The following is a 62281-nucleotide window of genomic DNA, read 5'->3' on the forward strand; positions in this document are numbered from 1 at the left end:
TGCGCATGCAAAATTTCAGCTAGATCAGACAACTGGAAGTGGATCAGGGGCATTACTTATTGCACGCTCCTCGTAACATACAAAATCTGGACAAATTAAAATATATTTAAGCGTATTTTATGACTGGGTAAAGCTGGCCCCACCCCCACTAGTATATATATATATATATATATATATATATACATACACACACAGAGGAACAGTACTAAGTTAATACAGTGACACATGTTGCTGTCGCTATAGGCCTCGCATGTCCAGAGGCAACTTGTGTTCAAAAATATTATTATAGTTCATCATATGCTGACAATTTAGAAGAGTATCTTGGTCAAAAGTTGTCTCACCTTTAAATATTATTACTCAAAACCAATGATGTGCCGTCTCTAATACTTTGTCCCCCCCCCACCCATTTCCAATTCAATCATCAATTGTTCTAAATCACAAATTTTAATTTTAAAATTGCCTAATCACCTAAAAAGTAGAATTTAATTTATTTTTGGGGAAATGGGTGGGGGATGGGAATTTAGTCTTCATTTTGTCCTTATCTACGCTTAAATCTAGATATAATTTCTATTTTTCTTCCAATTTCGAAAACTTTTTAATATTTTCTCTTTTTGTATTCTATCAAAGATTTTGAGAAACTCATTGTGAGATTTTTATCCATATTTTTCATTTGTGACAGTTTTTTCTTACTTGTAACATTTTTATCAAACTTTAAAAAAAAAAAAAATCAGTGTCATATTTACATAAATTTTAGTTTGACTTAATTTTAAAATCAATAAATATCAATTTATCATTACTATCAGCAATAGAAAATTAAGTTAAAAAATTTTTTTTTTTTATTGTTTTTGGAATTGAAAATTAGAGTTAAAACGAGTTAAAAGTTCTGATTTTTTTTCGATTCTGGATCCTGATTGCAATTAATCGTCCCAACACTATTCAAAACTCACATTGTACCTTTCATAGATCCTACAAAAAAATGCCCTGGAATTTGTAATTCTATCGTCTGTTCACAGAAAAAAAGATAATGAATAAATAAATATCATTATGATTTGGAGTCCATTTTGTTTGCAAGATAAAAATGGCTATACACAACCTTCACTCATTTACGGTGATCAATCATGGTGAGAATCAAGAATGAACACAAAGTATAATGGGACAAGACAGACTATACAGCCTTCACCACTTTCGAAGGCGGAGACGTATTCCATGCCATTTGAAACGTAAAAAAAACAAAACAAAAAAAAAAAACGCTGACAACATCAACCAGGTAATTTTTTTTTTTTTTCTGAGGATCTGAATTTCCACTGTAAACTGTCCTTGTGCCTAACTTTAATAAGTTTTGCAACATTCTGAAACAAATGAATCTTATTTCAAATATTTTCAGTTTTGAGGAAATTCTGGAAGCAGAACATCTCTATCACAAAGAATGGAATTTGACAGAAAGTCACTCTAGTCTAATCTGGTATTATACAGAAGTCTGATGATCACTTTGCACATTAAGTTGACAGTACAAAATGGAAACTTAATTCTGTGTTCATTCTGATATACAGGATTAACCCCCACCCCCTGATGTAATTGTTAATGAGATCCATAATCCTTTCTGCACTCCAATCATATTTGGTACAAATAATGTCCACTTTATGTATGGCTTACTTGTTTCATCATTTACCCTCGAGCAGTTGGGCCAGTTTCATTTAACAGCAACACTCATCTTAGGTGGGTTTGAATTGACTTCCCCCAAAGGAGCAAGTGCCATGGAAATATGAAATTCACAAACGGTTCTCAATCGATCTAGAGAATTTCCTATGTCTTGAACGAATGCTGACCAGACGGTAACAGATACAAGTGTTAACCAATTACAGTTCCAGCAGTGAGGGTTCAAGATCAGCTCTGTATTATGTTTCACTGTTCCAAGCTGATTTCAAGGTATTCAGCTGATTTCCACATCATTTTTTTTTTTTTTTTTTTTTTTTTTCCAAACTCTGAAGGGGATGATTCAATGACTTTATGGATGAAATCATCTCAGTGATGATGAAGAATGTGACTAAACCAGTGAAGACGTCTCAAGAGGAGAACTTGCTGCAGAGATGATACGTTGCTGCGAGAATCAACACCATTTGAGATGAACTGCTGTCAACAAACACAAAGGATGCCACGCAAACAGTAGTGATCGAACACCTGAAGCTTTGGTGGGTAGTTTACTCTCATCGACCAGGTTTCACAGCCATACAACAGTGTAATTGAGAGCGCATCATTCAGGCATGACTAACAGATGTCAAGCAGTCTTTGTTTTATTGCCGTTCAAATAATTTAGTGATCGGCTCATCGATGGGTGTCATCCTGAATGAGCTCCACACTCACCGGACCTTAACCACCCAAATTATTATCTGTAGGATTATCACAAAGATAATGTCTATCAAAACAATCTCTAGAGGATCATCACAATCCAAATCAGAGCCGGGCAAAGCATGTTGGAGTTATTGACAATTTTATACTTATTAGAATAAATACTGTGTTATCAACAGAATTTTCCAGGGCAGATTATGTAAAATGCTGGAAGGTGTTGAACAAAAGTCTTGTGATATTTTTTTTCCATGCAAACGCTTGCCAATTTTTTCGATAAAAAATATTATTTCTGTTATTACTAAGATCAGCAGGCTCCTTCAGTCTTTGACAGACTATGGACACCCACGAAAGGTTGCTTGCGTGTGAAATTTTTGTGGCAGAAGGTGCGCAATCTCCAACCACACCTCTTCTGAGACGACATTGTTAATTCCCAAATGGTCACCCATCTTATACTAACCAAGCTCACCGTTGCTTAACTTCGGTGATCTGACGAGAACTGGTGTGTCAACGTGATTATGCCATATATTACTAAGATGAATATTACAATGAAAAATTAAAACAATATTCTTTTTTTGTTATGCAAAACATACAATAATTATTGGACAGTTTTTTTTTTTTTTTTTTTTTTTTTTTTTTTTTTTACAAAACTTATAAAAAATTCAAATTCAAATAAAAAACTCATTGTAAGGTAAGTTTCATGAATAATGTTTGTTTTTTTTGAATAACAATCAACTGATAATAAAATTATTTGTTTTATTTTTTTTTAAATAATTTTTTTTCCTCAAATCAAGAAAAATATTTTTTTTTTTTTTTTAGAATAAATCAATGATAGCAAATAAATGTTTTCTTAAATGATGTTGGCTGTTGCAATTTTAATTGACTCAACATTTTTGCACCTTTCAGCATTTTGCATAAACTGTCTGAAAAATTGATGATAGCACAATCTTTATTCTGCAGAAGTACTAACAATTTTTTTTATCTTTGAATGGCAATAAAACAAAAACTGTTGGAAATTCAGAAGTGAAACTTGGTGGACAAGTCAAGCATAGACTTAAATTTATTCGTACCAAATATGGTTTGATCACAGAAAGGATTGTGATATTTATTAATGATTAGCACATTTTTTTGTGGGTGGTGGGGTGGGGTGTCAATCTGTACTTTCATTTCTCTGTTAGTAATTTTATATTAATTATTTGAGTTTAATCAAGTCAAAAAAATAAATAAATAAATATTAATTTTAAAAAAAAATTGTAAAACTTGTTAGTCCATAAAAAAAAATTAAATCTAAACAAATTTCGATTATAAAAAGCGTCCAAAGACTGGTTGTAGAATTCTGACACAGGTTCCTTCAGAAAGCCAAACAAGTACAAGGCAGTAGTATTCGATAGTTCCAATAACGCAACCCATGATGACATCGGAGAGATGGTGTCGACCTAATAATAGCCGAGAGATGCATACCAATACTGACCAAATAGCAATGATCAACATGGGTTTCGAGTTGGAAACAAACACACGGTCAGCAAAGAAGAGGGTCAAGAGAGTGGCACGAGTCGCATGGCCTGAGGGAAACGAATACTGATCCATTGGAACTGTAGCAATCATGTCCATGTCATTTAATGAAGGTCTCGGCCGACGTATGACACATTTGAGAAAGCCCACAATGATCAAATCGGCTACCAGTCCTGAAAGGAAAGATAAATAGTTGTAAGAAAGTTGTTATTGAATACAAAGTTAAAAAAAATTAAATATTGGAAACCTGAAACAAATGTGACAATTACAAATTTTTCTTTTTTTTTTTGGAAATTGCTCTAGACAAGGTATGAAGCCACTTGATGTAAGGAGCTAAAAAAACAAAACAAAAAAAAACTTCAAGGTAAAAAAAAAAAAAAAAAAAAAAGACAGCGAACAATAAGTGTAAGATAGAAAAATTCTAACCCAGAAAACAGCAATTCTCACTCCTCTGTCAGAAACGTTGCTCAGGGAGTGTGAGGATTAAAGGACAAAATAAGGGAAGTGAAATGTAATTAAATGAAAGTCAAATTAAATTTTTAGAGCGGCTCTAAAGATTTTGTTTACAACAATAATTATAATTGAGATTAGTGTACACCCTCTGCTAAAAAATGACAAAAAAAAAACAAAAAAAATTTACTGTCAATGTTCACACTAATATTCATATGAAACTAGCAGGACCTGTGGAAATTCCACAGTGGCCTCTTTCACATGTAATATATTGATGTTGACATTCTGTGGATGTTCAGCGTAAATGGAGATGCCCTGATATTATTGTAGCTCTTTTGTTAAAACTGAAAAAGTATTTATCCAAGCTAACAGTGACACTCGACATAGCCCGGTTGTAAAATATGCTTAAATATATCTTAATTCTTGCAGATTTCGCGTATATACTTTACATATAGTCAATTTTCTATCGATTCTTATATATTATAAAGTTGTGATTTCAAAAATAAAAAATATATATCCATATGATTTGGGTGCATCAGCTTGAATCGAAACCAAAACTTATAAAGAATATATATATATATATATATATATATATATATATATATATATATAACTTGAGCTCCTTCAGCTATAATCGAAATCAAAACTTGTGAAGAATTCTTGGTAAAATAATTTATTACAAAAAATGGAAGTACATAACAATTTAACGACCTGGATGTAAGCGTGACAAAGAAAATAACACAGACCCTATCGTATTAATATATAGATCATAGAATTATGTCAGTAATTTTTCATATAAAAAGGTACAATAGTAATAACTCCCACATTTTAAACTTTCAACTATATGTTGCTAACGAACTTATGCAAGTGCCAATGATGTTTTCATTTAGCTAATAACTTGCCTTTTTTTCAGGTACCCTCATCAAGCAATATGGTTTGGACTGATGTACATCATGCTTTTACTGGAGAAATGTTTTTGAAGAATGGTGAATCTGTAACTGCAGCGCAGAGAGCTTTCCGAGTTTATTACAAATTAGGATAGCATGATGTTCCAGAGAGAAAATCAATACAGCTATGGGTTGCAAATTTCAGAACTACAGGTTCGGCATATAAAAGAAGGCCACTTGGAAGGCCTTGAAGCGCTCAATTAGTATTTGAGCTGTGAGATTTTCTCTTACTCAGTCTCCTATACGTTCAGCTCGCAAACAAGCTTTGGCCTTGGGATTGTCTGATCAAACAGTCAGAAAAATTTAACACACAAATATGCAGTTCCATGCATACAGATTAATAGTTGCTCAGAAACACATTCCTGATGAACCGCCCCCTTAAGTAAACACTTCATTAAAATCTCCACACTAACATACTGTACTTGCAATAACCCTTATCCCTGAGTGGCTTCTGGGCCTTGATAAGTGGTGACCACCGTGTAACAAAAAAAAAAAAAAAAAAAAAAAACTGCACGAGCGTGATGGGGAAGATCACATGTTAAAATGTGGTAGATATTTCTGCCGTACCCCCCCCCCCCCCGTATTATAAATTGTGACTTATTGAATCACAACCATTAGCTATTAGATTGGTGTAAAATCTTTCGCAGATTTAAAATTTTATCTTGAAAATGAAAAACTGTATTCATAACAACAACCTTTGCTCTTTATAATCTGATTTCATCTGTCAACGAACTTATAAATCCCCTTGCTTGTAAAATTCTTTAAGTTTGGATGTGAAATATCAATCTAACTACGAGGGCCGTGCAATAAGTAATGCCTCTGACCCACTTCCAGTTGTCTGATCAAGCTGAAATTTTGATTTATATCTCTACGGGTTATGTGGCAAATTACAGCTCTGAACTAATTGTGATTTCTGTTTTACAGGTGTTTGAACCGAGTCAGGTGTGAAATGGAGCTTGTTGAATGTCAAACAGTGATCCGGTTTTTGTATTTGAAAGGACGCACAACACAGGAGACTTTTGATGAAATGAAAGAAACTTATGATGATAATGCCCCATCATATGACCTTGTAAAACACTGGCTTTGTAAATTCAAACATGACCAGAAGTCTGTGGAAACAGCTCCCAGACTTGGTCCCCCCCCCCTCTCCTTCTGCCATTGATGAGGCATCTGTCCATCAAGTTGAGGCTGCCATTTTGGAAGATCGGTGAATTACTATTCGCCAAATAGCCCAAGATGTCAAGATTAGTACAGGGCCTGTGAAAACAATCATTCATGACCATTTGCACATGCATAAGGTGTTTGCCAGATGGATTGCCAGGTTGCTCACACCATTCCAGAAGTGAGGACATATCGAGTGCTCGAGGATGAATTTGGAGATGTACCAAGAAGATGAGTCAAAGTTTTTCAAAAGACTGATTACACAGGATGAAACCTGGGTCCATCACTATGATCCAGAGATCAAAGCCCAGTCAATGCAGTGGAAACACTTGAACTCACCACCTCCAAAAAAGGCAAGGGTTCAGCCCTCCGCTGTTAAGGTCATGCTCACAGTCTTCTGGGACCAGGACGGAGTAGTGATGACAGATTTCCTGGCAAAGGGTACCACAATAACAGGAGCCTATTATGCTTCACTTTTGAGGAAATTAAGGGAAGCTATCAAAATCAAGAAGCGTGGCAAGATCAGCAAAGGTACCCTCCTCCTGCAGGACAACGCTCCGGTTCACAACTCGCATGTCGCCAGATCAGAAGCACGGGCGTGTGGTTATGAAAACCTGCCTCATCCTCCCTACTCTCCTGATCTTGCACCCTCTGACTTTCACCTCTTCCCAGATATGAAGTTGTTTTTGAAAGGAAAACGTTTCCCAGATGATGCAGCCTTGATTTCTGAAGTCATGTTGTGGTTGGAGGAGCAACCTGAGAATTTCTACAAAAACGGTCTCCAGAGCTGCATCAAACGATGGGAGAAATGCATAACTTTAGGTGGTTGCTATGTAGAGAAAGACTAATAACTGTGCCAAGTTTTGTTGCTCTACTCCTATGAGAAGTGGGTCAGAGGAATTACTTATTGCACGCCCCTCGTAGCATCTCTCATGTTAATCTAAGACCATCTAAATGGTTTTGTAATCCTCAAAATAAATGATATTCTGAGGGAGCTAGTGTTGAATAGTATTCTGAGCAAAGCTGGAATTATTGCTGGTCGTACACACACGCACATGGAACTGGGTGCACGCACGCAAATATTGTTGACAAGTCTTCAAAACAAGAAATGTCATCAAAAATCATAACATCGGAAGAATGTACAAAAGATTTGGAATTCAATAGTCTTCAAATGACCAAGTTTTCGAAAATGTAAACGACGACTTGGAATGGACTTTGATTTGACAATCATGAAGATGTGTCAATATAAACAAATGAATGTGGGTAAAACAGACAGAGAAGAAAAAGACAGCGGAGGAAACCGACGTGTGTCATCAGTTGTCAACAAGTCACTTGCCACTAAACATCTCTCTCTCCCTCCATAGCATACTGTGAAAGTATTCTGGAGAGAATAAATTGTCAATTTTTTATATACTCAAAATTGACAGCGTTTGTTATACACATTTGCCAAGCATTTTGGCACACGATTGAAGTAAACAATAGAACTACAGCGTAACGTAACACTAGGTAGGAGAATATGCAGGATAGAGTAAGATTTCCCAAATAAATGTTCCTAAGAAATGTTTGGTTAGTAATGTTGTGTGATAACTAGCATGGAAGAGGACTTCCCTCTCTGTTGACTAAAGATTGCTTTCAAGTCAACATGGTTGAGAATATTGCAGAAGAATGTGAATGATGCTTTAATAATCTGAAAGGAAAAAGTTTTGAATTAATCATGGTGATATGTTTAAGTAATAACAATATGCATAAAATAAATTACAATCGTTGAGTTGTAAGAAAAGAAAGATATGACTCCTTTTTTTTTAACAAGGAATGAAAACATTACTAAAGCAAAGGAACGCTATTAAAACAAAGGAATGCTATTAAAGCAAAGGAATGCTATTAAAACAAAGGAATGCTATTAAAACAAAGGAATGCTATTAAAACAAAGGAACGCTATTAAAACAAAGGAACGCTATTAAAACAAAGGAACTCTATTAAAACAAAGGAATGCTATTAAAACAAAGGAATGCTATTAAAACAAAGGAATGCTATTAAAAAAAAAGGAATGCTATTAAAACAAAGGAATGCTATTAAAACAAAGGAATTCTATTAAAACAAAGGAATTCTATTAAAACAAAGGAATTCTATTAAAACAAAGGAATGCTATTAAAACAAAGGAATGCTATTAAAACAAAGGAATTCTATTAAAACAAAGGAATGCTATTAAAGCAAAGGAATGCTATTAAAGCAAAGGAATGCTATTAAAACAAAGGAATGCTTAAAGAAAACTGCGATGCAACTACTTTTTTCCTACTAATTTATTTAATTAAAAAATAAATGCTATGGTTAAAAAAAAGAAAAAAAGATAGCTGTGATAACATTAATAACAAAGAATGAAATAAATAAAAGCAAATAAAAGCAAATAAAAAAGAAAAACAAAAAAGCAAACAAAACAGAGCATTAAAAAAGAGGTTAAACTACTTCCTATAAAAAATGTAAAGTCTTTTTTAAATATAATCTTTATCATTACAAAGAAGAAGGAAAATGTCACGATAATTGCAGAGGAATTGTAATTTTTATTAAACAAAACATTTTTTTTACAAAAGGGATGAAAACACAATTAGAAAAGAAAACTGGGACATTTTTTAATGTAACACTTTATAACATTAATAACAGAAAATGTAGTCATTGATGTTACAAAATAAAAGAAGGAAATTGAAAGAAAATGACATTTTTTCCTTCATTTAATTGAGAAGGGCTAAAGGGAGGCTTGTAAGATATATATTACAGCTTTTTTTTTTTTGTATAAAAAAGTAGTCGCAGTTTTGTTTTCAATTTTTTTTTTAAACCATATTTTTTAATAAAAAAAATGTAGCCTATAAAAGAAGTCATATCGCAATTTATTTAATAAAAGTTCCTTTTTTTTGTAATGTTTCCATTGTTTTTTTTTATAATTGCATTTTCTTTTTCCTCAAAGTCATGTTGGTTTTAGCGTCCGTAATTCTCATAGGGAAAAATGAATGAATTTTGAATAAAATGGAGTTAACTCCCTCAGTACAATAACGAATTCCAGAAGAGCACCTTTCATTGTGTAGTCGCTTGTGGATTGTATATTGCTTAGGCGATTTTCAGGACGGCACTTGTGAGGACGAGATCTTTTTCTTTTTACTTAAAATCGTTCCATTGATTATTAAACATCATAAATTATCTTGCAGATTATGCTTATTCTTGCTTAATCAATGCTAGATTAAGATTAATGACTCCATAAGCGCTGTGTAATAGTGTTTAAAATTAAAACTCGAAGAAAATGAAAATCATTTAAGAAAGGCTAAAGGGAGGTAATTTATACTTGCGTAAAATAGAGTTATTTCCCTTTGATTGAAACCTAAAATGGTTTGTCAGGAGTACAGGTTGAAAGCAATTACGGGAGAGGTAAACAGAATAGAGTGGAAAAATGAAGGAAAACTATTGGGGAACAATCGGTTGACATATTTACAAAAATGGTTAAACTGAAGAGAAGTCTTTCCAGTTTAGATCGGGGCCTTTCGAATCAGTTTGGATGGAGAGAAGTGTTAGGAAGTCCTGGTCGGATGTAGAGTGTTATTTGAACTTTTACAAACATTGTAAAGAATATATTTTTTAAGCTTTAAATAATTTTTCACGGTTTCCACTAAAGGAAACCGCTCAACAAAGAAGGATCCCAATTCAAAACGTAAAAACCACAGCCGACGACTCTTCAAGAAGTGTCGTGACGTAAATAATTATCCAGTGGAACTCTGAATAGTACAATTCCTGCTAGAATAAAGATTCACAACTTTCTCAGCTTCAATTTGATATGACACATGAATATAATCCTCAAACAGATGACTCCCTACAGTATGTTAAAGACACAAAAACAAACCCAGAATGAAAACGACGGGCGTTGTAAGCAGTTTTGTCTATAACTACATCTGCTGGACGAGTATAAATACAGCGTTTTTTTTTCAACAAGCAGTCAGTCGCGGCGAGGTTGGACCCGTCAGTGGCCCAACCCAACTCAGTAGCAGCAGTCATATCCACACAGAACGGTTTAGACTACCTCCTCGACAACGGCCGAACCCAGCAGCAACAGCGACCACTCACCGTCGACTTGCTCGATTTCCAGCAGCCCAGCATCTCAAGTCAGCATGTATGTCCTGTAGCCACTAGAGACGACCTCGTAGCTGTATCAGTTCAAACACCAGCTGGGCATCAATCCTCAGCCTAGGACTTCCTACCACCATTCAGTTTCTTTTTGGAAAATGAACAGATTTATATTTATTCGCAACAGTACATACTGCATTTGTCGTTTTTCATCTTTTTCTTGCTTGCAGCATCTTTTAGCTGTTGGGTCGATTGCCACCGATATTCGGCCCTGCAACAAATTTATTTTATTATCAATGTTTTAAAAAGTTTGTTTTTTTTTTACTATAATAAAAACATAAAACAATTTATTAGAAAAAAATACAAAATTTATTTTTTGAAATGAGATTAAAAAAAAAAACATTTTTAACAAGATTCTTTTTTTATGCGAGTTCTTTTTCTAATAAGATTATTTTTGAGTTAAAACAAGTCTTATATATTTTTTTATATAAAGTTTGATCATTGATGTTGAAAAATGATTGTACTTATGTCACCGTGCTATTTTTTTAAATAGTATTTTCAAGTTAAATTCAAGTTTCACAATATTTTTTAAAATCAAATTGGAAGGTGTAAGTACAGATTAGTTACAAAACATCCTCCCTTCTCCATGTTAAGAATGGTTTTCAAAATAATGCTATTTTTTCAGCACGGTAACATAAGTGCACAAGTACCAAAATGATTAATGATTTATGCTGATAAAAAAAGATTTTTATGATGCATATTTTTTATAAAATAAGTATATTTTCCAAATAAAGAGGTTTTATCTAAACTTTAAACTTTTTCCTTGACACTGTTCAAATAACACCCTACATCTAAACAGGGCTTTATAACACTTCTGGCCATCCATACTGATTCGAGAGGCCCAGATAAAAATTTGAAAGGCTTCTTTTCAGTTTAGCATCAATATTTTTTATTTTGGTCGAAATTGAACTAAGAACGAAATTTAAATATAATTTTCACTTAAAAATTATAAAATAAATAAATCTATCTATCTATATATATATATATATATATCTATATATATATATATATATATATAAGTGAAGTGTCTGTATACATTTCCCTATGCAATAACTGTCATTTTCAGTCTACAGACTCGAAATTTGATATACAGGGTACTGAGATTTGGGGAAATCTTTGTAATCCGTTTTCGGCCAGAAATTTGGCTGTTAAGGGGTCAAAGTGCAACGATTTGACTTTTGAGAACTCTACCAAACTCCTCCGCCAATTTTGGGTCTAAACACTTGAAATTTTAGATATAGGTTACTTGAACATGGATCTAACTTAATAACTTGATTTGCGCCCAAAAGAATAAATGTTAAGGGGTCATAATAGGGTCCAAATTTAAAAAAATTGACCGCTTTTTTTTTTTTTTTTTTCAACATACATCTCCAAACACCCGGACACGCCGGTCTGAAATGCTAGTAAATAATAAACATGCTTTTCCCTTATCCAAAGTCCAGGCTGCATACGAAATAAAATAAAAAGTTAAAAAAATTAACATTGTAAAAAATGTGTGTGCAAGACAACCATAAAGTTAATTTATATTAGGTACGTCAGTTTTTCTGATAAGTTTATGATCAGTTTTTTTCTTTTTGTATTTGAAAGATTAGTACTTGTACATTTTAGTCAAGACATTAAAAATGAAAATATCGAAAAAAAAGTTTAAATTGTATGTATCCGTTATAGAACGAAGTTCTCCGAAAAAAAAAAAAATCACTTAATTTCATCGAGTAGTTTTTTTTTTTTTTTTTTTTTTTACAGTGATAAAAACACTTTGTTATGATACCGAGCAAAATGTTCGATTTTTAGGAAGAAAAGCTAGTATTAAAGATGGGGAGAGGTGTCAGCGATTTAACTGGAGTTATCTCCCTTTGGCATTTCTAAATCCAACATGGCTGCCTTCAACGCGCTCTCATAAAAACGTGTTTTTCCGCTGTAAAAAAAACAAAACAAAAAAACTATTGATGAAATTAAGTGAAATTTTTTTTCAGAAAACTTCGTTCCATAACCGATACATACAATTTAAACTTTTTTCGATATTTTGATTTTTTAATGTCTTGACTAAACTGTACAAGTACCGAAGGATTAAAGCTTAAAGTTAATCACTGAAAAATGAAAACTAATTTTACACATGAAAAACAACGTTATCACGAAAAAATGTTTTCGCAGCATCTACGAAAACTCGAAAATTCAGCTCAATTTGAAAGTTAAATAAATCAATTGTAAACAAATCTCTTAAAAACATAAATATTTGTTTTCTGGAAGTAATTCAAAGATAATTAATAAAATAAAATCTTAAAATTGATAAAAAAAGAACAAAAAAAAGAAAACTTATTTTTACTATAAATATTACTTAAATTATCTCCCCAAGAGCGAAACTTTAATAATTAGAAACTGAACTTTGCACAATAAACGACAAAGCGACGAGCAGAATTTTCTATGGAAGCCCAAAATGTCAAAAAGTCCAATAGGAGTTAATCTGAAGAATAAGTAATGACGTCAATATTTTTTTCTTATAATTTGAAACAAAACTTTTATTAAGTGTTGTGTAAATCTTTATTTTTTGGGTACAAGCTGCATTTATTAGAAGAGCAAAAAAAAAAAAAAAAAAAAAAAAAAAAAATGGGAAGGGACAACAAATGGCAAACTAAGTTATTCTTCTACCTTCTAGTTTTTTTTTGTGTTTTAACTTATTTTAAAATATTTTTTTTAATTTAAAACCATAAGTAGTGCAAAGCCTGAATAGTTAGAATGAAAAAAAAAAAAAAAAAAATGGTAGTTTCGTTAGAGCAATAGTAGAATCTCGATAATTGCTTAAAAACTGAAAATTAAACAAAAAATATAAAACATATTTTCACATGATTGGTGACATTTATTGGATATGTTTCTATCAGTATTTTGGGGTTTTTTTTTTCGATATTTAAGCGATTATCAAGGTTTCATTTATTTACTGTGCAATCATTCTTATCCTCATTTTTTTGCTTTGTCATCTAAATAATAAATTTCCTGATGAATTATTTCTATTTAAATAAAACTAAAATTGCATTTTAAGTGTTGAAAACTCAATTACGACCCTGGTGTCTAACTCTGTCCCGTGGGGAGACATAGTAAATAGGTACACTGACAACTTTATTAAAAAGCCAAAACAATTATTAATAATTAAATCAAATAGAATTCAAACTTGAAAAACATTGATTAATGCATAAGTGTGCAAAGTAAATTAATTATACTAACAATTTTTTTTTTTTTTTTTTTACATGGAGGTCACCACTTATCAAGGCCTGGAAGCCACTCGGGGATAAGAGTTAATGCGTGTACAGTAATCAATGGGATAGTGTCGTAGTAATTGTTAGTATTGGAGATTTGATAAAGTGTTATTACTTAAGAGGGCAGTTCATCAAGAATTTGTTTATGTTGGACTTGAAGACATCCAAGTTGTAGGCAGGTGGGAAACAGGCAAACGGAAGAGAGTTCTATAGGGATGCAGTTCTAAGAAAGAAGCTTTGTTCATGGAATCTACGTTTTGATTTAGGCACAGATAAAGAGTGGGGAAAATTATTGACAGTGGTTTTAGCTAGACAGGTGTTTATCGTGAAAGATTGGCGAGGGGAACCAGAGATTGGAGCTCAGACGAGCACTTTCCATGGAAATAACGATAAAACAAAGACAGGCTTGCAACATCTCTCTTCTGTGGGAGAGAGGTTGCAGGGAAGAGAAAGGGGCATCCCCACTAAGCCACAAAGTTTATTTTGAGCAGCTTGAAAAAAATTAAAACCATTATTTATTTAAATAAAATTCAAATTTGAAAGTAAATTATTAATTATTAATGAAAAACTTACCCACCCACTCCTTCAAATACAGAGTGCATCATGGGAAATGGATGTTTTTAAGGAAAACAAAACTGCGAATATTTCAACAAAAATTTTATAATGTACATAAAGACATTTACTAAACTGGAAGCGAAAAAGCATTCTAAAAACATCAGTTTCCCATGACTCAGCTTGTACAAACTTGCGTTTTTTCTGAATATCTGCCGTAAATTTTAATTGACGGAGTTGCAGATTTCTCTGAAGTGATGCCAAGTGCTAAGTAAGTATATAGTGAAGTGCGTGCAAATCCCGTTCGTTTTTTTTTTTTTTTTTTTTTTTTTTAACAACGCAATCCATCTGTACTTCTTCAAATTAATCGTTACTTGAATTTATTCCATTTTTTTTTTTAGTTATTTTTTTAGTGATCTTAGTCCTGAATGTTTTCATTTTTTTTTTTATTTTCAAGATTATAGAAATAGTTTCTTACACTGATATGTACATGTTAATCTGTGCAAGGAAAGTTATTAGAATATTAGTTAAAATTTACACGAAAACTGTTACCATTAAAACATGAAATATTTTTTGCAATCAATCTCTACTCAATATAAAAGGCACTTTGTGTGTGCGTAAGTTCGTTCCCTATGGACTCCCCAGATGGCTAGAAATCTCACACAAATATACTTTATGTGTCTGGGAGTGTTTTGAGATAGGTTTTGTGTCGGAATGCCTCTGATAAGTATCAAAAATCGTTAATCGGAAAATCTGACTAAAGTTAACACCCTATAAAGCCTAAGATCACAAGTGCATTTGAGAAGTGTTATCACCGAACAAGCAGAAAGGACCAACATATAGAATCAACAGTAGGTTGTTTGATAAGACAGAGGTGCATTTGAAATGAATGTTTCTGTTTTTTGAACACAATTGAACCATTATACTTGACTTTAGCATTTTAAACTTAATTGAAGCCATTATATAGAATTTTATGAAGTCAACAATAGGTTGTCTACAGCGCAATATAGACAACAATGTATTATGGATTAAGCCACTGCGGGAAGGAATGCAGAGTTTCCTTCTGGTGTACTGCAGTGGGTCCCCTGGCAATTTCATTAATTTCGATGACAATAAAAATATAGTGTGGAACATTCGTTGATCCTAATTCAATCCTGGTCAACGTTGGGTTCCCTGCTAGTATTGAATAAACGATGCTTAGCTCAGTGATAATATTAGTCTAAGAAATTAATTTTTCTTCAAGTTATACTGATTTCATTCAGATAGACTTTAGGGGCATTTCTTGTTAATGCTGCTGAAATTTAAAAAAAAAAAAAAAATTTTTTTTTAATTGTTGACATCTACAATACTTTATTTTCATAAAAAAAACAAAAAAAAACAGTAAAAATATATTGTTTTTTTTTAGTAGTTAAAACTAAAACTTTAGTAAAAGGTGTTTTTGTTTAAACATTTTTAATCCACAAGGGTTCGATTCTCAGTGTAGGTGATACTCAAAATACACTTCTGAATTAAGCTTTCTACTCCGTCATGACCGATGAAACGAGAACAACCTACCCTCAGTGAATTAAACAGAGTTACATTCAAAATTCTGCATAGACCACTTTTTCTAAAGAAAAATGTCCACGGAAAGCCTAAATTTTGGCACTTAAAATTCTCATAACTTTTGAACTACTGATGGTATTTGCATCATTCAAACGGTTTTAAGCATCTTTTACATAGCTCTTTTCATGCAAGTTGATAAAATAATTATCTATAAAAAAAAAATTTAAAAAAAATCAACTTGTAATGCTAAGACAATTACTATTTTTCTGGATACTGCCAGAAAGCCTCCTTTTTGTCCTTGTTTTAGGGTAGCTGTTTTCCCTCCTCCCACATTAAAAATTACCTTGTGTCACATTTGCTTTCGTGGGGAAGCAAATAAATACCTCAACAGAAAAGTTTTTTTTAAATATGAATGAATAGCAACACAAAAAAGAATTTATAAGAGTATAGATAGTGTAGTTTCACCAACCTTTCACTAACAAAATATGCTCTTTCGTCAGATTTTTGCTTGGCTGGAATGATTAGATATCATTGTTAAAGAACTACATGCAATACGTAGTTAAAACAAAACAGTGAAGTTTAATGAAATATTCAAATATCTATGCATCTCATATAGAAACCAAGAAAGGAAGTCCTTTTATTTTTGAGAACTTTGAAGTAAAATGAAAAAAAAGAAAAAAAAAAAAAATCGGACACACACGAACGTTTGCTCACCCAAAACATTAAACTTTTCAAACAAACACGTACTCAGACAAAATAAAACACAGCTGCATGGGGAAAGCAATACACTGAAAACTTTGCAAACAACTGCACTTCAAACATGCAGACAAATGGTGCCGACACAAACTGGAGACAATATTGGAAAATGAAAACCACAAAATCTTATTTTACTTTTTGGAAGCCTTTGAGATGAAGCTTCATAATTTGTGTATTCATTTTTTATTTGTTTTGCAGACTTTTCTCCTCATTTTCATAGTTGCTGTTTCACTATGTTTCGGCCAACTCATCATCGGGAACTTGTGCCACAGTGGTTAGAGGCATTTAGTTTCTATTGTTCCAGGTGAGCATTGTCTGAAGATAGCGGTTTCAATCCTATCTAAAGCAGGCCAGTCGACCAAAACATGGTGAAACAACAACTATGGAAGGCAGTAATTATTAGTGATAAAGTTACAAGACTCAGCATTTCTATCCCGTTGCGGGTAATCACCTGAAGAAGGCCAGAGGATGAGTTGGCCGAAATGTAGTGCAACAACAACAACTATGAAGATGAGGATAACAGTCAGAAAAAAAAAAAAAAAAAAAAATGAATACACAAGAAGGAAAGAAACAGTCAAACTAGATTTTGCTGTTTCAGCAGTCCATAGGGTGAAGCTTAAAGAAATAAAAAAAACAAAACAAAAAAAAACAAAACAAAAAAAACAAAACAAAAAAAACAAAACAAATACACAGAACTTTCCAGAGAAATGAAAAGAATACTGGAGCATGAAGAAAATCAATATAATACCAATAATTGTAGGAGCACTAGGAACAGTCCCAAACTTGCACATATATAAATACTAGCCAAGCTACCCAACCTCGCTTGGGTCAAAAGTGCAACATACCTCTATTAAAATTTCTATTTCTTCCTCTTTCCAGTTTTCTCCCTCCCCCCCATCTCCCCATATTCTTTTGTGCCCAGTCCATTCCTTATTAGACACACACACACACACACACACACACACACACACACACACACAATACATTATAGATTCCTCAATGACTGAGTTGGCGTAAGGGAGTTAATAGCTTGATTAAGAAATTACTTAATTTTAATTGGTACATCAAATGGACGGAAAAAAGCCCCCCCCCCCAAATAAAAAGATATCAAAGGAGTCGGAGTTTTACCATCCGATTCTACAACCCTGATACGTTGTCTGGTCATTTTAGTTTGCCTTGTCTTGGCTGCGGCTATTTTACTCTTGCAGTTATTTCTAGCTTCTTAAAACTTTTATCTATTTGTACAAGGTGACCAAAAAGTCACTATGTCATTGTACCATTAATGGTTTTTTTTTTGTTTCTCTATTTCAAATATTTTACAGATAATATGTTGGAAATGAATTATGGATATGTATAGCATTGAACAACGGCACAAACGGTGAGAGACACCATGGAACTTCTCAGGCAATGCTTTGATGACAACATTATCTCTTGCTATGGCAATGTCAAAGTTGAAGTGGTAATGCTCTAGTTGAAGTGAACAATTGGAGAGAGTGGAGCTTGCTATAATACTTCTGTGTTGGAACATGTGCTTCAATGCCTACTTTGCACCATTCAGTTGTCTCACTGGCACACTGTTCCGTAGGAAGAGAAAACAGGAATCTTTGGAGCATCTCTGATGACTTCCCGATCAGTTTTTTTTAAGCACCTTGTCATTTTGAGCAACAGCTCCTCGACTTGGAGTCTAAAAATAAGGGTCATGCCTAACAATATCACACAGTGATCGGCATCCCCTAGTGGAATATGAGCGTTTGTCACACAATGCTCGGTTACTGTAGTTAGGAATAGATCTAGAAAAGAAATTTGCTGATTGTCATAATCTGGGAGGCGGACCAGGAAAGGTGTAAGGAAATGAGCTAGAGAGAAACTATGTGCGCTGCTCCTAATTGCAGCTGTGTAATTCGTGAAATGAACCCAACTACTGTTGTGGACATTAAAATCCCTAAATACATGTACCTGGGTGTTAATATCTAAGGAGAGTGCTGCATCTATACTGTCAGAGACATAGTCGATTAGCACACAATCCTCGGTCAAAGGAGGACGTATAGGAAATATAAGTATCTAATACAGTGTTGCAGATTAATCTAAAGCAAATAAAGGCCTGGTCATCTAATTCTATACTTTAATCTCGTTAAGGGAAGTGTGTTATGAATATAAACTCCATGCATATATCCGTAAGAGTACTTATGGCAGAGAGGAAGGTATCCAGTCATGTTAAAACAGAGGGAGTTGAAAAGTGTAGGTTGGTTTCACTTAATGATAGGATATCTGGGGAGTTTATAAGGAGAAAAGATCCAATATTGTTTAGATTAATCCAAAGCCCATAGATATTTGTAAATGCAAGTCTTAAGGGAGGAGGCGAATTGGTTTTGTTGCTGTGGGTGTTTTTGCTTTGGATGATATTTCATTTGATTATTTAAGTTTGGGGGTAGAATAGCAAAGTGGATCCGTTTGATGCCCAATGTGTGAACACAAGTAGATTAGCCGAGTCTTTATCTAGCTAGTTGTGGCCTCAAAAAAATCCAACTGGAGATAATTGCAAGGTCACTTTCCATGCACATGATGTTACAACTATCCTAATATTATATAACTGATGATAAAGCGGCTACTCTAGTGCTACCTAAGAGTTAGTGCTTTTGTACTGTTAGTCAGAAACAGCAGTCAAACTATCAAACCAGTAACCTCAAACTGTCAGACAAGAGCAGTGCAGACGAGTCACATGAACAGGAAAGGCAAGTAAGCGTAAACAAGTTGCTCAGTTTAAGAGAGAAGAGTAAGAAAGAAATGGGGAACAGCATTCATTGTCCTAGTGAGAAAACAAGGTCAAGCACTGGATGTCTCTGATGAGTCTCTGATTGTACCACTGTGCTTGGCTAATAGAAAAAAGAAGGAGTGTGAAAGTCAAGTGATAAGCAGACTCTACTTACTCCTTAGGCAATTTAGGTTTGCAAACCAAACAATTTGCTCAAGTCATCAGTTCAATGGTTTAAATCTGTTTTAGTATTATAAAAATATATTATTTATTAAATATTTATTAATTTCTTTTATATTTATTAGAAAAATAGGTAAATTTTCAGATTTCGTAAAGAGGTAAAATTAAACCTCAGTTTACGGCATAAGGGTGGCTGGATGAAGCAGCTGACGTGTGTTATAGGAGGTATTACCCTACACCCAAAAAGAATATTCCAGGAAGATCAGATAGAGAGTCTGGTCTAAAAAATAAAATTATGAAGTCAGTTGAAAAAGGGCTGACTTGGAAAAAAAAGTTTCGTTTTTGTTTTATGGTGTCCGATCTTTCTTAGCCAAGAGGTTATATAGAAAACAAAAATATACTAAAATTTAAAAATGTGTGCATTTTTTTTTTTTTTTTTAAAAATGAGAGGAAAAGGATGTTACATGATAAAAGGGCTGTCCCCTTTTCATGCAAGTAAAAAAAAATAAGGAATTAGTTAAATATAAATATGAAATAGAATAGTCAAGGATTCGAACTTGCGAAGCTAGATTTGGAATTGAGAATTGCAATCATAAGTTAAAATAAGCACAGAATGTTATTATAAATGGAATGTCCAGTAAATTGTTGATTCTGTTAAAATATTTAATAAATACAAATTTGGCTAGAAACTATTCACATTCTTAGAAAGAATGCATAATAAAATATGGGTTACAGAATCAGACAAGTAGGTTAAATTCCTTTGTAAAATAACAAAGAGAATGGGAAATTTCCTGGTCGTCAGAAATGGTTTCAAAACGTGCAAATCGCGCATGTTGGAAACACATGAGTTGTAGTCACATTGACCAAACATACGTGCGATTTCTCAATATAGGAAAGAGTTCAAAGATAGTTAGAGGGAGTTAGATCAGTCAGATCAGAGAAGCAGAGATGTTCAGACCGATTCTCAGTTCGAGTCAAGGCACCCTCTAGGAAGCGAGAAGTTTTTAGAAATAACCATGTAAAACTTTGAATCCCTGAAATACAGAATGATTTCCGACCGGTCGAAGAATAAATGATCTTCATGTTTTTTTTTATAACTGTCGTCTTTCTGTGTTCATCATTACAACGAGAAAGGCAACGTGTTTATATTATATGTACAACTGTTAAACATAAATGTCAAACGCACGCTCAGTCTATCTATCAAGATATTAAAAAATCTCTTCTAGTTGAATTACAGGCTTGGTGATCTTGTAGTAACATATACACTGTCTATTATATATATACAGAACTGTCTCTCTCTTTATATGTATTCTGTCTCTCATATATATATACAGAACTGTCTCTCTCTTTATATGTATTCTGTCTCTCATATATATACAGAACTGTCTCTCTCTTTATATGTATTCTGTCTCTCATATATATACAGAACTGTCTCTCTCTTTATATGTATTCTGTCTCTCATATATATACAGAACTGTCTCTCTCTTTATATGTATTCTGTCTCATATATATACAGAACTGTCTCTCTCTTTATATGTATTCTGTCTCTCATATATATACAGAACTGTCTCTCTCTTTATATGTATTCTGTCTCTCATATATATACAGAACTGTCTCTTTATATGTATTCTGTCTCATATATATACAGAACTGTCTCTCTCTTTATATGTATTCTGTCTCTCATATATATACAGAACTGTCTCTCTCTTTATATGTATTCTGTCTCTCATATATATACAGAATTGTCTCTATCTTTATATGTATTCTGTGGTTCATATATATACAGAACTGTCTCTCCCTTTATATGTATTCTGTCTCTCATATATATACAGAACTGTCTCTCTTTTTATATGTATTCTGTCTCTCTCTTTATATGTATTCTGTCTCTCATATATATACAGAACTGTCTCTCTCTTTATATGTATTCTGTCTCTTATATATATACAGAACTGTCTCTCTCTTTATATGTATTTTGTCTCTCATATATATACAGAACTGTCTCTCTCTTTATATGTATTATGTCTCTCATATATATACATAACTGTCTCTCTCTTTATATGTATTCTGTCTCTCATATATATACAGAACTGTCTCTCTCTTTATATGTATTCTGTCTCTCATATATATACAAAATTGTCTCTCTCTTTATATGTATTCTTTCTCTCATATATATACAAAATTGTCTCTCTCTTTATATGTATTCTGTCTCTCATATATATATACAGAACTGTCTCTCTCTTTATATGTATTCTGTCTCTCATATATATATACAGAACTGTCTCTCTCTTTATATGTATTCTGTCTCTCATATATATATACAGAACTGTCTCTCTCTTTATATGTATTCTTTCTCTCATATATATACAAAATTGTCTCTCTCTTTATATGTATTCTGTCTCTCATATATATACAGAACTGTCTCTCTCTTTATATGTATTCTGTCTCTCATATATATATACAGAACTGTCTCTCTCTTTATATGTATTCTGTCTCTCATATATATATACAGAACTGTCTCTCTCTTTATATGTATTCTGTCTCTCATATGTATATACAAAATTGTCTCTCTCTTTATATGTATTCTGTCTCTCATATATATATACAGAACTGTCTCTCTCTTTATATGTATTCTGTCTCTCATATATATACAGAACTGTCTCTCTCTTTATATGTATTCTGTCTCTCATATATATACATAACTGTCTCTCTCTTTATATGTATTCTGTCTCTCATATATATACAGAACTGTCTCTCTCTTTATATGTATTCTTTCTCTCATATATATACAAAATTGTCTCTCTCTTTATATGTATTCTGTCTCTCATATATATACAGAACTGTCTCTCTCTTTATATGTATTCTGTCTCATATATATATACAGAACTGTCTCTCTCTTTATATGTATTCTGTCTCTCATATATATATACAGAACTGTCTCTCTCTTTATATGTATTCTGTCTCTCATATGTATATACAAAATTGTCTCTCTCTTTATATGTATTCTGTCTCTCATATATATATACAGAACTGTCTCTCTCTTTATATGTATTCTTTCTCTCATATATATACAAAATTGTCTCTCTCTTTATATGTATTCTGTCTCTCATATATATACAGAACTGTCTCTCTCTTTATATGTATTCTGTCTCTCATATATATACAGAACTGTCTCTCTCTTTATATGTATTCTGTCTCTCATATAAATATACAGAACTGTCTCTCTCTTTATATGTATTCTTTCTCTCATATATATACAAAATTGTCTCTCTCTTTATATGTATTCTGTCTCTCATATATATACAGAACTGTCTCTCTCTTTATATGTATTCTGTCTCTTATATATATACAGAACTGTCTCTCTCTTTATATGTATTTTGCCTCTCATATATATACAGAACTGTCTCTCTCTTTATATGTATTCTGTCTCTCATATATATACAGAACTGTCTCTCTCTTTATATGTATTATGTCTCTCATATATATATACAGAACTGTCTCTCTCTTTATATGTATTCTGTCTCTTATATATATACAAAATTGTCTCTCTCTTTATATGTATTATGTCTCTCATATATATATACAGAACTGTCTCTCTCTTTATATGTATTCTTTCTCTCATATATATACAAAATTGTCTCTCTCTTTATATGTATTCTGTCTCTCATATATATATACAGAACTGTCTCTCTCTTTATATGTATTCTTTCTCTCATATATATACAAAATTGTCTCTCTCTTTATATGTATTCTGTCTCTCATATATATACAGAACTGTCTCTCTCTTTATATGTATTCTGTCTCTCATATATATACAGAACTGTCTCTCTCTTTATATGTATTATGTCTCTCATATATATACAGAACTGTCTCTCTCTTTATATGTATTCTGTCTCTTATATATATACAGAACTGTTTCTCTCTTTATATGTATTGTCTCTCTCTTTATATGTATTTTGCCTCTCATATATATACAGAATTGTCTCTCTCTTTATATGTATTATGTCTCTCATATATATACAGAACTGTCTCTCTCTTTATATGTATTCTGTCTCTCATATATATGCAGAACTGTCTCTCTCTTTATATGTATTATGTCTCTCATATATATACAGAACTGTCTCTCTCTTTATATGTATTATGTCTCTCATATATATACAGAACTGTCTCTCTCTTTATATGTATTCTGTCTCTTATATATATACAGAACTGTCTCTCTCTTTATATGTATTATGTCTCTCATATATATATATACAGAACTGTCTCTCTCTTTATATGTATTGTCTTTCTCTTTATATGTATTCTGTCTCTCATATATATATACAGAACTGTCTCTCTCTTTATATGTATTCTTTCTCTCATATATATACAGAACTGTCTCTCTCTTTATATGTATTCTTTCTCTCATATATATACAGAACTGTCTCTCTCTTTATATGTATTGTCTCTCTCTTTATATGTATTATTTCTCTCATATATATACAGAACTGTCTTTCTCTTTATATGTATTCTGTCTCTCATATATATATACAGAACTGTCTCTCTCTTTATATGTATTGTCTTTCTCTTTATATGTATTCTGTCTCTCATATATATACAGAACTGTCTTTCTCTTTATATGTATTCTGTCTCTCATATATATATACAGAACTGTCTCTCTCTTTATATGTATTGTCTTTCTCTTTATATGTATTCTGTCTCTCATATATATACAGAACTGTCTTTATCTTTATATGTATTCTGTCTCTCATATATATATACAGAACTGTCTCTCTCTTTATATGTATTGTCTTTCTCTTTATATGTATTCTGTCTCTCATATATATACAGAACTGTCTTTATCTTTATATGTATTCTGTCTCTCATATATATATACAGAACTGTCTCTCTCTTTATATGTATTGTCTTTCTCTTTATATGTATTCTGTCTCTCATATATATACAGAACTGTCTTTCTCTTTATATGTATTCTGTCTCTCATATATATATACAGAACTGTCTCTCTCTTTATATGTATTCTGTCTCTCATATATATACAGAACTGTCTTTCTCTTTATATGTATTCTGTCTCTCATATATATATATACAGAACTGTCTCTCTCTTTATATGTATTGTCTTTCTCTTTATATGTATTCTGTCTCTCATATATATACAGAACTGTCTTTCTCTTTATATGTATTCTGTCTCTCATATATATATACAGAACTGTCTCTCTCTTTATATGTATTGTCTTTCTCTTTATATGTATTCTGTCTCTCATATATATACAGAACTGTCTTTCTCTTTATATGTATTCTGTCTCTCATATATATATACAGAACTATCTCTCTCTTTATATGTATTCTGTCTCTCATATATATACAGAACTGTCTTTCTCTTTATATGTATTCTGTCTCTCATATATATATACAGAACTGTCTCTCTCTTTATATGTATTGTCTTTCTCTTTATATGTATTCTTTCTCTCATATATATACAAAATTGTCTCTCTCTTTATATGTATTCTGTCTCTCATATATATACAGAACTGTCTCTCTCTTTATATGTATTCTGTCTCTCATATATATACAGAACTGTCTCTCTCTTTATATGCATTCTGTCTCTCATATATATACAGAACTGTCTCTCTCTTTATATGAATTCTGTCCTTCATATATATACCGAACTGTCTCTCTCTTTATATGTATTCTGTCTCTCATATATATACAGAACTGTCTCTCTCTTTATATGTATTCTGTCTCTCATATATATACAGAACTGTCTCTCCCTTTATATGTATTCTGTCTCATATATATACAGAACTGTCTCTCTCTTTATATGTATTCTGTCTCTCATATATATACAGAACTGTCTCTCTCTTTATATGTATTCTGTCTCTCATATATATACAGAACTGTCTCTTTATATGTATTCTGTCTCATATATATACAGAACTGTCTCTCTCTTTATATGTATTATGTCTCTCATATATATACAGAACTGTCTCTCTCTTTATATGTATTATGTCTCTCATATATATACAGAACTGTCTCTCTCTTTATATGTATTCTGTCTCTCATATATATGCAGAACTGTCTCTCTCTTTATATGTATTATGTCTCTCATATATATACAGAACTGTCTCTCTCTTTATATGTATTATGTCTCTCATATATATACAGAACTGTCTCTCTCTTTATATGTATTATGTCTCTCATATATATACAGAACTGTCTCTCTCTTTATATGTATTCTGTCTCTCTCTTTATATGTATTTTGCCTCTCATATATATATACAGAACTGTCTCTCTCTTTATATGTATTATGTCTCTCATATATATACAGAACTGTCTTTCTCTTTATATGTATTCTGTCTCTCATATATATATACAGAACTGTCTCTCTCTTTATATGTATTCTTTCTCTCATATATATACAAAATTGTCTCTCTCTTTATATGTATTCTGTCTCTCATATATATACAGAACTGTCTCTCTCTTTATATGCATTCTGTCTCTCATATATATACAGAACTGTCTCTCTCTTTATATGCATTCTGTCTCTCATATATATACAGAACTGTCTCTCTCTTTATATGAATTCTGTCTCTCATATATATACCGAACTGTCTCTCTCTTTATATGTATTCTGTCTCTCATATATATACAGAACTGTCTCTCTCTTTATATGTATTCTGTCTCTTATATATATACAGAACTGTCTCTCCCTTTATATGTATTCTGTCTCATATATATACAGAACTGTCTCTCTCTTTATATGTATTCTGTCTCTCATATATATACAGAACTGTCTCTCTCTTTATATGTATTCTGTCTCTCATATATATATACAGAACTGTCTCTTTATATGTATTCTGTCTCATATATATACAGAACTGTCTCTCTCTTTATATGTATTATGTCTCTCATATATATACAGAACTGTCTCTCTCTTTATATGTATTCTGTCTCTCATATATATGCAGAACTGTCTCTCTCTTTATATGTATTGTCTCTCATATATATACAGAACTGTCTCTCTCTTTATATGTATTCTGTCTCATATATATACAGATGTATTCTGTCTCTCATATATATACAGAACTGTCTCTCTCTTTATATGTATTCCGTCTCTCATATATATACAGAACTGTCTCTCTCTTTATATGTATTCTATCTCTCATATATATATACAGAATTCTCTCTCTCTTTATATGTATTCTGTCTCTCATATATATACAGAACTGTCTCCCTCTTTATATATACCCTGTTTATGTCGCCAATAGTCTATCCCCACAAACATGAACTTAAGACATATGAACAACACATGAACACTCCTAAGCCTGTCTCGATCACTGTAAGACTCTCACAAACATGAACAACAACAAATATAGAAGTCGTCATCTTAATAAGAACAACGTAATATACTCTCATATTTGGTACCTTCTAAAATGATACCACCCATTACATAACAGGGTGTTTTGTGATTATGTTTTCACCTAACAATTTAATAAACAAAACTTAACATAAAACTCGAATTTAATTTGAAAATATGTTTAAAAACATAGGTGCAAGGTGCATCATCACTGCATACTGCATAAGCACTCAATGTTTTTATTTGTTTTTTTAATATACCACTTCGAAAATAGAATACAATGTTTTTTTTCTGTATTATTTTGTTATCCAATAATTTATTTGGCACCTATGCATGACAAAGGCGAATGCTTGCGTTTTAGTTTCAAGAACCGGAACCGCCGACAGATCTCGCTTGTCGGGGTCGATAAGTCTTCCTTTACTTAAAGTTAGTTCAAACTAAAATTATATTTTTATACAATCTTTCTGTACAAAATAAATAAATATTCTAAAACCGCTATAAAGGGGTTGTATTAATGTATTACTATACACAGATTCGAAAAAGTTTTCAAAAAACAAATATTTTTCGAGTTGAATAAACATTTTACATTATATAAAAACACTAAAAAATTATCCAGTTAGGTAGAAAAGTAACTTATCTTGCTTTTGATAACATTTATTTGTTTGTTTGTTTTTTTACCACTTTTTCGAATCTACAAACCCATTGATTAAAATATTTTTAAGCAATAATACTTTTGGTGTAACTAAAAATAATAACAAAGTTTTAAAAAACATGGCTACTAACGAAATGAAATTAAAACAGGAACTCCAGTCTGGTAAGCGGAACAATCTTACACTAATAAGCAATTTTCCATTGACACCGGTTACGGTAGCCCATGCTTCTGTTATGCCTATAAGCGATATAAAAGAGTTAGTTGATCTTACCAAATATAAGATTAAACACGATCTGCGCGTGATGGAGTTTGTGCGTACAGAGAAGAGTCGTCATGCTTCCGACGATCCACAGTAATCCGTGGCAGGAGATTTCCATTGCAATCATCAACGGCCGGAGTACGGCGAGGGGGGAATCGGAACGGGCACAGAGGGCCAACTGGTTCCAACAGCACGAGGGAACATCTTTTTTCGTTTTCACCTTTTGGGGGTCAGTTTGGGATCCATTTTGGGGGTTCACCTCATTTGATTCCGTCGTTTCCTTGTTGCCCTCGTGAACATTTCTCTTCCTCGTTGATGTAGACATTTTTTTTTTTTTTTACTCTCCAACTTTTCAGGCGGATGAAAGAAGATAAAAACACGGCTGTTTCTTTTTCTAAACTTATATAAATAAAAATATATATCGATTAATTAACTGAAATAAAAACTGTTAACTTTAACTGAGTGTTGATGTTGTTGGTGGAAGTTTACGGTGTAAAACGTGACATTTAATGAAAAACGATGGGGAAATCCCCTTTCTGTTGCATTCTGGGAAGTAGTTTCTAATGCAATGCATTATGGGAACATTCATTTGTATGGAAACCTCTTATCGACATAATTTTCTTTCTTTTCTTTTTTTTTTTAAATCTTGTTTTGTATTATTTTTTTACCCTGCTTTTTTTTATTATAATTTTATTTAACCCGTTTTTTTTTGTATTATTTTTATCCTGCTTTATAATTTTTAAAAAATTATATATTTTTCCTTATATAAAGACCTTGACAAACTGGTGAGTTTTTAAATGGATGACTATCTGGGAATATTGATTTGCTGTTTTTTCAGAGGTGTGGCCCACTTTCGTCTTTTCAGCAGAGGTGTTTTAGAATAAAGTGTTGTTGGGGGGACGTTAAGGTGTTAATTAATGAGCTAGGAGACCAAGGTTCAATTCTTAGTTGTGTCATACAAAACATTAAAAAATGGTAATTGATGTCCTCTTGTTAAAAACTCAGCATTATAAGGTAAGGATAAACAGTACAGGGCTCTACATTGCGAGTGAAACAGTTGCATTTGTGAGTAATTTTTCAAAGTGACGACTAGAAATAATAAAATGCTTACTTTTTGGCGATTGTATTTCTTTCACTGACAATCTTCCAAAGCTCACTACTGAGTGAAAAATATCTTTTCAACTTTTTTTTATAAGCTATCTATATATCTATAAAAGTGAACGTGTCTGTCTGTCTGTCTGTCTGTCTGTGTACATTTCCCTACGCAATAACTGTCAATTTTTAATCTACAGACTCGAAATTTGATATACAGGGTACTGAGATTTGGGAAAATTGATGTGATCGGTTTTCGGCCAGAAATTTGGCTATTAAGGGGTCAAAGTTCAACAATTTGACGTTTGAGAACTCTACCAAACTCCTCCAACAATTTACGGTCTAAACTCTTGAAATTTTAGATATAAGTTTCTTGGATATGGATCTAACTTAATAACTTGATTTGAGCCCAAAACAATAAATGTTAATAGGGGTCAAAGTTAAAAAAATTGGCCGTTTTTTTTTTTTTTTGCTCAGCATACACCTCCAAACACCCGGGTAACACCGGGCCGAAATGCTAGTATATCTATAAAAGTGAACGTGTCTGTCTGTCTGTCTGTCTATGTATCTGTCTGTGTCTCTATGTACATTTTCCTTCGCAATAACTGTCAATTTTCAGTCTACAAACTTGAAATTTGATATACAGGGTACTGAGATTTGGGAAAATTGATGTGATCGGTTTTCGGACAGAAATTTTGCTGTTAAGGGGTCAAAGTTCAACGATTTGACCTTTGAGAACTCTACCAAATTCCTCCCACAATTTTGGGTCTAAACACTTGAAATTTTAGATATAGGTTCCTTGGACATGGATCTAACTTAATAACTCGATTTGAATCCAAAACAATAAATGTTAAGGGGTCATAATAGGGGTCAAAGTTAAAAAAATTGACCGTTTTTTTTGCTCAGCATACACCTCCAAACACCCGGGCAACGCCAGGCTGAAATGCTAGTAGTAGTAGTAGTAGTAGTAGTAAAATACTACTACTACTAATAATAATAATAATAATAAAATTATTTAAACAATAAAAGTTTAGTAGAACAATATACTCTTTTTTTTTTTAACGAAGTGTGTTTAAAAACATCTGAAGAAATCAGAATGCCTTCAAGTATCAACATAAAGTTTGTTGAATGAGGACGACACAGAGCTAAGTGAAACAGCAACTTTATTGAGTGGCCAAATCTTCCTCTTTTCTGGGAGAGTTATGTATGAAAGGGAGGGCAGTGGTGGGTGGAGTTTGGTTACAAGCAACAGGGAATGGGGGTGGGGGCTGCATCTATTTTTTCAAACTCTCCTGTGTCTTACAATCGTTTTCATCAAATTCTATTTTTTATTTTCTTTAATAATTTTTTACCTTATCGATTTTCGTAATTTTTGGATATAATCATCTTAAAAATATGAGGAATACATAGATACCATTGTTTTTATGTGATATTCAGGATTACAATTTCTGAAATTTTGTCCTAATAGTGTAGAAGCGCTGGTTAATGAATGTAAGGTTGTAGTGTAGTAATCGTTAATGGTATAGATTAGGTAGAATTTGGATTATTTAAAGAGACCACTCAGCAAGAATTTGTTTACATTGGACTTGAAGGCTATTGTATTGTAATCGACCGGGAAGCTGGCCACAGACGGGCAGTTCTGGGAAAGAAGCTTTGTTCATGGAATCTGCATTTAGATTTAGGCACAGATAGAGAGTAGGGGAAATTGTTGATAATGGTTGTAGCTAGTTGAGTGTTTTTTTGTGAAAGTTTGGCAAAGGGGACAATAGATTGGAGCTCTGACTAGCACTTGCCATAAAAGTAACAATAGAGAAAAGACAGACAAATAATATTAGTTAGGTCCAGTTACTCCCCATCCTCCTTTTATTTTGACCTTGTGCCACATTTTATGTGTATCATCATATTTATGAATAAATATTGTATTTGACTTATAAGCTAAGAACTTCTCATCTGCAAGTCTGGAGCCTTTTGCTGTGATCGGCATCAACCAGACACTGGCTAATGATAATAGATTGATTTAAGTTTTTTCAGAGATTTTTTTTTCCTTCTTTTAATAACCATTTTTCTAAATTAAATTGTTAAAATTTTAATTTCATTTTTGAGGCTATTTTATTTTCTGTTTCTTTTTTCTTTTATTACTAAAATAAATTGAGTCATAGTAACGTTATTCAGCCGTGCTCGTTTGTGTTGCGTTCTCACTAAATCGATATTTGTTACGTTGTGGGGTTTGAGTGCGTGTACGTGTTACTATTCTCTATCTAGTGGCTTTTCACTATCTGGACGTAGTTAGATTTGTGACCTATTTGAGTTCGTTCCATGATTAGAAGTGTTCTTATGCAGGTGTGTGTGTGCATCATACATGTATTTGACATATCTTATTTTCAAGAATGTCGTTTTTGTAGTCCGCCTGGTTTTCATCTGTTCTTGGCGGGAAGCTGGAAACTGTTTGAATGAATGCATTTCACTTCAAAACGATGGTTGGTTTTATATGGTTCTTATTCAATTTCCAGGTGTCGAACGCAGAAGAATGGAAACTGAGGATCTTTGCTTGGGTGGTTAATTCTAACCTCCAATTTAGAGACACGTCATCTTTCTCCCTGGTGAGGGGAGAGGGAGGCTGCCATCAATCCAGCCGCTCTGTGTCCAAATTTCAACTCTGACTATGTCCAGCTAACCTGATCACGTGGTAACAACTATGTCCTTCCGGTCAGCTATTTTTAGAACTTCCGGTGAAACTTGTCCATTTTATACTCAGTATGTTTTGACAACTTTTATCAAAGCATAGCTTCACATCTCTTGTTTACCTCGCCAGATAGACAGATAGATAGACAGATAGATAACTAGATCAAGATAGCTAGATAGCTAGATCTATAGATAGCTAAATCGAGAAAGATCACATAGATATATAGATAGATTATAGATAGAAACGGATAAATACCAGATAATTTCTCGTGTTCCCAATTACATAACATTTGTTCAAGTGGTACGCTCAAATTGTGGAAGTCGTTTTGCCATTTGCATGTGAAGCGAAAACTGTTGGTGTTGCAAGTTGTGCGTGTGCAGATAAACTGGTACCATTTTTCATTGCAGAGATTCTGAGATTCAAAGTGCGCAATTCGTGGTGGGCAAAAGAAGTTTGGTCTGATGTGGAAATGGTGTGCGACCTGGGCGTTCGTTTGTCGAACAAACGTTTTTTTTCTTCACACTTAACATAACGGTTAGCAGGTTGTTGAGTAGATATTAGGTGCGTGCCTGCATATTGTCACTTTTTAGCGGCACTTTCTCCAGATGTGGCAAAAGTACTCCATTTTAAGACAAATTTTGTTCTTGCACAAGTAAAAGCTTGCGTTAGAAGTTGTAACAGAGTGTGGAGACACGTATGGTAGCAGCAGCAGCAGCAGCAGCCAAGATATGCAAATGACTAAGCCACGTGACATCACAGTGAAGAAGAAGGAAAGAAAAAGACTATATATAAAAAAAAATAAAAAAAGAAAAACGTGGCTGAGAAGGAGAGGACAGAAGTAGATGTTACACACGTGGGCTGAGAGTCACAGAAAAAGATGCATCCTAAACATGGTCAGACAAATGTGTTCAACATGGCAGTCTTGTTAGGCAAATTGGAATATGAGAAAACTTTTGAACAAGAGACAAGGCGTTATTTTAAAAAGTACCTAATGCATTTTGTGAACCAAATTCTCGTAAATGTCCTAGACTGGAAATTTATGCAAACCACCGGAATATGCTGAGTGCTGGTCAAATTAATCAGCCAATCAGAAAGTGACAACAAACATGATTAGCCAATGAGAAGCCACAGCTAGCAGACGGCTTTTGATAAATTGAAAGAAAAGGAGGGGGGAAAAAAAACTTTTTTAGTTATTAATTTTAAATCATGGAGAAATATTTATTTATAAAACTTACGCTAGGTTGTTGTTATATTTTATTGTATTGTATTGCCATTTTTTTGTTTTTTAATTGGAATTCGTACTCAGTGAATGTTGCTATTTTCTGTTTCCTAGTGTTTTTAAGATTTGCTCAGCATGTAATAGAGTACAAACATGCATATGGCAGTGGCAACAGAATATAAATGACTGAGCTGTGTGCAAGGTAAAGTCACAGTGAGAAAGACAGAAATAGAAGGACAGCAATAGACATGCTACACACGTGGGCCGAGAGCAACAGGAAAAGACGCACCCTTACCATGGTAAGACAAAGACAGATTACCACGTGTTCAACACGGCAGACTTTTGTTAAGCACATTGGAGTACGAGAAGACTTTTGAAAAAGAGACAAGTTGTTATTTTGAAAAGTACCTGTAAATAAATATCTGTTGTTTCACTGGAAAAAAGGAGTCGAATTCTTTCCTTGTCTTTGTTTCCTTGCAACTGTCTGTATACAACGTGTGGGTCCCGATTGTTAACATGTAAGGTCTACGTTACAGAGTTTCCAGAACTGATTTTCAGCCCAGACCTGAAATTGATTGAAAACCAACATCATATCTGTTGCTAAAGTTGGCTGAAAAAAATTATTGGATCAACAGCAACAGATATGATGTTGGTTTTCAATCAATTTCAGGTCTGGGCTGAAAATCAGTTCTGGAAACTTAACAAAATAGGGAGCGAGCCGTTTATTTTGACCGGTCAAAAGTGAGGAGTAATAAAAGAAGGGGGTTATATAAAAAACACAGAATGTAAATATAAAGGCGGACACACAAAAATGGGGTTGGAAACATGCATGCATCCACAGATTTATAATAATGATGAAGAAGAGTCAGGTTTGTCTTTCATTAGACGGAGGTACGAAAAAGTGTTGGGAAAATAAATATATATAACAAATGTTACCAAAGGCAAGAAAAATTACTCTTTTATCTAGCTGAATAACATTTTAGTCTTTTTACTTACTTTAACATGTTTATTCGGTTTGAGAAACAAGTGTCTAGCATTTTTACGTGGTAGGTGTTATTATTAGAAGGTACTAAATATGGATATGTTTTATACTGGTGGTATTAAGATGATGTATATTCTGTATTGTTGTCTTAGGAGAGTCTTAGTAAGAGATTAGAATCTTAGGTGTGTTTATGTGTTGAGTGTTCATATGTCTTAAGATGTTCATGTTGTAAGAGATAGCATGTTGGAGACATAAACAGGTATATATAAAGAGAGAGACAGTTCTGTATGAACGGGAGTGTTTCTATAAATATTGATACATATCTTTTTTACCTATTTTTGAGATGATGATTTTCACAAAGTTCTTATAATATAAATGGACAATACCTTTTCTGTTGAATCACAACATGAAGACACAGATACACAAAGATGATGACGTCCTTTATTTCATGACCGGTCCATGATTTCGCTCCAGGAATTCAAAGTTTCTTTACATGGCTTTTTCTTCTCTAACCTGTCGCTTCCAAGTTTTGACGTCAGCAGCCGTCTATGACCTCTCTCTCTCGGCTCTTTCTCCCCGACTCTTCTCCTCTTCTCTCCGACTGCATCTAAAAACTCTACCTATATTGAGAACTCGTCATGTCATCGCATGATTAAACATGTGCTCATAAAGCACATTGAATGGCATACATCACGTTGCTAAACTTGACATGACCTCGAGTTCAGTGACCTATTTTTCAAATAACCTCTTTACAAAATATGTTTACAATTTCAATTGACGATTAAATTCCTTATTTTAATTTTCACAGAAACAAATTTCATGATTACATTCCTTTTCCATCTACAGATATGTAAGCTAAACAATTGCAATTCCACATTCTTTATTTCAATAACATTCTGTATTTATTTTAACTTATGATTGGAATTTTAAATTCCAAATCTAGCTTTGCAAGTTCGAATCCTTGACTATACTATTTCATATTTACATTTAACTAATACCCTATTTTTTTTACTTACATGAAAAGGTGACAGCCCTTTATCATGTAACAGCATTACATGAGAACACTAAAAAAATGGTTGCGAATTGACTCTTACATCTTTTGAGTTTCGATAATGGGTTAAAATGAAGTGAAAAATAAAAAGGTGACACTAACCCTATGCGGGTTTAACTGGCTTCTTCCAAAGGAGGAAGTTCCATGGGAGTATGAAATTCACATGCAATCCCCAGTCTTAGGTATATCCCTGTTAGGTTTTTGCAGCTCTTGCAAGGAGGTGTCAACGTCCTCCTATATACAACAGCTGGAATTTGCAAATGGTCACCCACCTGGAACTGATGAGGCTCAATGTTGCTTAACTTTGGTGATCTAATAAGAATCAGTGTGTCAACATGCCATATATATAATAGGTTAAAAATAAAAAAACAAAATACTGTTAGAAACCCATCCAATAAATATTACCATGACATTTATTGGGTGGGGTCCTAACAGTATTTTGTTACAGTGAGAGGTGGATTGATAATATCATCTTTTGGTTAGTTCTAACAAACCCAAACAATGTAATATTGAATTGCTGCTCCCTTATTTATATATAACTAGCGAGGGGTACCCGGCATTGCCCGGGTGTTTGGAGGTGTGTGTGGAAACTCCGAGGGGGGGGGGAGGTTAAAATAAAAAAAAATGTTTTGGTAGGTAAGTATGAGGATCGAACCTGAACCCTTGAGGCAAAGTTGAAAATCAAAGTGTGAAAAAAAACGTGCAATGTTAACCATTGCCCCACCGCAAGATGCTAACAGAAACACGTGTGCATTTATTTAATTACTTAAATTAGCAGGTGCACGTTTTAATGACTTAATGAGGTCAACTTTTGACTGTAGGGTAGCATTTCATTTAGTGCAGGAATGCTTTTTTTTCCCCCCCAAGACGTTGGGGGTAGGGGGGAAACATTATAGGAAAAGGCCTAACCTACATGCGGCGAGCGAAAACTGTTGAATATTTATCTTCCCGAAGTCGAGCAAATTAAATAGACAGGCGAGCTCCATTATTAACTGTGAGATATTACGATTTACATGTGATATAAAAAGTTTTAAAAAGTTGTGAACTGACTGACCGCTTCTCTGAAAAAAGCCTTTCTTGGATATACAGAAAAAGCGAACATACATTTTCGCTTTTATATATGTAATGTTCATAACTTTATGTGCATATATATATATATATATATATATATATATATATATATATATATATATATATATATATATATACTCGGGTTTTTTTATTCAAAAGTAATGGACTAATGAATTCAACGAGGTTGTTAGATAGTGCTCAATAAAAAGAGCTGATAATATTTGTTTATTGTTATATAAAAACATGGTCACATCCTGCTGCTACAAATAGCCACTTTTTTCAATCAAACAACAGATATCATCAGGCAGCGACTTGACTATTCAAAAGTTCAATGAATAATGGATTTTTATTTTAGGTAGGAACTCTTTAAAAGTTGGAGTTAAAAAACTTAAAACACAGAACTTTAACTTTTTAAATATATAACAATAAACATATATATATATATATATATATATATATATATATATATATATATATATATATATATATATATATATATATATATTAAAATGTTTGAATCATGTCCAGGTAACCTACATTAAAAATTTCAAGGGTTTAAATCCAAAATTGGTGGAGGAGTTTGGTAGAGTTTGCAGAGGTCAAATCTTTGAACTTTGACCTCTTGGCAGCCAAATTTTTCGCCCAAAAACTAATTAAAAAGCTTGCTGCATGTCTGACTACTCTTTATGTAAAATGTTCAAATGTTTAAATCCAAAATTGGCTGAATAGTTTGCTAGAGATCGCAAAGGTGAAATCTTTTGAACTTTGACCCCTTGGTAGCCAAATTTCCGGCCAAAAACCGATTAAAAAGCTTGTCCTATATTTGAATACACTTTATGTAAAATTTCAAATGTTTAAACCAAAAATTAGCTGAGTAATTTGATAAAGAACGCAAAGGTCAAACTTTTTTTAAGCTTTGACTTCAATTTTGACCTCTTTACATTTATTGTTTTGGACTCAAATCAAATTAAAAAGTTCGATCCATGTCCAAGTAACCTTCATCTAAAATTTCAAGTGTTTAAACTCGAAATTGGCAGAGGAGTTTGGTCGAGTTTTCAAAGGTCCAATGTTTGAACTTTGACCCATTGACAGCTAAATTTCTGTCCAAAAACGAATTAAAAAGATTTTCCCAAATCTCAATACCCCTTATCTCAGATCTCGAGTCTGTAGACTGAAAATTGACAGAGTAGTTTGGTAGGGAAATATACACACACAGACATACACAGAATTTCAATTATATATATATATATATATATATATATATATATATATATATATATATATATATATATATATATATATATATATACTCGGGGTTTTTTTTATTCAAAAGTAATGGACTAGTGAATTCAACGAGGTTGTTAGATAGTGCTCAATAAAAAGAGCTGATAATATTTGTTTATAGCAGCGGGATGTGAGCATGTTTATATAACAATAAACAAGTATTATATATATATATATATATATAATTTTCTCACAGAGGTTTGTTAACTACAAATGTAAGCTGTAACATGATACATAAAAAGGCGGTTTAAATTAAGAATTCCTACACACAATGCAATAGGCTATGAAAAATGAATGCAACTTATTTTACCTTACCTGGCATCTATTTAGTACAAGAATGCTACAACTAATGATGATAGTGGCTACCTGTCTATGGAGTGCCTCATCTAAGTATCCACAAAAAACAAAACTAAACAGCACTGCATTTGCGGTGCAAAGCTATACAAATATGGAAATCCAAGTGGACACCTGTGTTGGTCTCCATATTGTAACATGTTAAATACATATTTTATTAGGTTCACAAATTGTTGGAATTAAACAAGAAAAAAAGATAATGATGAAGATTGTATTTACACACGTATATATATATATATATATATATATATATATATATATATATATATATATATATATGCAGGTACGTATACAAGTGTAATCAATCAATAGAATATGTAGCAGCCGAAACTTGTTACAATCACAGGCAGGAGCTAATTCTTGCGGCTCGAGATTTGAAATCCATTTTCTGCCTGGCTTGTCCAATCACAAGCCGGCTTTCAATCATGTGACGGAGTACATAAAAGGCGAAATCTGAAACTCTTACTCCTCTTTCTTTCTGCTCTGCTCAGCAGCACACATTGCCGGGGGGGGGGGGGAGGCTTTGGCCCCCCCGGCCAAAGTGAGTATAGCAAGTTAACATGGCTCTCTTCTAACTTTCACTTATTTCCACGTGCGATACCCACACAAATTTTCTTTATCATGCTACAGAACTGCTCTCATCAATACACTGACACACACCGACCCACTACAACACGCAAATACACTGAAGAGTTTGCTCTTTCTTTCTCCTTTAACCAGCCTCCTTCGTCCCAATGACTGTTGGCTGCAGGCACGTGTGGACTGAGCTGTTCTCTCCTCAACAAGCCGGCAATATATTATTTCTCTCGTGTACTAATGCTACTAACGAAAATAACAAATAAAGTTGTTTATTAATATAGAATGAAACTCCATTCCATTTTGTCTTCAATTTTAACTAAAAATATCGTAAGTGGGCTAAAATATGCATAAATGTGTTAAAAAAGATAATAATAAATAAATAACAACTTAAAATGAATAAACAAGTAACAAAAAACAAGTTGTGAAATATAATTTTGTGCTGAGTTTATTGGACAGATTTAGAAGAAAAGTAAATCTCAATTTCGCTTTTTGTTAAAATATTTTGTAGGAAAATTTCGGGAGCCATTATCTTCAATTTTTCAATAAAATGTGCTTGAAAACAGTGAACTGAAATTAATATTAACTAGCAGTTAAAAATTTGTACAATACATTATAAATAAAATTAATAAAAAAAACAAAAAAAACAAATAACGATGAGTTTATAATAATTTTTAAAAACCCTTTAAAGCTAAAAAGAATTGATTTAAAAAGTTTACATTTTTTTAATGAAAATTCTACACATAACACATTGTTTTTGTTTTTTTCTGAATACTTTTTTTATATAAATCATAAAGAAGCAGAGGTCAATTCACTTGCAAATCTTTTTTTTAAATTTAAAAAAGAAACTATAATAAAAAAAACAAAAAACTTACAGTCTCCTCTCAACATGGCTTTTTGTGTTTTGTTTTCTTAATTTTTGGAGAGGTTTTAATGATTTTTAAGAGCAACTATAAAGGGAGGTGATTCGTTTCTCATAATGTTTGCAATAATGATGTTTTTTGGGGTTTTTTGTGACACTGGACGTACGGACAAGTAAATTTATATATAGATATTTTGTAATCAAGTTGCGCTGCTTAAGGTTTGTCAAATACAAATTTGAGAGAGACATAATATGATACATGTAAAGGTGCACATAATAGATGTAATTTTTATGGAATGAAATGTCATTGAAAATAACAAACTAAAATTAGAAATGCAGAAATAGATAGCTATCTTTTGAGTTCTTGTCTAAATTGACATAAAAATGAGATTTGATAATATTACATTTGTGATCTGGTTATATGAATGTGAAAAGTGAACACATCTGCTTGTCTTGACATTCTAACCTAAAACGAGATCAAGCCTTGATTTTTGATATAGTAGAATATCCTCACACCCTCTGAAAGTAGATTATTCAGTCTATAAAAGATGCTAGAAAGCGGTAACCAGACGGGGAGTAAGTTAGTCTTCATACTACGACATTCAAGATACGTTCCAGCGTCAATATCTATTTGTTACATTGTACCGTTGTACAATAAACTTGTTATAACTTACTCTGTGTGTTGAGTTTCATTATTTTATATGATTATATTCCTTCAGGGATATATCAATTTCAAATCTATCATCACACATGTGCAAGTTTTTTTTGTACTTCAAAATTGAAAAGTGATTTTTACTCATTAATTCAGGGGCGATAACTTGTATATTGTTCATGAGATGTTTATTCGCAAATATACTGACAAAAGACTCCATAAAACATAATATTGCTTGCTAACAAATAAACCGAAAAAAAAAAAAACTAAAAAGAAATTAGTTTATTTTACTATATCTCATTTTGGGGCCGATTTGACATAGTGGTTAATGTGTTAATTAATGAGCTAGGAGACCAAGGTTCAATCCTCAGTTGTGTCATACAAAACATTAAAAAATGGTAATTGATGTCCCCTTGTTAAAAACTCAGCATTATAAGGTAAGGATAAACAGTACAGGGCTCTACATTGCGAGTGAAACAGTTGCATTTGTGAGTAATTTTTCAAAGTGGGGACAGGAAATTATGAAACGCTTATTTTTTGCTGATTGTATTTCTTTCACTAACAATCTTCCTAAGCTCACTACTGAGTGAAAAATATCTTTGCAACTTTTTTGTTAATAAAATGAACACAGTTAAATTATTTAAACAATAAAAGTTTAATAGAACAATATACTCTTTTTTAACGAAGGCTGTTTAAAAAAACATTTGGAGAAATCAGAATGTTTATACCTTCAAGTATCAACATAAAATTTGTTGTATATTTAAAATGACATTTATTTAAAAATATAGAGAAAAATCTTTATGATGTACATACTCATCACAGAACGAAGATGTCATATTCTAAAAATCATGTGGGTTTGGCTATTAACTTTTCTATTTGGCTAGTAAACAAAAATATTTAGCTGTCAAAGGTCAACTAAATATAAATTTGTCCATAGAACCCTGCAGTAAATGGAGGAATCCAGAAAAAATATCATACATATCAGTGTAGCAGCCAATGAAAAGGGAGCCTTTGGGTTACACTCAACTACAGTTGATCTATTTATTATCGATAAATTTGGCATAATTTTTGTCTGCTAATAGGCCAGCAAATCACAATTTAGTCCTCAGCTGTTTGGTGAAAAGTGAGCCTTTGGGTCACCCTTGACGATGGGTGATCCATTTATTTTTTAAATTTATTCTAAAGGTGCTAATTGTATACATAGCCCAATATATAAACGGTAACATTAATATGAACTAAAATAAATTTCCATATAAAAATATCCTTGACCTAATTTTCTGTGCTCATCAGAAAGTGTCACATATTATTCGTTCAGCTCTGTTGAATAAAAACAATAAACCAAGGCATAAGTTAATACGTTCAATACCACCTGTCGTTTTTTATAATCGATATATCGGTTTAAGTAAAGAGCATGTCCAGTCAAAAATTATATCATGTCATATTACACTCCTCTCTCTTGCTTTATTAAGGCATCTGAATCTGTGTGAGCTGTCAATCTCCATCACCATCATCTCTATATATCTATACTAGCATGGGTACCCAGCGTTGCCTTTTTTTTTCTTTTTTTTTTACACAGTGATCACCACTTATCAAGGCCTGGAAGCCACTCAGGGATAAGGGTTATTGCAAGTACATTACGTTAGTGTAGAGATTTGACGAAGTGTCTACATAAGGGGGTGGTTCATTAGGAATTTGTTAACGTTGGACTTAAAGACATCCAAATTGTAGTCCGGTGGGAAGCAGGCAGACGGAACAGAGTTCCACAGAGTTCCTGGGTTGACATGAAGTTCTGTTTGAAACACACCTGTATATTAATAATTTTCATCATGGGCAACGTGGATACCCCCACAACAGAAATAAAAGAACGGATAAAAATATGTAAATGTAATTGCCCCAAAAAAGAAGTATGTGATACCCTCTCCACCAGATATTTCGGCAGAAGGGCTACAAAGAGAAGAAACTATTCTCCGGATATTGAGCACTGGAAAGACCCCCCCCCCAAAGAAAAGATAATTAAAAATAAATCATTACAACTTTTGTTTCAATAAAAATAACAGCGAATGCCTGTGTAATCACAAAAAAAAAAAGAAAAAAAAAGATCTACCAAAAATTAATTCCAAAAACAATTAAATGACATTTTTCGTCATTTTATATTTTTAATGTAATCCCCCCCCAAAAAAAAATTGAATTTGTCATATTTTGGGGTTCGTTCTGTTTATAAAATTGTTAGGTGAAAGTACAGAATGGTTCATAAAAATTAATTAAATTTATCATTATTTTATGTTTCAAATGTAATTCCTGCCCCCCCCCCCACCACAAAAAACTAAAAGTTTTTGTATTTGTCATGTTTTGTCCCCCCCCCTCGATCGCCAAACTTGAAAAATTGCTAGAGATGACATGTCTGGTTGAACACTTTGTGGCCAAAAAGTGGGTGCTCATTTTATGTTAAATTTATATAGAAAAGTTATCCTCCACGCTAAAATGTTAATTTTTTTTTTTTTTTTCAAAATTTCTTCTTTCATATTATTCATAAAGACTGCTTAAACGTATTAGGCCACAAAAAACCAGGTCTTAATTTTTTCGGTCAATGTCAAGTTTCTTTCCAACTCCCCCCAAAACTTTAAAATGACGACTTTTAATGGTTTTCCGTGATGCTGAAAACGAATATTATGTTTAAATTTGGGGCAGATAAGTAGTTTTCACATGAAGAAATTATTTTCAAAAAGTGGTGGATCACTTTCCTATATAAATTTAACATAAAATGAGTACCCACTTCCTAGTCACCTAGTAATTTCTTCATATCATAAAACAAATTTAACTGTGATATTCGTTTTCAGCACTCCCGAAAATTGGCGCCGTTTCTTTTTTACTAAGAGATGCATTCATTTTTTCATCTCATAATTTAGGACGCTAATTATGCTGCTAGTAAGTTTACAAAAGCATACTTTTGTTTTTCGTTCTTTTTTCATTATACAACTTGTATAGTTGTGAACAGGTGCCTCTGCAGTTTAACATTTCACAAAAATGCTGTTTACATTAGGAGGCAGTTAAGTAAACTACAGAAGCATCTGGTAAAAACTATACAAATTCTATAATTGAATACCCACCTCAAAAAAAAAAAAAATTTTTTGTAAACCGCTTGTGTAAGCTTACTGACAGCATTATTTACATACTAAATTATGAAAACATAAACGAATATCTTAGTAAAAAAAACAGCGCCAGTTTTCGGTGGTGCTGAAAACGAATATCACAGTTAAATTTGTTTTATGATATGAAGAAATTATTAGGTGGTTAGAAAGTGGGTGCCCATTTTACGTTAAATTTATGTAGGAAAGTGATCCCCCACTTTTTGAAAAAGTAATTTTTCATATCATGAAAACTACTTATCTGCCCCAAATTTAAATGTGATATTCGTTTTCAGCACCATCGAAAACCAGTAAAAGTTGTCATTTTCAAGTTTTTGAGGAGTTGGAAAGAAACTTGATATTGACCATTTTTTTCTGGGTCACGTCGTAAAAATTGAGCATTTTTAATTTAAGATATTAAATAAATGATAAAGAAAATCTGTTTCGCAGGCAATTAAACATACTTGCTATGGTATAATTATTATAATAAATCCTGGGCAACACTGATTAAAATTTATAAACAAAAAGAGCAGAGGATGATGGATTTTGTTCACATGTGTCTCTGACTAACTCAGCCCTCGTGAGGAAGCAAGTAAATGAGAACATTAGTTTTAATCATTTTTCTCTAACAAATAAAAAAGGTTACTTAAAAATTAAGAATAAGCAAAAAAAATTTCCTCCGAATTAAAAATAAAAAATAATTCAGCTTAGAATAATATTTCGAAATGAAAACAAATATTTAATAATGTGCTCCGTTTCAATTAAACTATCACAGTTATTTCCCCTTTTGGTTTTCTGGTTCTTGGTTTGAAAATAAAACGGTTTCAGATAAAATCAGTTAAATCAAATATAACTTAAAATTTAAATAAACTAAATAATTTTTTTAAAATTAGTACAGTTGAAACAAAGCTATTATATCGAATAAGTAATGTCATCGAGGTAATTATTTAAATAGATTTAATTTAATGTGATATGTTAATGACCGTAACTCAATAATGTAAATGTGGTTTGAAGAATGCTATATATTGAAAGTCCGTATACACTATAATGTCTCCTTTAACAGAAGTATCCTAACATGCGCATTAATATTTCTTGACCAGGAGAGCTGTACACACATTTGGCCTTTATATTTCTTTGGTCATTGGGAGTTGTACACACAGACACACGAACGCTACTACTTTGTATATGTATATAGATATTTATATTTCTCTATATATAAAAAGTTAGGTGTGTGTATATTTCTCTCTCTATATATATAAAGTTGGATTTGTGCATATTTCTTTCTTAATATAAAGTTAGATATGAGTATATTTTTCTCTACATATAAAGTTAGGCATGTGTATATTTCTGTCTATATATAAAGTTAAGTTTGTGCATGTCTCTATATAAAGTTAGGTATGTGTGTATTTCTCTCTCTACATATAAAGTTAGGTATGTGTATATTCCTCTCTCTCTATATAAAGTTAGGTTTGTGCATGTCTATTTATATAAAGTTAGGCATGTGTATATTTCTCTTTTTATATAAAATCAGGTATGTGTATATTCCTCTCTTTATATAAAGTTAGGTATGTGTATATTTTTCTCTATATATAAAATTAGGTATGTGTATATTTCTTTCTACATATAAAGTTAGGTTTGTGCATGTCTATTTAAATAAAGTTAGGTATGTGTATATTTCTCTCTATATATAAAGTTAGGTATGTGTATATTTCTCTCTATATATAAAATTAGGCATGTGTATCCTTTCCTATATCTCTCTGTATATATAAAGCTAGGTATATCTATATTTTTCTCTCTATATATATAATCAGATATGTGTATATTTCTTTCTATATATAAAACTAGCGGGGGTACCCGGCGTTGCCCGAGTGTTTGTTTCCAGGACGGGGGGGGGGAGTTTTAAAAAATGTTATGGTAGGTAAGTAGGAAGGATCAAACCCGGAGTCATGAGTAAAAGTAGGAAAATAAAGTGTGAAAAAAAAACAAAAAAAAAACATCTGCAACGTTAACAGTTCGGCCACCAAGAAAAGTCCATTCCAGTTGTTTAGGAAAAAAAAAAAAAAAAAAAAAAAACGACTATGGTAGGTCGGCGCGAACGTGAACATATAATGTGAATTGTCCAGCACGCTAACCACTACGCCACAGAGCACTGCAGCTTAGTTTAGTGATTTTAAATAACTTCACATGAAAGAACTACGAAGCCAAACCAGTGTTCTCTTCTCAACTGTTCCTTGTGAACGATCCCCAAACGGTGTTAAGTGGTGGCAGGGGGAGGAGGAATTTATTAGAGAGAAAATATTTTACCACTTCCATTGATCTTAACCGATTTTGGCCGTGACTTCTCAGCAGAAAAAGTATAGAAATCTAAGATTATCGAGGAATTTGAGAAATAATAAGCCTATAACACACCTCAGATATTGTTCTGCCGTTTGTGCATATTATATTTGCATGAAATATCTTGATTTTTAATCCTATTAATGTCAAAATCAGACGGGAAAAAATGAGTTCATTTTATTAATATAGAGAAGATTAGGTATGTATATATTTTTCTATCTATATAAAAGGTAGGTATGTGCACATTTCTCTTTATATATAAAGTTAGGTTTGTGCATGTCTATTTATATAAAATTAGCTATATGTACATTTCTCTCTATATATAAAATTAGGTATGTGTATCTCTTCCTATATCTCTCTCTATATATATAAAGTTAGGTATGTGTATATTCTTTTCTGCATATAAAGTTGGGAATGTGTATATTTCTCTTTATATATAACGTTAGGTTTGTGCATGTCTATTTATATAAAATTAGGTGTGTGTATCTCTTCCTATATCTCTCTCTCTCTCTCTATATATATATATAAAGTTAGGTATGTGTTTATTTTTTTCTGCATATAAAGTTGGGAATGTGTATATTTCTCTTTATACATAACGTTAGGCTTGTGCATATCTCTTTTTATATAAAGTATGGAAAGTGTTCGACTGAGCTTCAATCTATGGTCCCCCCTCGCCAAACTTTCACAAGAAACACTCGTCTAGCTGTAAACACTATCAATAATTCCCCCCACTCTTTATCTGTGCCTAAACCTAAACGTAGATTCCATGAACAAAGCTTTTTTCTTAGAACTTCACGCCTATGGAATTGTCTTCTGTTTTCCTGCTTTCCGGCTGACTACAATATGGTTGTCTTCAAGTCTAACGTAAATAAGTTCTTGATGAGCCGTTCCATATAAGTTATCAAATTTACCAAATTTTCATTACTAATGATTACTATATTGTCCAATTTCTACTGTACACTCTTTAACTTTTATCCTTGAGTGGCGTCTTGGCCTTGATAATGTGGTGATACCTATGTAATAAAAAAAAAAAAGGGCTAATAGGTCTTGCACTATCAGACAAGCTCCAACTTCTATCCCTTTGCCACAATGTTGCATCTCTGTGCCTTCTTTACAAGGAATGTGCTCTGATGAACATAGCACTTATACGTCCTCGATGTGTATACTCTCGACCAACCCGAAAAGCAGCAAAATCCCACCCCTTCACTGTTGAGATTCCTAGATGCTGGAAAACCTTCTACTCTAATAGTTTCTTCCCTCGCACTGCTAGACTTTGGAGTTTCCTCCCTGCTTCCTGCTTCTCTGACTGGACTGATAAGCAGAAGTTTAAATGTAATGTGAACAAGCATATTGCTACTCAACTCTCCACAATTCTTTGTCAAACATGATCCCAAAATAGTAGCCCCTTATGTCCAGGTGGCAATACGCCTTGTTTAGGTTAAAAAAAAGTTTAAAAGAATAAATTTTAGAATCAGAATGAAATATGAATTTAAAATCAAGTGGAGGAAAAATATAAAACTCGTTTAAGTCAAATTTATTTGCTGAAATTGAAGAAAAAAAAAAATACATTCGTCCCAAAGTGAGAATCAGTTACTCTAGTAATAAACTTACAACACACACACAAACATATATATTGCATAAAAAATTGTGACTATTTTTTGTTTATTTTATGTACAAGGTGATTGAACACTACCTGAAGTTTTGTATAACCTCTGACCCCGTGTATCTTTGTTTCTCTCTTATACTCCTCCATTTGACTTAATTGCTGCTGCTGCTGTTGTTGTCTCCTTCCCAATATTTATACAATATTTCTTTATGCCATATCACGTCAGATCTTCAGACTCACATTTTCCCCAAACAGTAATTCTCCAATTGTCTGTCCAGTTTCATCAGAATTTTAAATTATATTTCTTTTATAATATGTAGAATCCATATCCCCGCTTTGTCCAGTGTTCATCATACTGACGATAAGATTAAAGGAATGTTCTGATTTCTAAATTCTCTCCAAAGTAATTCCTATTATTATTATTATTATTATTATTATTATTATTATTATTATTATTATTATTATCATAATAATAATAATTATTATTATTATTATTATTATTATTATTATTATTATTATCATAATAATAATAATAATTATTATTATTATTATCATAATAATAATAATTATTATTATCATAATAATAATTATTATTATCATTATTATCATAATAATAATAATAATAATAATAATAATAATTATTATTATTATTATTATTATTATTATTATTATCATAATAATAATAATTATTATTATTATTATCATAATAATAATAATTTTTATTATTATTATCATAATAATAATAATAATTATTATTATTATCATAATAATAATAATAATAATAATTATTATTATTATTATCATAATAATAATAATTATTATTATTATCATTATCATAATAATAATAATAATAATAATAATTATTATTATTATTATCATTATCATAATAATAATAATCATTATTATTATTATCATTATCATAATAATAATTATATATATATATATATATATTTTTTTACTCACTAAGTGTTCTCACACAGTAATAATCAGTGATTATCCATTAATAATAACCAGTAGTGTTTCTTGGAGCCTAGGTAACAACAAGTCTCCCCCAAATTTCCAGTACTCTCCACCTCTTTCGACAACCTTTGCTACTTACCATTGATTACTTACTGAGAATGACCATTGGTCTTCACTAGAATTTGGGTGGCAATAAACTTCCCCAAGATCCCAATTCTCATCGCACTCCTCCTGTGGAAGCTTTGTTAATGCTTTTTTTTTTTTTACCCGTGTTCACCTCATACAAAGCATATCGCTACTTGGACGTAAGGGGCTACTCTTTGGGGCTATGTCTAGGAAAGATTAAAAATATCTTTGTTCATGTTACATTTAAACTTCTGCATATCAGTACGGCCAGGGAAAGGAAACAGGCAGTAGGAAGGGAATTCTAAAGTCTAGCTGTTCGAGGGAAGAAACTGTTAGAATAGAAAGCTTTCTGGCATTTAGGGACAACAACAGTGGAGGGTTTAGATCCCCTCAGTCTTTCCATCCTCTTTGACCTTTCTTGATTTGGTATGGTGACAGTCTGTGCCGACATTACCCTTTTATTTTATTCTCTTTTATTTTAGGGATGGGGGGGACTTAACATCTTGTATTCTTTTTTTTTTTTTTATCATATTCTTGGTTCTCTGTTGACGTGTTCTGTTTTGTTTTTATTTCTATTTAAATGCCTGGTTACTATTCATAGTTCGTGTTCTAGGGTTTTCCTTAAGACTTCAGATGTTTTCATTAATTCTATCCATTGTATCTTCTCTGCTTTCCCCAGATTCCAATTTCCCCCAATCTTTTTTCGAAGTTTTTCTGGATTATTCCTCGTGCATATTGGTGTTATCTTGACTTTCTTTATGTTCCATGCTTCTTTCAGCTCTGTGTATTTGCTTTGCTTCTCCGTCTCCTTAATGTCCACCCTGTGGTCTACTGAGATAGCAAAGTTTATGATTTGGTAGGTTCTTTTTTTCTTCTTGTTAATTACTATGACATCCGATTTCTTTGCTTGGATAGGTTTATCCGTTTATACCTTCATGATGACCATTTTATCCGTTTATACCTTATGATGACCATTTTCAAATACTGCTATCAGTTTGTGTTTGTGCCATTTGTCTGACTGTTCAAAACATAGTTGTTTGTATAGTTCCCAGTGTATTGCATTCCCCACCTGGCCGTGTCTATTCTTCTATTCTTTTGGGGCTAGTTTGCTACATTCATTTATTATGTGATTTATTGTTTCGTCTCTTTGTTTGCAGAGTCTGTATTTGCTGTTTTCTTGTGTCCTGTTTATCTTAGCCTTCCTATAGTTTGCTCTAATCATGTTATTTTCATATAGTTTGCTCTAATCGCGTTATCTTGTGCAGCTGTTAGTAGTGAATCAGTCTCTCTGTTTAAGTGTTCTTTTTGTAGTGATGTCTAGGTGTTTTCACGAGTTTCATCTTTTGCCATACTTATGAATCGTTCATGTAGCCGTTTCTCTTCACATTTTTCTTTTCTCGTCTTATCCATTTTTCTCTCTGCTTTCTGTCTTGTTCATTTTTACTGTGTTTCTTGCTGCACTAATTATACTTTCTGTGTTCTGCATTATGTGTTTTTCTAATTCTTTTCTCTTCCTCCATCTTTCCTTTTCACGTAGAATTGCTCAGCATCATCCTTTGGGTGTAATGCATTGTGCATGGTCATAAGTTTCCTGGTCTTCTGACTACTTTGAATTTTTCACTGGCAATGATCATCGGTATTCCTGGAAGTCAAAGTGTCAAAAAAGTCTCTCCAGTGCTCTCTGCACTTTTCCAGTGGAGGTCTGGTTAGTGTCTTTCCAGATCTTTCATGACTCTTTAATGTGGTGCCATCCAATTTAGATGCCACCAATTTTTTTTTATGTGCGCGGGTGGGGGGCATAGTTAACCTTATGTTTTGCAGTTTCGGTTTTCTTGATTCCGTGTGGTCGTATTCTTTCTGTTTTATTTTTAATTTTATTGAAATATTCAAGTTAATGGTTAGTGTTTGCATTTTATGCAGGTTATTTTCCTTAGAATTTTAGCTGTTTTCATTATTGCTATTCATTGTAATTTCTCAGTCCCCCCTCTCTGATTCCAATTTCGTTTTTTTTTTTCATTTTGTCGGAATTATTATTATTATTACTATTATTATTATTTCATAGCTTACGACTGTCTTCCGAAAGTAATGTCTCCTATTTTTTTTTATTCTATCCGAATGGATCAGAGGGAATTGCAAACTGTATTGTTATGATAACTGAACTCATGCATTAATGACCTGAAAGTTTCATCTTTCTGTTGCAGATATTGACGGTGTGAGACACTCGTCATGGACGTGCGTCAGAAGCAGAGATGCATCATTGAATTCTCGACAAAAGTGCATTGAGAGTGGTGGTGACTATGTGGAATAATAAATGCTGAAACACAAAAGGTCGCTCGTTTTAATGGTACCACTTCCATCTTTGCAGCTCTTCAACTTTTTGAGTTAAAAAATAGGAGACTTTATTCTTGGAACGACCCTCGTATATCGCCTCTTCTTTGCATCAAATTATTGCAATATTAAAAATATTGTGCACGACTAAATATCAAAATCATTGAAAATCATTGAAAATAACAAGGAACAATAAATGGTTAAGAACAAACCAGATTTTTTCTTTACCTTCTATTTCTGCACGACAAATTATGGCATAACAGGGAATGACAAATCACTCCTGCTGAGTCTCTATTCGTGTGATATTTAGACTCATTATTCGAGCAACCTGGGATTCTTATGTCAAGAACAAGAAGGAACCAATTTTAATTTAGATGGACTGGCCTGCTGTTTTTTTTTTTTTTCTCTCTCTCTAAAAATCTTTGTAAAAAAACACATTTTTTTTTCAGACTGACGGACTGAGATTTGATGGTTGGTTGTTTTTGTTTTACGGCATATCAACCTTTTTCAGGTTATTTAATGCCGAATCTAGTTATTTTGAGGAACGATTTTTAATGGAGTATATTTGTTTTTTAAGTCGGATTCTATTTAATCCATAGTTGGGACGCTAACAGGTACTACCACTCCGGGTCAGAGTGGACATGGGAGCAATGGCAATTAAAGAGTGGCTCCACACTCCCCAAGGCCAGCAAGGTGGGGCCTCACCATCGGATATAGTTTTATGTCATATCTAGGACCACTGAGATTTGAGAGAATTAAATAATTTGTCGATATATTTACTTTTCATTGTCATATTTTTAGTAAATATTTGCTATTAAAAAACAACAAACATTAAAAAAAACATTTTCTAATAAACAACAAACATTTGCTATTAAAAAACAACAAACATTTAAAAAACAACAAACATTTACTATTAAAAAAACAACAAACAGTTACTATTAAAAATAACAAAAATTTACTATTAAAAACAACAAAAATTTGCTATTAAAAAACAACAAACATTTACGATTAAAAACAACAAACATTTACTATTAAAAAACAAACATTTGCTATTAAAAAACAGCAAACATTTGCTATTAAAAAACAAGAAACAGTTGCTATTAAAAAACAACAAGATTTGCTATTAAAAAACAACAAACATTTAATATTAAAAAACAGCAAACATTTGCTATATTAAAACAGCAAAACATCAACACTTACGATTTTAAAAACGTAAACAATGTTTTTTTTCTTTTAACTTAAGGAAACATTTTTTATTGCTGTATTTGATTCATATTTTAAAAAGATATATCCCCCCCTCTCAAATCTGAAAAAGAAATTGTTTTGTTTTTGTTTTCTTTTTACTTCCTTTACACCTCAGCATTTACCGTCAAATTGACGTCTATTATAGTTTTTGAATATTCGGAAATTAATATACTATTCAAATTTGGCGCAAACAAGTATTTTTCTGAATATGAAGACTTATTATCCAATTTAATCCATTATGTTTTTACTGGTGGTCATGTTATCCCCCAACTGAATAAGTACTAATGCACATGCACATTACAAAACACCCCCTCCTAATGTTAAAAATGGTGAACGCCACGGACATTTATTGAGTAATACCTTGAAAAAATTGTGCTAACATCCAGAAAAATACTTGTCTACCTCAAATTTGAATGTGATATTCGTTTTCAGCAGACCTATAGCAACCGCAATACCCAGCCGGAATAAATCCTCTGCCGGAACATTTCATAGCAAGCACTGCTTCAATGCCCATGCGTACAAAGAACGCGTAGATACATGACGTCATGATTCGACCACACGCATACATATAACAAAAGGAACTGTTGCATTCTTTTGCATAGAAATACAATAAACAGGTTGGAACGTTTGAGAAGACCTGTATTTAAAGATTTGCCTGCCAAAAATCACATTAGTTTTCTTTTTGATTTCTCAAGAACAGCACATGTTCAGAATAAATCCATCACCAGGAGACGTTACCCCACCCCTGTTCTGATATTACGTGCAATGCACATGAACTTTAATTCCCATCATGGAAAGTTACCACATCGAACGAGAATTTAAATCTTCCTTTAAAGAATTTTATTTCGAAATACTGTTCTTACGATATGGACACACACACACACACACACACACACACACACACACACACACACACACACACACACACGCTTATATGATTTATGGACGGTTTTTCTCAGAAAATAACCACATTAACTTTAAGTCCACATGTGGCACTCTAATCATAAAAAAATCAGTAATTTCAAACCTTGTACATTCATTATGAACATGCCACACAAGAAAACACTTGTTGGAACAATATAAATTAGTATTCCTAACATGTAAATAAATGTTGTTTATTTCATTTTAATACTGCGATTTCCTGTTTTTTTTGTTTTTTTTTGTCGAATGTCGTTATTTTCCGAATTTCATTTTTATTTTATTATGTAGGGATGTGGATTAGTGAAACCTTTCTTTTAATCAGCGATCCCGTTAAATTTACCTTTAATGGTCTCATGGATACACTCCTACTTTCGACTTCAATAAAGTTGCAGCACATGCAATCTTGGCCCTAAAACTTGATAAATCCGATTATAAATTGTTTATCCTACCAATCCACATTTCCTATAAGTGGTGACTCCACCGGGAGTCCTACAGACCCAAAAAACTACAAAAGTCATCATAAAGTCATCATTTTAAAGGTGATTGTTAAGGCGGAAAGAAAGTAAAAATTTACCGAAATTTGTTTATTTTTGCATAGATTTTTAGAAGAAAAAAAAAAAGGACCATTTGTTGCGCCTTAATGTGGCGTGCCTAAATATCACACGACTAGAAAATCAGGAGTCTTTTGTCGTGCCTTAATTTGTTGTACAGAAACAGTAAAAACCGATCTTCTGTTATTAAACCTATTCTGGTCAAAAAAAAAAACACAAGTAAAGCATGCATGGTCTCCCATGAGTGCACAGTAAATGAGGCATAAAAAAAATGACTAAGTTCAGCATTTACCTCCCCCCCTCCTCATTTACCCCCAAAAGTTAAATCCCGGTGAAAATGAACAAACGGCGCAGTTTAAGGCCTTAACATATGTAAATTTGAGTCCTGCACCATGCAAAAAAGAAATGACTGAGTCCATCATTTGCACCCCCGCCCCATTTAGCGCCAAAAGTCCCGAAGGCCTTAACATATTTAAATTTGAGTTCAGCACCATGCAAAACTGCTAAATAGACGTACACAGAAAATTTTGGACAAATATTGTAAAATAGTTCCAAAATTGGAGTGTTTTTATTAGCCCTAGAAGAGCCTCTGGGGCACAGCCAAAAGTTATCGCAAAGTATAGACAAACAAAATTATATAGAAATCAGTTAGTTACAACTTTTCCGAAAGTTTTATAAAAATCCAAGGCATCAATTTTTTTTTTAAATAAGCACAAAAGTGTTAATTTTAGCCATTTTAACCTGAAAAGCACACCTAGGGGAGGCAACTGGAGTTTTTCCGGAAAATCCGTTGTTACATTTTTACTCATATCATGTTCAATGTTTGTGCAAAATTTCAAAAAATTTCAAGGCGTAGTTATTGAGAAAAGAGCAGTCAGACGAGCGGACAAGGGTGAGTTTACAGGTCCAACCTGTGGGGAAAATGGCTTACCGTACAAACGTCCTCGTGTCTGTCTGTCCTGTGAGTTGTGTGCATTGAGAAAGAAAGACGGAAAGAGTTCATCATGGCAGCCATGACGTTTTGTAGTGAATGAAGTCTCGCGAGATCACGTGCACGTGCCTTATAAAAACAGGTCACTTGTCGGTGGGAGAGGAGAGAGAAATCATTTGCCATTTGAGAAGCGGCAAAATCAGTTGGGAGAATTTGTGTGAGCAGTGATTTTTGCCTGTTGATCGACCACAAGCTATTTCTGCCCATTTTTCTGCAATGGACAAGTTTAATCTGAGATTGATACCAGACTTCAACGGCTCCTCCGCCAGACCCTCGGTAGTTGAGTGGTGGGAAAAAGCTGAGCTTGCCTGCTGGCTTTGCAAAATAAAGGATCCCACACTTGTCATCCCATTGAGGCTGACCAAGGCGGCATACTCCGTTTATCAACAGCTTGGGGACGAACCAACTCTGGAGGAGGTTAAGGAGACACTATACGCTGCCTTTGCTACAGACCCTCTTATTTCCTAGAGGCAGTTCACTGAACGGCAGCTTGGGTTCGATGAGACGGTGGACGTCTACCTGGCGGACTTAAAGAGATTAGCTGCGCCGTTTGGTGGAGTAACTGAACGTATATTAAACTGTGCCTTTTTCACAGGACTCCTGGACGACACTACGAGCATCGTCAAGGCTCACCGAGATTGGGCTTCAGGAATTGTTGGCTAGAGTCCGCAATATTTTAAAAGAAGGAGATGTGAAGCCAGTGCTAGCAGCTGCAGAAGCATCTACTCCATTAGAAGATGGCGTAAGATGTTATAAATGTGGTGGGCCAAACCACTTTTCTAGGGAAGTCGAAGCCGAGAAAATCAAGAGAAATGATCGATCATACACCCTCTTTTTATCGAGGGACCAAAAATGAAAATATAAAAAAAATATGATTTAACTTTATAGATAAGAAGATTGGACTAAACAATTCTTTTTCAACCTTTAAGTTTAAAAAATACAGGGTGAGTCACAGGAAGCGGATGTTTTTAGAACGCTCCTTGCTCTCCTTGAGTAAGGAATAGGAAGTGAGGAAGGTAGTTTAATAAATGTTTTATTGTATACTAGCAGTTCCGCCCGGTTTTGCTCAGGCCCTATGTACTGTTCATAACTTTATGTGTGTGTGTGTGTGTGTGTGTGTGTGTGTGTGTGTGTGTGTGTGTGTGTATATATATTAAAAAGGGTGAATATGTACGGTATTACCTTTCTATATGACAGGCTTCCTTAACTAACCATAGAGAAGAGTTGATAGAGACCACAGACATCAATTCTTTTTAAACTTTGACCCTAATTTTGACCCCATAACGTTTATTGTTTTGGGCTCAAATCAAATTAACATGTTTGACCCATGTCCAAGTAACCCACATCTAAAATTTCAAGTGTTTAGACCCAAAATTGGCGGAGTAGTTTGGTAGAGTCTGTAAAGGTCAATTATTTCAACCTTGACGTCTTGGCAGCGAAACTTTCGCCCAAAAACTGATTAAAAAGCTTGCTGCATGTCTGAGTACCCTTTAAGTAAAATTTCAAATGTTTAGACCCAAAATTGGCTTAATAGTTTGCTAGAGACTGCAAATGTTAAAATTTTTTTAAGTTTGACCACTTGGCAGCCAAATTTTCAGCTAAAAACCGATTAAAAAGCTTGCTCAATGTCTTAATACACTTTATGTAAAATTTCAAATGTTTAGACCTAAAATTGGCTGAGTAATTTGGTAGAGACTGCAGAGGTCAATTTTTTTTCAAATTTGACCCCAATTTTGACCTCTTAGCATTTATTGTTTTGGGCTCAAATCAAATTATAAAGTTAGATCCATGTCCAAGTAACCTGTATCTAAAATTTCAAGTGTTTAGACCTAAAATTGGCAGAGGAGTTTGGTAGAGTTCTCAAAGGTCAAATCGTTGAACTTTGACCCCTTAACAGCAAAATTTCTGTCCGAAACCTGATTAAAAATATTGTCCCAAATCTCAATATCCCATATGTCAATTATTGAGTCTGTAGACCGAAAATTGATTGTGTTATTGCATAGAGAAATGTAGACGGACACACAGACATTTTCATCTTTATAGATATACTAGCAGTTTAGCCCGGCTTTGCTCCGGCCCTATATACTGTTCATAACTCTATGTGCATATGTATATTTTAAAAAGTGAGCATATGTACCGTAATGCCTTTCTATATAATAGGCTTCCTTAAATACCATAGAGAAAATTTATTAGACACAGCAGAGGTCGAATTTTTTTTAACTTTGACCCAATTTTGACCCCTTAACAATTATTGTTTTGGGCTCAAATCAAATTAAAATGTTCAAGTAACCCACATCTAAAATTTTAAGTGTTTAGACTTAAAATTGGCAGAGGAATTTGGTAGCGCCTGCAAAGGTCAACTCTTTCAAATTTTGACCTCTTTGCAGCAAAATTTTCGCCCAAACAACTGATTAAAAAGCTTGCTGCATGTCTGAATACACTTAATGCAAAATTCCAAATGTTTAGACTCAAAATCGGCTTAATAGATTACTAGAGATCGCAAAGATCAAATCTTTTGAAGTTTGACCCCTTGGTAACTTTTCACCAAAAAACTGATTAAAAAGCTTGCCCTTTGTCTGAATACACTTTATGTAAAATTTCAAATGTTCAGACCTAAAATTGGCTAAGTAATTTTGTAGAGACCGCAGAGGTCAATTTTATTTTAACTTTGACCCCAATTATGACCTCTTAACATTTATTGTTTTGGGCTCAAATCAAATTATAACGTTAGATCCATGTCCAAGTAACCTATATGTAAAATTTCAAGTGTTTAGACCCAAAATTGTTGGAGGAGTTTGGTAGCGTTTTCAAATTTCAAATCGTTAAACTTTGACACCTTAACAGCAAAAAAAAAAAAAAGACCGAAAATTGACATACAATTGATCAAGTGTTTAGACCCAAAATTGGTGGAGGAGTTTGGTAAAGTCTGCAATAGTCAACTCTGTAAACTTTGACCTCTTCGCAGCAAAATTTTCGCCCAAAAACTGATTAAAAAGCTTGCTGCATGTCTGAATACCCTTTATGTAAAATTTCAAATGTTTAGACACAAAATTGGCTTAATTTTTGTTAGAGACCGCAAAGGTAAAATCTTTTGAAGTTTGACCCCTTGGAAGCCAAATTTTCAGCAAAAAGCTCCCCCCCCCCAAAAAAAAAACCCGATTAAAATGCTCGCTCTTAGTCTGAATACACTTTATGTAAAATTTCACATGTTTAGACCAAACATTGGCTTAGTAATTTGGTAGAGATCGCAGAGGTCTAGATTTTTTAAAACTTTGACCCCAATTATGACCCCTAATATTTATTGTTTTGGGCTCAAATCAAATTATAAAGTTAGATACATGTCCAAGTAACCTATATTTGTTTAGTGTTTAGACCCCAGATTGTCAGTGGAGTTTGGTAGAGTTCTCAAAGGTCAAATCGTTGAACTTTGACCTCTTAACAGCCAAATTTCTTGTCCGAAAACCGATGAAAAATATTTTCCCAAATCTCAATACCCCTTATGTCAAATTTCGAGTCTGTAGACTGAAAATTGACAGAGTTATTTGGTAGGGAAGTGTACACAGATAAACAGACATTTTCACTTTTATAGATTATAAAATTTTTGTTGAAATATTCACAGAATTTTGCTTTCCTTAAAAACATCCGTTTCCCGAGACTCACCATGTACAAATAAATCTTATTGTGTAAACAAAAATCTTAATATTTTTATTTAATTTTTTACTAAATGAGTCATGGCTTATCAAGGCAAACAGCCATTCGAGGATAACGATTAACGAAGTGAATGGATTAGGATTGAAAACGAGGCACGTTAACCTTTATCTTTGAGTTGCTTTTCGCCTTAATAAATGAGGATACATTGGTAAAAGAAAAATATGGAATGAATAAAAAGTTTGGTTACTTATGGAAATGGTTTATGACAAATATTTCTTGACACTGGATTTGAGGATGACTATGCTGTAGTCAGCTAAGAAGCAGTTCCATGTTAATGTGTTCCACAGATAAGTTCTTGGAAAGAAACTCTGTTCATGTAAATTTTGCCTGGCGATGCTGACAAGAAGTAATGTAACGTTCAATTTTAAGCTCCACTTGCACTTGGTAAAGATGAAAGAATAATGGTTAATTCCTATTTTAGTCACGTAAATTATTTAGAGTTTAAGGGATTTTTTTTATTTAAAATCTTTCATTTTTTTTTCTGTAAGCAAAAGTATAAACAAACGAATATCAATTGTTTATTAATAATAAGTTTTGTAAAAGAAAAGGGGTCTCATGTACTTTTTGTCTCCCTGTTTCTACTTTCGCTTTTCTCGCTCACATGTCCCTATTCCGAATTCGTAATATTGGGCCGGCATCAATGATTTTTTTTTTTTTTTTTTTTTTTTTTTTACCAAAACGATCCCTAACATTTTTTTTTTTTTTTTTTTTTAAGTTTGAGTCTCTCGGCTTCCGGGGTCCTTATCCATAATTGATCCAAATGATGCTTCGCTTTAGTAAATAAGAATAAGATGACGAGCACTAGCAGTAGCAGTACCATGCCACACATTAAACGTCGAAATGAAAACTCGCTCGGAAAAATATAGTAGCCATCTTTATAAACAAATTTAGAAAGCTAGTTAAAGGGCAGAGAATACAAAGGCTGATAAAAAAAATATACCATTTTAAGAGTACAGACAGCACAGCACTGTCTTAAAAAAAACAAAAACAAAAACAAAAAAAAAAAAACAACCAAACAAACAAAAAACACGTTTCCATGTTCTTTAACTAGAATGAACTTGAGTTCTATGATGATTATTTTTTTTCGGGCGAGTTTTTATTTCGGGATTTCACGTGCACGATGAAACTTTTTAAAGCCCCTTTTTTATTTTTTTTTTTTACAATAATATAGTCAAAAGTAGTTTAAGAGTACAACATATTCTATTTTGCTCTAAATAATTCACGTGACTGAAATAGAATTTGATTGAATACAAACAGATAAATAAACGTGTTTTTTTAGTGAAAAATTAAACTATGTTTCACGTTTAAAAAAATGTAATTTTAAAGTTGTTTGTTTGTTGTTTTTTTTTTACTACTTTACAAAGTTTTTAGTACTTAGCGAAGTTCAACCAATTACTGACTATCAACGCGCAAGTAACTCCACCCCCAAAGATTTATAGATATATATATATATACTTAAAAAATAAATAAATAAAAATAACGCGAACAGTTTCATTTGGTTTCCTGGTTTTGTCTTGTGCGGAACAGGCGAAAGAGGGCGCACAATTTTTCGTTCTTCTTTCCCCTCTCTCTACCCTACCCACCCTTTTTATTTACCAATAATGGAAGGATGAAAACCAGAAAAAAAAGTTTCGATGTCTCCGCCGATCATCAATCAAACGAATGCGGGTCCATGCTCACCCATCAACTCGTCCAGACCTTCAAGACTGCTTTTTCGTGTTTTTACGAAAAGAAAAAAGAGAAACCGTCATTTACGGCAGCCTCACAGAACTATGGAGAGAAAGAAGGTGCCAGCAACCACTTATTCTCGGCATCATCCTGTCGCAGAAAGGCAAAACTCAAAAAGAAGAACCAATTCCCTACCGTCTATTCCAACACAGACTCGTTTTTATTTCACGACAAAAACAATCCAAACAATCGACAAAGTTGTATATTATCATCAACAGCAGCATCATCGTCATCATCATATTTTTTCGTGACCCCGGACTATGTGAATTCTCTTTCATTCACAGAAACGTACAATCTCAAAGACATTCATGATAAATTCCTTAAAAACTTAATCCAAATTCGGATTGAAAACACACCGACCAAAATAAGCGAACATGAAAATACCGTGCAATATAAAACACCGAATTTCAGGTAAGAACGAAAACAACAAAACAAAATAATATATTTTCTTTTTCTTTCTATCTTAAAAAAAAAAAAAAAGTGTCCGAGTTTTCGGAATAGAAACCGCGTCGCGTATATTTTTATTTATTTATTTTTACTTGCGGTGTATGAGCACCCAAAGGATTTCAGTACTTAGAGTCACTTCTGAGTATTGACGGAGAAGAAGTCAGTCTCGGAAATGTCTAAAGCAGTTTACGATTTGAGAGCCACTTTTTTTTTTTGTTTGTTTGATCCGCGCTATTTTTAAAAAATAGTATATTCGAGTTTAATTAAAGTTTTCCGATGTCTTTTTCTTTTTTTCTTTTTTTTTTTAATGAATTAAATTGTTAGGTGAAACTACAGAATAGGTACACAACAACACTCTCCCGTCCCTATGTTAAGAATGGCTTTCAAAATGATAACGTAATTATTTCAGCACGGATCAATAAGTGCATCATGCGTACCTTTTTTTTTTTTTTTTTAAATAAGTTTTTTTTTTCCAACTGATTATTTACTGTTTTATGGACATTTTTTTTTTTAATTTTTACAATAAATTATTGAATAACCAACAGAATAAAAAAGGGGGGGGGGAGTGATCTATATATGCATAAATAACAAATGTTACCAAAGGCAAGATAAGTTACTCTTCTACCTACCTGGACGAGCTTATTTTAAAGCGTTTACTTCTAGACAAAAGTAATGTCAAATCTGTTGAATTATATAACGAAAAAAAAAAAAATGGCCATCTCGTTATAACCATGTGAATCCTCGGTAAACGCTCAAAAATAAAAAAAATTAAACAAAATGCAATAGAGGTCACTAATCGTGTGAAACTGTAATTCATTTTTTTTTTTTTTCACTCCTTTTTGTTTTTGTTTTATTGGCTATTGTTAAAAAAAAAGCCTATTATTTTACTTTAAATTATACGATTTTCCTCGACTCTGTACGGTCTGAAGGATGGGAGGGAGTAATTGCAATGAATAAAAAAAAAAAAAAAAAAAGGATCAATGCGGCTATTTCAAAACTCTGCATCAAAGATATTTTCTAAATTAAAATTTAGAATGAATTAAAGAACTTCTGACAAATAAGTTTGAAAAAAGTCCGAAATAGTTAAATCAAGAACTTGTAAAAAACAAAAAGTTACAGCAAATGCAGTAGAAATTAATCGTCTACTGACCTAAACAGTTCTAATGTATGAAAACTAAGTTTTTGTTGTTGTTGTTGTTGTTTTTTTATTTAATTTCAAAATTTGATTTCGATGCGATGAAAGCTGATCGACAAAAAAAAAAAAAAAAAAAAAAAAAACTGCATAGATTTTCGAGTTGGTCGCTTAACTTCGGCTAACTGCTGAAAAGATCGTCACTTTTTTTTTTTTTACTTCCCGGCCCTACGCTAACCTCAAGTACGAGTGACAACCCACTCCACACAAAAAGGATCGTAACAGTAACACTACATTGTAATCGCATAAGTTTTGCGTGATTAAGCGATGACCGTGACCGTTAACTTTTCATCGAAATAAAATTTTGAAAAAAAAAAAAAAAAAAAAAAAAAAAATTACCTCTAACACACACACGTTTTGAGGTTAGACTTTTATTGTTATTCTTTGTTTACAATTTCTCAATTGTTAACTAATCTGATATTTATTCCATAATATTTATTTTATACATTTAAACAAGTTTAAGTCGAAAAATACTTAAGTACAGTATTTATTTTATCTTTTTAACATGTTAAAGTTTATGTTGATTTTTCGTGTGTGTGTATATATATATATAGAGAGAAAGAGATGAATGAACTTTATTTCTTTATGAGTCGGCTATTGCTCTCTAAAAAAGGGGGGGGGTATTTAGCTGTTGTTTCTTCCGATTTTGAAATACTAGGTGGTTCGAAAATTTCACCCCCCCCCCCATCGAAATGGGTCATCCTAAGGTCTCACGATCCCCCCCCCATCAAAATGGGTGGTCCGAAGGTTTCGCGATCCCCCCCCTTCCCATCGAAATGCGTGGTCCGAAGGTTTCGCGACCCCCCCACTATCGAAATGTGTCGTCCGAAAGTCTAGCGATCCCTCCCATCGAAATGGGGCGCCCGAAAGGTCTCGCTATCCCTCCTAATCAAAATGGGTGGTCGAAAGGTCTCGCTTCCTTTTCCCCCTGAAATGAGTGGTTCGTGGTTCGAAGGTCTCATCATCATCTCCATTGAAATTAGTGGTCTATGCTACCCCGTCTATAGAAATGGGTGGTCGGAGACGACCTCATCAACGCCCATTCAAAATGGGTAGTCCAAAGTTTTTGCTACCCCTATAAAAAGGGACCAGTCTGGAAGTTTTGTTACCGCTACCAAAATCTGAGAAGCTTGTACCTATACCAAACAAGCAACGAAAAATAACGATCATAGCACAGCATTATTTTGAACCGCATTCAACAATGATGCTTTTCATACAGATCTTCTCAGTGTGTAATGGTATCAATGAAAGTGAATAAACTGAATTCATTACATGTTTCGTTTCTATTATTGTATCATTTGTACCTTAATTGTTCTAGTGT

The 62281-nt window shown here is 32.8% G+C and overlaps 2 protein-coding genes across 2 annotated transcripts in view; one reads left to right on the forward strand and one right to left on the reverse strand.

Moving 5' to 3' along the window:
• Positions 1-3367: 3367 nt before the first annotated feature.
• On the reverse strand, positions 3368-28355 carry LOC145247437 (polyisoprenoid diphosphate/phosphate phosphohydrolase PLPP6-like). Its single transcript, XM_080109200.1, has 2 exons — positions 27882-28355; positions 3368-4028 (listed from the first exon to the last, which is right to left on the reverse strand). The coding sequence occupies exons 1-2, from the start codon at positions 28192-28194 to the stop codon at positions 3646-3648; spliced, it is 696 nt and encodes a 231-aa protein (XP_079965326.1). The 5' UTR covers positions 28195-28355; the 3' UTR covers positions 3368-3645.
• Positions 28356-59067: 30712 nt separating this feature from the next.
• Positions 59068-62281, forward strand: part of LOC145247438 (protein FAM78B-like) — a 183452-nt gene continuing 180238 nt past the window's right edge. The window contains exon 1 of the mRNA XM_080109201.1: positions 59068-59732. Coding sequence (XP_079965327.1) covers positions 59203-59732 — 530 coding nt within the window. The 5' untranslated portion in view covers positions 59068-59202. The remainder of the gene's footprint in view (positions 59733-62281) is intronic.

This window comes from Euprymna scolopes, chromosome 25 (assembly GCF_053919585.1).
Source record: "Euprymna scolopes isolate OS-2025 chromosome 25, ASM5391958v1, whole genome shotgun sequence".
NCBI classification, from domain to species: Eukaryota; Metazoa; Mollusca; class Cephalopoda; order Sepiida; family Sepiolidae; genus Euprymna; species Euprymna scolopes.

What these genes read in the sequence shown, in the direction of transcription:
- LOC145247437 (XM_080109200.1), bottom strand. Translation starts at nt 28,194, where the DNA reads ATGTCTACATCAACGAGGAAGAGAAATGTTCACGAGGGCAACAAGGAA. An exon ending in CGTGTTTAATCTTATATTTG is followed by an intron (nt 4,029 to 27,881) that starts GTAAGATCAACT and finishes CTTTCCTTTCAG; the next exon opens with GACTGGTAGCCGATTTGATC.